The 72,089-nt window shown below is 41.7% G+C and overlaps 3 protein-coding genes across 3 annotated transcripts; all 3 read right to left on the bottom strand.

Annotated features, from left to right (window-relative positions):
• Positions 1 to 12,139: 12,139 nt before the first annotated feature.
• LOC112252200 (protein phosphatase 1 regulatory subunit 3C-B) lies at positions 12,140 to 18,494 on the bottom strand. The gene is made up of 2 exons (XM_024423273.2): positions 18,327 to 18,494; positions 12,140 to 14,459 (listed from the first exon to the last, which is right to left on the bottom strand). Exon 2 carries the CDS (start codon positions 14,429 to 14,431, stop codon positions 13,496 to 13,498), a length of 936 nt encoding a protein of 311 aa, XP_024279041.1. The 5' UTR covers positions 14,432 to 14,459; positions 18,327 to 18,494; the 3' UTR covers positions 12,140 to 13,495.
• An 18,810-nt stretch (positions 18,495 to 37,304) lies between these two features.
• Positions 37,305 to 40,162, bottom strand: LOC112252132 (fibroblast growth factor-binding protein 2-like). Its single transcript, XM_024423148.1, has 2 exons — positions 40,104 to 40,162; positions 37,305 to 39,341 (listed from the first exon to the last, which is right to left on the bottom strand). Exon 2 carries the CDS (start codon positions 39,233 to 39,235, stop codon positions 38,603 to 38,605), a length of 633 nt encoding a protein of 210 aa, XP_024278916.1. The 5' UTR covers positions 39,236 to 39,341; positions 40,104 to 40,162; the 3' UTR covers positions 37,305 to 38,602.
• Positions 40,163 to 54,663: 14,501 nt separating this feature from the next.
• LOC112252064 (D(1)-like dopamine receptor) lies at positions 54,664 to 57,316 on the bottom strand. Its single transcript, XM_024423018.2, has one exon. The coding sequence runs from the start codon at positions 57,293 to 57,295 to the stop codon at positions 55,955 to 55,957; it is 1,341 nt and encodes a 446-aa protein (XP_024278786.1). The 5' UTR covers positions 57,296 to 57,316; the 3' UTR covers positions 54,664 to 55,954.
• Positions 57,317 to 72,089: the final 14,773 nt, after the last annotated feature.

Raw genomic sequence — 72,089 nt, 5'->3', positions numbered from 1 at the left:
CTCTATTACCATCCGGCAAGCAATACCGGGTCTCAGACCAACAGGCTCCGAGACAGCTTTTAACACCAGGCCATCAGACTGCTGAAAAGCTCAACCTAACTCTCTCCGTGCACAGACCTGCACCTTAGAGACTATTTGCACTGACTACTCACACATCCAACCCTTACACACAAATTTACAAACAAACACCCATAAACACACACACACACAAGCAGGCACACACACTCAGAACTCATACACATATACAGTCAACACTGGTGTTGTATTATATAATATTGATTCCACGACCCGCTTTATATTTCTAAATACTGTGTAAATACAGTCTATTATTACTATGCATACTAATTCTTATGTTACTTCTACGACTTGTTATGTTTTTGTTACGATTGATTGTTGTTTAATGTACTGCATTGCTGATGGAGCTAGCACATAAGCATTTCACTACACCTTTTATACTTAATGTATACTGTGTATGTGACGAATACATTTGATTGGATATCAACTGGAACAACCATTTCAGTAACGGGTGCAATGAATCCAAGTAACAGATTGGATTAGTTTGGAAAATGTACGTTATTTATTTTTGAGAAGCATAAGATTAATTTAACAATCAATGTCCATGCAAAACATAGATATTGACACAAACAATTGTAAAATGGACCTGCGATATAACATGCTGGGAAATGTGAAAATAATGGGCATATTTTTGGTTCAACTCTGGTTATTAACACCAACACTGGGGTTATTGTACACTACTGAGTTTTAATTGAACTCTTTACAGTTTTAATTTCACTCCTGAATCAACACTATAAATGTTACACTGAAAAATCAACACTAGTTAACACTTGCCAATTTGGTGTGTGCTATGAAAGGGACTTTCTTCAGAATTCTGAAGAACTGTAGATGTCACGCCAAGAACCCCCACTTAACTCAACGGTTCTTTATCAGACACTAGTTGTCCAAGGAGTCTTAAGTGGTAAGAGCTGAGGAAGAAGCTCTATGTTTTCCTGCCTCTTAACAACTCATATGTTGGTTTGCATGCAGTTTTTGGTGAAGGTAGATTATTCTAATAAGCTGTTACTGAAACCAAGTATAAGAACAATAATGGACTCCTCAGAGCTGCAGTGGCTGATGTTTGACTTTTAGAATGATACACCTAATGAAACTGGTTTTAATGTCCAGGGACCTAATTTACACAGGCCATCAATGTGTTTTATTTTTTATCTTTTTGCACTGAAACAAGACATTATTTTTTTAATATGGAATCAAAGTCATTTCAGCCCAGGGACTGGAGACTGGGGAGGGAGCGACATGCTTGAGCAAACAGTCCTCTCCCATCCTATTCCTACTCAAAGTGGACCTTTTTTTTACTGTGGTGTTATAAAACCAAGGCTCCAATAGACAGGCTCCAATAGACATATGCTATTTGCAGTGTGTATGCATGGTTAACCAATGTTATACTATTGGCATTTGCAACATCTCAATTTTTGGATAATAAAAAGTTCATGCAAGGTTTCCCTGTAAATCTAATTTAAAATATAAAAATGGTCTGATATTATGGGTTAGGTGTAGGCTTTTAAGATTCTGTCAATTTCAACCGGCCTTGTATGTAGGTAAAATAGTTGTGGTATTCGGTTCTCATGGTGCAGTGTCCCTTTTTCTCAAGGTACAGAGTTCCCTTTGGCAGTGCTGCAATGACAAGAATGGCATCACATCACATAAGTGAGTTCTTAATGGCATCACATCACATAAGTGAGTTCTTAAGAGACTGGATAAGACTGTGGTTAAGCTTGGCCATTTATCAGTGTAATTTAGTTGTTTCCTTGAAACCGCGTGTCTGGGTAGAATTCCTTGCCTATTATAGTCAGAAGTGAGTTCTGTACAACAGTGTTGACTTTGAAAAGTTATGAAACAAAAACAATTTGTTCCACCATAATATTGAATATACTCTTCTTAACAACCTATCCCTACCCTGCCAGTTCCACACTGTTCTTTTGTTTTGATATCTACCATGACAATGAACAACCACAATGCCATTTTCATGGCTGAACGATCGCAAAACACACAGTGTAGTACAGTGCATTCTGAAAGTATTCAGACTCCTCGACTTTTTCCACATTTTGTTACATTACAGTCTTATTCTAAAATGATTTGTAGATTTTTCTGTAAAAAAAACTGCAAATGCAAAAAAACAAACGCATCCAACAAATTTGAAGTCACAAGATAGATGTAGTCATTTCTTGCTACGAATATGTTAACAAATACTTCACTCTTTACTACTTTAATAAACATAGAGTTGATGTCGGAAGTTTACATACACTTAGGTTGGAGTCATTAAAACTAGTTTTTCAACCACTCCACAAATTTCTTGTTAACAAACTATAGTTTTGGCAAGTCAGCTAAGACATCTACTTCATGCATGACGCAAGTAATTTTTCCAACAATTGTTTACAGACAGATTATTTCACTTATAATCCATTGTATCACAATGTGCCTTTAAACAGCTTGGAAAAATCCAGAAAATTATGTCATGGCTTTGGAAGATTCAGATAGTCTAATTGACATCCTTTGAGTAAATTGGAGGTGTACCTGTGAATGTATTCCAAGGCCTATCTTCAAACTCAGTGCCTCTTCGCTTGACATCATGGGAAAATCCAAAGAAATCAGCCAAACCTCAGAAAAACATTGCAGACCTCCACAAGTCTGGTTCATCCTTGGAAGCAATTTCCAAAAGCCTGAAGGTACCACGTTCATCTGTATAAACAATAATGTGCAAGTATAAACACCATGGGACCACGCAGCCATCATACCGCTCAAGAAGGAGACGTGTTCTGTCTCCTAGAGATGAACGTACATTGGTGCGAAAAGTGCAAATCAATCCCAGAACCACAGCAAAGGACCTTGTGAAGATAATGGGGGAAAACGGTACAAAAGTATCCATATCCACAGTAAAAAGAGTCCTATATTAACATAACCTGAAAGGCCACTCAGCAAGGAAGAAGCCACTGCTCCAAAACCACCATAAAAAGCCAGACTACGGTTTGCAATTGCACATGGGGACAAATATCATACTTTTTTGGAGAAATGTTCTCTGGTCTGGTGAAACAAAAATAGAACTGTTTGGCCATAATGACCATAGTTATGTTTGGAGGAAAAAGGGGGATGCTTGCAAGCCGAAGAACACCATCCCAACCGTGAAGCACGGGGGTGACAGCATTAATTTTGTGGGGTTGCTTTGCTACAGGAGGGATTGGTGCACTTCACAAAATAGATGGCATAATGAAGAAGGACAATTACAGTATGTGGATATATTGAAGCAACATCTCAAGACATCAGTCAGGAGGTTAAAGCTTGGTCGCAAATGGGTCTTCCAAATGGACAATGACCAAATCAAATCAAATCAAATGTATTTATTTAACCCTTCGTACATCAGCTGATATCTCAAAGTGCTGTACAGAAACCCAGCCTAAAACCCCAAACAGCAAGCAATGCAGGTGTAGAAGCACGGTGGCTAGGAAAAACTCCATAGAAAGGCCAAAACCTAGGAAGAAACCTAGAGAGGAACCAGGCTATGTGGGGTGGCCAGTCCTCTTCTGGCTGTGCCGGGTGGAGATTATAACAGAACATGGCCAAGATGTTCAAATGTTCATAAATGACCAGCATGGTCCAATAATAATAAGGCAGAACAGTTGAAACTGGAGCTGCAGCACGGCCAGGTGGACTGGGGACAGCAAGGAGTCATCATGTCAGGTAGTCCTGGGGCATGGTCCTAGGGCTCAGATCCTCCGAGAGAGAGAAAGAAAGAGAGAATTAGAAAGAGCACACTTAAATTCACACAGGACACCAAATAGGACAGGAGAAGTACTCCAGATATAACAAACTGACCCTAGCCCCCCGACACATAAACTACTGCAGCATAAATACTGGAGGCTGAGACAGGAGGGGTCAGGAGACACTGTGGCCCCATCTGAGGACACCCCCGGACAGGGCCAAACAGGAAGGATATAACTCCACCCACTTTGCCAAAGCACAGCCCCCACACCACCAGAGGGATATCTTCAACCACCAACGGTTCGTTGCTCCAGAGCCTTTCCGTTCAGCTTCCCACTCCTGGGCCAGACTACACTCAATCATATGACCCACTGAAGAGATTAGTCTTCAGTAAAGACTTAAAGGTTGAGACCGAGTTTGCGTCTCTGACATGAGTAGGCAGACCGTTCCATAAAAATGGAGCTCTATAGGAGAAAGCCCTGCCTCCAGCTGTTTGCTTAGAAATTCTAGGGACAATTAGGAGGCCTGCGTCTTGTGACCGTAGCGTACGTGTAGGTATGTACGGCAGGACCAAATCAGAGAGATAGGTAGGAGCAAGCCCATGTAATGCTTTGTAGGTGAGCAGTAAAACCTTGAAATCAGCCCTGGCCTTGACAGGAAGCCAGTGTAGGGAGGCTAGCACTGGAGTAATATGATCAATCAAATTTTTTGGTTCTAGTCAGGATTCTAGCAGCCGTATTTAGCACTAACTAACTGAAGTTTATTTAGTGCTTTATCCGGGTAGCCGGAAAGTAGAGCATTGCAGTAGTCTAACCTAGAAGTGACAAAAGCATGGATTAATTTTTCTGCATCATTTTTGGACAGAAAGTTTCTGATTTTTGCAATGTTACGTAGATGGAAAAAAGCTGTCCTTGAAATGGTCTTGATATGTTCTTCAAAAGAGAGATCAGGGTCCAGAGTAACGCCGAGGTCCTTCACAGTTTTATTTGAGACGACTGTACAACCATTAAGATTAATTTTCAGATTCAACAGAAGATCTCTTTGTTTCTTGGGACCTAGAACAAGCATCTCTGTTTTGTCCGAGTTTAAAAGTAGAAAGTTTGCAGCCATCCACTTCCTTATGTCTGAAACACATGCTTCTAGTGAGGGCAATTTTGGGGCTTCACCATGTTTCATTGAAATGTACAGCTGTGTGTCATCCGCATAGCAGTGAAAGTTAACATTATGTTTTCGAATGACATCCCCAAGAGGTAAAATATATAGTGAAAACAATAGTGGTCCTAAAACGGAACCTTGGGGAACACCGAAATGTACAGTTGATTTGTCAGAGGACAAACCATTCACAGAGACAAACTGATATCTTTCCGACAGATAAGAGGCCAGAACATGTCCGTGTAGACCAATTTGGGTTTCCAATCTCTCTAAAAGAATGTGGTGATCGATGCTATCAAAAGCAGCACTAAGGTCTAGGAGCACGAGGACAGATGCAGAGCCTCGGTCTGATGCCATTAAAAGGTAATTTACCACCTTCACAAGTGCAGTCAGTGCTACGATGGGGTCTAAAACCAGACTGAAGCATTTCGTATACATTGTTTGTCTTCAGGAAGGCAGTGAGTTGCTGCGCAACCGCCTTTTCTAAAGTTTTTGAGGAATGGAAGATTCGATATAGGCCGATAGTTTTTTTATATTTTCTGGGTCAAGGTTTGGCTTTTTCAAGAGAGGCTTTATTACTGCCACTTAGTGAGTTTGGTACACATCCGGTGCATAGAGAGCCGTTTATTATGTTCAACATAGGAGGGTCAAGCACAGGAAGCAGCTCTTTCAGTAGTTTAGTTGGAATAGGGTCCAGTATGCAGCTTGAAGGTTTAGAGGCCATGATTATTTTCATCATTGTGTCAAGAGATATAGTACTAAAACACTTGAGCGTCTCTCTTGATCCTAGGTCCTGGCAGAGTTGTGCAGACTCAGGACAACTGAGCTTTGGAGGAATACGCAGATTTATAGAGGAGTCCGTAATTTGCTTTCTAATAATCATGATCTTTTCCTCAAAGAAGTTCATGAATTTATCACTGCTAAAGTGAAAGCCATCCTCTCTTGGGGAATGCTGCTTTTTAGTTAGCTTTGCGACAGTATCAAAAAGGAATTTCGGATTGTTCTTATTTTCCTCAATTAAGTTAGAAAAATAGGATGATCGAGCAGCAGTAAGGGCTCTTCGGTACTGCACGGTACTGTCTTTCCAAGCTAGTCGGAAGACTTCCAGTTTGGTGAGGCGCCATTTCCGTTCCAATTTCCTGGAAGCTTGCTTCAGAGCTCGGGTATTTTCTGTGTACCAGGGAGCTAGTTTCTTATGAGAAATGTTTTTAGTTTTTAGGGGTGCAACTGCATCTAGGGCATTGCGAAAGGTTAAATTGAGTTCCTCAGTTAGGTGGTTAACTGATTTTTTCCTCTGGCGTCCTTGGGTAGACAGAGGGAATCTGGAAGGACATCAAGGAATCTTTGTGTTGTCTGTGAATTTATAGCACGACTTTTGATGTTCCTTGGTTGGTGTCTGAGCAGATTATTTGTTGCAATTGCAAACGTAATAAAATGGTGGTCCGATAGTCCAGGATTATGAGGAAAACATTAAGATCCACAACATTTATTCCATGGGACAAAACTAGGTCCAGAGTATGACTGTGACAGTGAGTGGGTCCAGAGACATGTTGGACAAAATCCACTGAGTCGATGATGGCTCCGAAAGCCTTTTGGAGTGGGTCTGTGGACTTTTCTACGTGAATATTAAAGTCACCAAAGATTAGAATATTATCTGCTATGACTACAAGGTCCGATAGGAATTCAGGGAACTCAATGAGGAACGCTGTATATGGCCCAGGAGGCCTGTAAACAGTAGCTATAAAAAGTGATTGTGTTAGCTGCATAGATTTCATGACTAGAAGCTCAAAAGACAAAAACTTTTTTTTTGTAAATTGAAATTTGCTATCGTAAATGTTAGCAACACCTCCGCCTTTGCGGGATGCACGGGGGATATGGTCACTAGTGACCCACAATGACCCAAGCATACTTCCAAAGGTGTGGCAAAATGGCTAAAGGGCAACGAAAGTCAAGGTATTGGAGTGGCCATCACAAAGCCCTGACCTCAATCCCATAGAAAATTTGTGGGCAGAACTGAAAAAGCGTGTGCGAACAAGGAGGCCTACAAACCTGACTCAGTTACACCAGCTGTCAGGAGGAATGGGCCAAAATTCACCCAACTTATTGTGGGAAGCTTTTGGAAGGCTACCCGAAACGTTTGACCCAAGTCAAACAATTTAAAGGCAGTGCTACCAAATAGTAATTGAGTGTATGAAAACTTCTAACCCACTGGGAATGTGATGAAAGAAATAAAAGCTGAAATAAATCATTCTCTCTCCTATTATTCTGACATTTCACATTCTTAAAATAAAGTGGTGATCCTAACTGACCTAAGACAGGGAATGTTTACTAGGATTAAATGTCAGGAATTGTGAAAAACTGAGTTTAAATGTACTTGGCTAAGGTATATGTAAACTTCCGACTTCAACTGTATCTACAATACAACATGTATACTACCACCATACAACAATATAACAATGTACGTGTGTGTAGAGTGTTTGTGCTAGCGCTTGTGTGCTAGTCCCCTCTGTTCCATAAGGTGTATTTTCATCTGTTTTTTAAATCTGATTCTACTTCTTACATCAGTTACCTGATGTGGAATAGAGTTACATGTAGTCATGGTTCGATGGGGTTGAGGTCAGGGCTCTGTGCAGGCCAGTCAAGGTCTTTCACATCGATCTCGACAAACCATTTCTGTATGGACCTCACTTTGTGCATGGGACATTCTCATCCCCAAAAGCACAGAATCGTCTAGAATGTTATTCTATGCTGTAGTGTTAAGATTTCCCTTCACTGGAACTAAGGGGCCTTGCCCGAACCATGAAAAACAGCCCCAGACCATTGTTCCTCCTCCACCAAACTTTCAAGTTGGCACTATGCATTGGGGCAGGTAGCTTTTTCTCCTGGCATCCGCTAAACCTAGATTCTTCCGTCGGACTGCCAGATGGTAAATCGTGATTCATCACTTCAGAGAACGCGTTTACACTGCACCAGAGTGAGCTTTACACCACTCCAGATGACTTTTGGCATTGCGCAAGGTGATCTTAGGCTTGTGTGCAGCTGCTTGGCCATGGAAACCCATTTCATGAAGCTCCCAACGAACAGTTATTGTGCTGACGTTACTTCCAGAGGCAGTTTGGAACTCACTTGTGAGTGTTGCAACCGAAGACAGACCATTTTTATATACTATGTGCTTCAGCACTCTGTGGTCCCGTTCTGTGGGCTTATGTGACTTACCACTTCGCAAACGTGGCGTTGTTGCTCCTAGACGTTTCCACTTCACAATAAGAGCACTTACAGTTGACACGGGCAGCTCAGCGGGGAAGAAATTTGACTAACTGACTTGTTGGACAGGTTGCATCCTATGACGGTGCCACATTGAAAGTCACTTGGGTCTTCAGTAAGGCCATTCTACTGCCAATGTTTTCTGTGGAGATTGCATGACTGTGTTCTCAATTTTACAAACCTGTCAGCAACTGCAACTTTTGTATGTATAGTGTATTTTATTGTCCATAATGTAGATAATTTGTTTATCAGATAGTTTCAGGAAATGTAAACACTTGTATTTTGCCCATCATTCAGGGGCTGGTGAGCGGACCTATCCTGGGGCTCTTCCTGTTTGAGGCAAATAAGTTATTATGTATCCTGCAGGGTATGAGTCTGCACAGAGCACAGGAAACTGACTGGAGTCAGAGAGCACTTTCATTTACGTTCCACTGACAATAATGCATGGACATATAACCACCTCTGAAAGAAGAGAGTGATGAAAATATAACTTGGTTATCCTTCTCCCCTCTACATTTAAGAGGTTATTTAAGGCTTTTTTGCTATTGTATATGTAATAACCAATGACACACTGCAACTACTTGTCTTAATAAAACTTTAATGCTGTATGTAATTTCCGTCTATGTGTAGCCACACTGCCCTTATGCCAAGGTGTCACAAGACGGGTGTTGAGTTTCAGCACTCCTCTGGCATGTGAGCGGCCAACAAGCATTTATGTGTCATGCTGCTGGCCTAGGTGTAAAGGGTTCTAGTGGTTACCCAAAAGGGGAGGCTGTAGTAGGGAGTTCACTTCAACCCTCTCCAATACCTCATCGTCAAAGTCATCTGTTTAACGTTGTCAATAGAAAGTTCTGTTCACAGTCAGTGACAAGAGGAGCACTTTGCCTTATTAGCCTTACATTGAGGCATACCCCTCAAGAGGTGATGAAAAGTGACTCGGGATCATGAACGGTTTGCACAATATTTTATTTCTAAAAGTATCACATGCACTTTAAACACACATTCAAGTGCACACTGAGATGCATACCTTTTTTTTACAGTAATTAAATAGTGTACATATATATTTCAGACTCATGCTCACGTCAGCCACACCACTTCTCAACACTCACACCAAAATTGCTCTTAAAGAAATTAGAAAAGCAATCATATAGCCCAGTTAAACTTTGAATAGATTCACAACAAGGCACAGTTCTGTAATACTGACCGAACTGTATCGGTGTCCCTTCCACGGGACTGTTTAGCTACCGTAGGCTAATGCGATTAGCATGAGGTTATAAGTAACAAGTAAATTTCACAGGACATAGACATTTCTGATATTGGCAGAAGGCTTGAATTCTTGTTAATCTAACTGCACTGTCCAATTTACAGTAGCCATTACAGTGAAATAATACCATGCTATTGTTTGAGGAGGGTGCACAATTTTGAACATGAAAAGTTATTAATAAACAAATTACGCACATTTGGGCAGTCTTGATACAACATTCTGAACAGAAATTCAATGGTTCATGGGATCAGTCTAAAACGTTGCACATGCACTGCTGCCATCCAGTGGCCAAAATCTAAATTACACCTGGGCTGGAATAATACATTATGGCCTTTCTCTTGCATTTTAAAGGTGATGGTAAAAACAGACGGTTGTTTTTATCTTTGAATTTTCTTTTACCAGATCTATTGTGTTATATTCTCCTACATTCATTTCACATAATCAATTCAAGTCTCTTATCCATGATAAATTATCAAAGTTTTTGAATGAAGAGGAAATATCATCCAATATCTCAGACTTGGGAAAATATTGGAGAGAAAGGCGTTAAGTTCTGGATTCAGCCCCACCTGTTTTTCAAACATTTCTAGAGGTTTGCATAATTAGGAGCCATAGTGCTGCCTATCGTTGTTCCTTTGGTCTGGAAGAAAAAGTATCCTCTGAAGAGAAAATAGTTTAAGGTTAGTACCAGTTCAGTCAAGTCCACATTACACAGAATATTATTTTCTGGTATATGGTCCAAAGATTTCACAAAATTAATCAAATCAATAGAGTCTCGGGTATACGTGGGGAGAGAGATCGCCCAGGGATTCACAAAATGGTGAAACCCTGGGACCCAGAAAGAACTATTGGAATTCCATGCCTATCTAAAATCTATGAATGAGCACGTTCCTTTCACCATTAACTATGACCTATCCCAAATCAGTTTTCTTGATGTCATGGTTATTAAGGACAACATCTCCCTCTCTACAGATCTCAAAAGGAAACATATGGACAGGAATACCCTCCTTAGAGGCGACAGCTTCCCTCCATGTCCACTTATTAAGTCAATTCAGCCGCATCAGAAGAATAAGCAGCTCTGATGCTTCTTACCAGAAAGAGACCACTGACTTCACACGAAGGTTTAAGGAAAGGGGGTACAAAGACAATTGGGTAAAACATGCCAATGTTTTGAAGGGCTAACACAGTTGTAAAGCCTTCAACCAAAAGGAAAAGAAAAAGCAGAACGTGTCCCCTCATGCTTCACCCAATACTCACAATTGGGGAAGGCATTTAAGGACAATATCAAAAAGTAGTGGTACATTATTGATACTGACCCACAATTGAAACCCATCTATAAATAACCCCCGCATATGGTCTTTAAAGACCCCTAAACGTGCGAGACATTGTGGTCAAATCTGAATATCCAACAGAGTAAAGGGAAACTTTCTTGGAAAAACTAATTGAATATTGTGTAGATAAAAACTCAGCAAAAAAATAAACGTCCTCTCACTGTCAACTGCATTAATTTTCAGCAAACTTAACATGTGTAAATATTTGTATGAAAATAAGATTCAAAAACTGAGACGTAAACTGAACAAGTTCCACAGACGTGTGACTAACAGAAATTGAATAATGTGTTCCTGAACAAAGGGGGCGTCAAAATCAAAAGCAACAGTCAGTATCATGTATGGCCACCAGCTGTATTAAGTACTGCAATGCATCTCCTTCTCATGGACTGCACCAGATTATCCAGTTGTTACCCCACTCTTCCACCAAGGCACCTGCAAGATCCAGGACATTTCTGGGGGGAATGGCCCTAGTTCCAACAGGTCCCAGACGTGCTGAACGGGATTGAGATCCAGGCTCTTCGCTGGCCATGGCAGAACACTGACATTCCTGTCTTGCAGGAAATCTTGCACAGAACGAGCAGTATGGCTGGTGGCATTGTCATGCTGGAGGGTCATGTCAGGATGAGTCTGCAGTAAGGGTACCACATGAGGGAGGAGGATGTCTTCCCTGTAACGCACAGCGTTGAGATTGCCTGCAATGACAACAAGCTCAGTCTGATGATGCTGTGACACACCGCCCCAGACCATGATGGACCCTCCACCTCCAAATCGATCCCACTCCAGAGTACAGGCCTCGGTGTAACACTCATTCCTTCAATAATGAACGTGAATCCACCCATCACCCCTGGTGAGACAAAACTGCGACTCGTCAGTGAATAGCACTTTTTGCCAGCCTTGTCTGTTCCAGTGACGGTGGGTTTGTGCCCATAGGCAATGTTGTTGCCGGTGATGTCTGGTGAGGACCTGCCTTACAACAGGCCTACAAGCCCTCAGTCCAGCCTCTCTCAGCCTATTGCGGACAGTCTGAGCACTGATGGAGGGATTGTGCATTCCTGGTGTATCTCAGGCAGTTGTTGTTGTTGCCATCCTGTACCTGTCCTGCAGGTGTGATGTTCGGATGTACCAATCCTGTGCAGGTGTTGCTACACATGGTCTGCCACTACGAGGATGATCAGCTGTCCGTCCTGTCTCCTTGTAGCGCTGCCTTAGGTGTTTTACAGTACGGACATTGCAATTTATTGCCCTGGCCAAATCTGCAGTCCTCATGCCTCCTTGCAGCATGCCTAAGGCACGTTCACTCAGATGAGCAGGGACCCTAGACATCTTTATTTTAGTGTTTTTCAGAGTCAGTAGAAAGGCCTCTTTAGTTTCCTAAGTTTTCATAACTGTGAACTAAATTGCCTACCGTCTGTAAGCTGTTAGTGACTTTTAACAGGTGCATTCAACAGGTGCATGTTCCTTTATTGTTTATGGTTCATTGAAAAAGCATGGGAAACAGTGTTTAAACACTTTACAATGAAGATCTGTGAAGTTATTTGGATTTTTATTAATTATCTTTGAAAGACAGGATCCTCCTGAAAAAGGGACGCTCCTTTCTTTGCTGAGTTTATATTATCGTAAATATTGATCACATTCCTTGCGTATGGTCATATATTTTGATACTTTGAATGTTGATATTGGGAACCTAAGTTATATATTTTTACCTGCTGTTTCAGGAGGTGATGTCACTGAGTACTGCCCCTATTTATAGGACCTTCCACCAACACCTGGGCTATGGATGCCTGATGAAGAACTAAGGGTTGAAATGTTGTTATAATAAAATCACCTGGGAGCATGAGCAGCAGTGTGCAGCATTTTATAATTTGTATGATTTACTGTACTATTAAATCTCACATAAATTCATATTTGATTGAATTACGTTTATTTTTCCCCCCAGATGGATGGTACCAGTCTAACCCTTCAATATGAAGGACATCCTATTGGTACCAATCTCACCACATACTCTATGCATAGAAATCAGGATGTTCATCTCAGTCAGTGCATATGCTTACGATAAGTTCCAAGTTCCAGCTTATGTCTGGTTACAGATTGTCAAAATTAAGTTTCAATGGGCTTTTGTTTTATAACAGGCACAATATTGAAATGGCACTAAACTGCTTTACACAAGAATCACATGTCAAATAAAATAAAAATCAATTGCCTCTGATCATATTTAGAAAGTGTCTCAATGGTAACCAAATAGTAGTAGAATCTAGCCATGGTCCATATTTCCATAGACTTTTTCTTTCTTGATATGCTTCATTGCATTCAAAGCAGCTATTGACATTTTAATATACAGTAAGTTATGTCACTACTACTGCTACAGATGTAGGATCTTAATTTGATCACCCTGTTGCAGGATAACTGTCCTGCAATGCAGTAACTTTAAAACTTGTAGTGTATTTGAGGTTTAAAAAAGACAAACATTTCTAATTTCAGCTTAGACATTTCAGATTTGATTTTCCCTTATGACAAATGGACCAACTCCTAGAAAAATGTCCATTAATTATAATCCACATACTAATTCACATTTCCTGTTGGTGCATGATTAATTTCCTGCTGTAGCAATCTGGGTCTAATTAAGATCCTACATCTATATCACCCTGCTCCATCCAAGTCCATCCCTGTTATACGTCTTCAGTTACTATTTCACCCCAGATGAAAGTCTTTCCTAATTTCACCAGTAGTTGGCACCATTCTCAATTCTGCCCAAGCTTTGCCACCCAGGAAAGAGTCCACTTGATAAACGGGGACTTCCAAACTGGTCAAACTCCATCTCCAGTAGTTTATTACCATTGTTGTGCTCTGCTGGTTTCTTATGCTCAACAATGGTTTTGGCCAGTGTTTGCACATCCTCTCCATTCCACCCAATGGGTTTGAGCATGTAGTTTTCCCCATCATTATTGTCCCAGAAAACCTGGTCTTTGCTCTTGAAACATATGCAAAATTCAACTTTATTATAAGGATGCACGTAACTTGGCAGATCAAAGACAAAGGTGAATGTATCTGTGTCCTGGCAACTGTAGACGTTGTTTATGAAGGTGCAGTCAATGTCTGTGTGGGTTTTCCATGAGTCAACGGTCAACCGGACCTGGACAGATTTCTCAAAGCCAAGGTTTCGGACTTTCACAGTGCCTGTGAGTGACCTCTCCTGCAGTGTGCAGTTTTCCAGGCACACAGAGTCCTTCAACAGCCGGTTCCGGAAGGCCAGATAGTCTGCAGCGGGTTGGGGGAAGTCCAGCACCAGGCTTCGCATGGTGCTGATCTTCAGCTGCATGTTGGCATTCTCCAGGTCTGTAAGGTCAAATTGTAAGTCGGAGAGCACAGGCTTTTCATCGAACTTTGAAAAGACGTGGATGGCTGTGAGGGACATGCCTTTGGAGTCAGCAAAGACCACTTTCTTCTTGCCTTTGGGGATCTTTATGGTGGTCTTGGGGCTCTTCCGGGCCTCCAAGGGCCTTTGGGAGCTAATGCAGGGCCGGAGGGGCTTGTAGTGGTTTTCCCGGTTCTTGACCTTCAAGTTCTCATAGGAGCTGAGGAAGCTCCGGAGAGGTGGAGAGTGGGTGATGTACATCTGCATAGCAATATCTACAGGCATAACAGGGCCTGGCATTGCTGATGAATTGAATATGTGGAACACCCTGAGGAAAGAGGGAACAAACAGAAAGCGTTTTAATAAAGTGCTTGGATATTTTTTCTTAAGATCTTTTGAGGTTCTCTTATTTTTTTAAATTTTATTTTAACTAGGCAAGTCAGTTAAGAACAAATTCTTATTTTCAATGACGGCCTAGGAACAGTGCCCCTGAACTGCCTGTTCAGGGGCAGAACGCCAGATTTGTACCTTGTCAGCTCGGGGATTTGAACTTGCAACCTTTCGGTTACTAGTCCAACACTCTTACCCTGCCGCCCCAAATGAGTTCATTATCAAATGAGTATTCATCTAAACACACAATTAATCTTTATGCACTTTACTTAACCATATTATACAGTGGCAGGAAAAAGTATATGAACCCTTTGGAAGTGGAGGTAAACCCAGGCCCTGCATGTCCCCAGGCACCCTCATTTGTTGACTTCTGTGATCGAAAAAGCCTTGGTTTCATGCATGTCAACATCAGAAGCCTCCTCCCTAAGTTTGTTTTACTCACTGCTTTAGCACACTCTGCTAACCCTGATGTCCTTGCCGTGTCTGAATCCTGGCTCAGGAAGGCCACCAAAAATTCTGAGATTTCCATACCCAACTATAACATTTTCCGTCAAGATAGAACTGCCAAAGGGGGAGGAGTTGCAGTCTACTGCAGAGATAGCCTGCAAAGTAATGTCATACTTTCCAGGTCCATACCCAAACAGTTCGAACTTCTAATTTTAAAAATGAATATCTCTCCAGAAATAAGTCTCTCACTGTTGCCGCCTGCTACCGACCCCCCTCAGCTCCCAGCTGTGCCCTGGACACCATTTGTGAATTGATTGCCCCCCACCTAGCTTCAGAGTTCGTTCTGTTAGGTGACCTAAACTGGGATATGCTTAACACCCCGGCAGTCCTACAATCTAAGCTAGATGCCCTCAATCTCACACAAATCATCAAGGAACCCACCAGGTACAACCCTAAATCTGTAAACAAGGGCACCCCGCTCCTGACGGAAATCACCTCCGCTGTCTTCAACCAGGATCTCAGTGATCACTGCCTCATTGCCACCCTCATCACTGTCAACTGTCAAACGCTCCCTAAAACACTTCTGTGAGCAGGCCTTTTTAAACGACCTGGCCCGGGTATCTTGGAAGGACATTGACCTCATCCCGTCAGTTGAGGATGCCTGGTCATTCTTTAAAAGTAACTTCCTCACCATTTTAGATAAGCATGCTCCGTTCAAAAAATGCAGAACTAAGAACAGATATAGGTTGGTTCACTCCAGACCTGACTGCCCTCGACCAGCACAAAAACATCCTGTGGCGGACTGCAATAGCATCGAATAGTCCCCACGATATGCAACTGTTCAGGGAAGTCAGGAACCAATACACGCAGTCAGTCAGGAAAGCAAAGGCCAGCTTCTTCAGGCAGAAATTTGCATCCTCTAGCTCTAACTCCAAAAAGTTCTGGGACACTGTGAAGTCCATGGAGAACAAGAGCACCTCCTCCCAGCTGCCCACTGCACTGAGGCTCGGTAACACGGTCACCACCGATAAATCCATGATTATCGAAAACTTCAACAAGCATTTCTCAACGGCTGGCCATACCTTCCTCCTGGCTACTCCAACCTCGGCCAACAGCCCCCCCCCCCGCAGCTACTCGCCCAAGCCTCTCCAGGTACTCCTTTACCCAAATCCAGATAGCAGATGTTCTGAAAGAGCTGCAAAACCTGGACCTGTACAAATCAGCTGGGCTTGATAATCTGGACCCTCTATTTCTGAAACTATCCGCCGCCATTGTCACAACCCCTATTACCAGCCTGTTCAACCTCTCTTTCATATCGTCTGAGATCCCCAAGGATTGGAAAGCTGCCGCAGTCATCCCCCTCTTCAAAGGGGGAGACACCCTGGTCCCAAACTGTTACAGACCTATATCCATCCTGCCCTGCCTATCTAAGGTCTTCGAAAGCCAAGTCAACAAACAGGTCACTGACCATCTCGAATCCCACCGTACCTTCTCCGCTGTGCAATCTGGTTTCCGAGCCGGTCACGGGTACACCTCAGCCACGCTCAAGGTACTAAACCATATCATAACCGCCATCGATAAAAGACAGTACTGTGCAGCGGTCTTCATCGACGTTGCCAAAGCTTTCGACTCTGTCAATCACCATATTCTTATCGGCAGACTCAGTAGCCTCGGTTTTTCTGATGACTGCCTTGCCTGGTTCACCAACTACTTTGCAGACAGAGTTCAGTGTGTCAAATCGGAGGGCATGTTGTCCGGTCCTCTGGCAGTCTCTATGGGGGTGCCACACGGTTCAATTCTCGGGCCGACTCTTTTCTCTGTATATATCAATGATGTTGCTCTTGCTGCGGGCGATTCCCTGATCCACCTGATCCGCAGTTCTGGACTGACTGGGCCACTCCAGAAGGCATTATTCATTCTGTTGAAGCCATTCTGTTGTTGATTTACTTCTGTGTTCTGGGTTGTTGCCTGTTGCATCATCCAACTTCTGTTGAGCTTTAATTGGCAGGCAGGCAGCCTAACATTCTCTTGCAAAATGTCTTGATAAACTTGGGAATTAATTTTTCTGTCGATGATAGCAAGCTGTCCAGGCCCTGAGGCAGCAAAGCAACCCCAGTAAAGCAGCCCCAAACCATGATGCTCAATCCACCATACTTGGGATGAGGTTTTGATGTTGGTGTGCTGTCTCTTTTTTTCTCCAGACATAGTGTTGTGTGTTCCTTCCAAACAACTCAACTCTAGTTCCATCTGTCCACATAATATTTTTCCAGTAGCGCTGTGGAACATCCAGGTGCACTTTTGCAATCTTCAGATGTGCAGCAATGTTTTTTTTTGGACAGCAGTGGCTTCTTCCCTGGTGTGCTCCCATGAATACTATTCTTGTTTAGTGTTTTACGTATCGCAGACTCGATAACAGAGATGTTAGCATGTTCCAGAGATTTATGTAAGTCTTCTTCTTCTTAACCTCATTAAGCATTCTGCGCTATGCTCTTGCAGTTATCTTTGTAGGACGGCCACTCGTAGGGAGGGCAGCAACAGTGCTGAACTTTCTCCATTTATAGACCAGATGTTCACCATGGACTGATGAACATCAATGTTTTTAGAGATACTTTTGTAACAATTTCCAGCTTTATGCAAGTCAACAATTCTTAATCTTAGGTATTCTGAGATCTCTTTCGTTCGAGGAATGGTTCACATCAGGCAATGCTTCTTGTGAATAGCAAACTCAAATTTTATGCAGGTTTTTTATAGGGCACGGCAGCCCTAACCAACATCTCCAATCTCATCTCATTGATTGGACTCCAGGTTCGCTGACTCCTGACTCTAATTAGCTTTTGGAGAAGTCATTAGCCAGGGGTTCACATACTTTTCCCAACCTTCACTGCGAATGTTTAAATTATGCATTCAATATAGACAAGAAAAATACAATAATTTGTGTGTTATTAGTTTAAGCACACTATGTTTGTCTATTGTTGTGACTTAGATGAAGATCAGATCAAATTTGATGACCAATTTATGCAGAAATCCAGGTAATTTCAAAGGATTCACATACTTTTTCTTGCCACTGTACATGTCAATGTCTAGTACTAAATTCAATGTCTTATGACATTGCATTGCTGCCGACATTGTTTTTTTGCAACTACTTCACCAGACAAGTTAATTGACCAACCATACACTTTTTTCAGCTCACATGATCATGATATTCCTCAAATCTAAATGAAAACCCCGAACTTTGTGAAATGATCAATACAAAAGGTATTCTGCTTACAAATTGAGAACCCATCCAATTGAGTTATTGCCTTAAACTGCAAATATCTACTGTAGAGCCACATTAAAAATACAAATTAATTATCCTTACCTCGTGGCACTCAATAAATATAATCAACAATGTAGAGTGAGGTTCCAAGACAAAGATGATTGAACAAAATACACTTCAAAACAATTTTTGTTCAAGTATTTTGCCATGAATTCATAAGTTGATGTCAGTAGTTTTGAGCAGGCACGCCCCCCTCTTGCTATCTCTGCAGTTCAGTCTCCCAATGCATGAGAGACAGTGATTTCAACTGCCACATCAAGCCAATTTGCATATTTCTCTCACATGGTTTCTCAAACAACCAATGAAAAATCTGAGGAGTTTAGCTTCAACCAATCAGAATCAATATGCCTTGGACTCTAGTCAATCCATAATGGGGTTTTGAGTATGCAAGGTCCATGGTTTGAATACCTCAAACTGACACACTTTCTATTTGAAAATCATTGTAGACCTCTGCTGGTATTGATGATGTGCTACAGCTAATTAACTGTTTCTGTTTTATGTTTTTATGATCTCCTTTCCTTCAATATAAAAAATATGAACACGTGACAAAAGGGAGGTGGAATCCTTCAATTAAATTATTTTATCTCACCCCTAGAGTTATCAAGGGCATTTTCCAAGGTGATATGGGTATTGTATTTTGGTCAAATGTTTGCAAGAGTGCTATTTAAAGCTTATTTATTTTCTCAATTGGTTTTAGGCAATGGTTATAAGTTAATTATTATCCATTATTATCCAAGACCAAATTAATCCATTTGAATCGCTTTTGATATAAGATCTAAAGCCACTTTCTAGTAGTGAACAGATAATATTAGTATTTAGAAATGTCACCAAATCACTGTGTGTGTTGACCTATTCTTTATAGTGAGTGAATATATCAGATCTTTTAAAAAAAGATAAAGATGGCAATTTAATTCCCTCCTATATTTGGGCCTTTTCGGCACACTACGGGGCACACTAAGTCATTTCAACGTAGATAATAATATTTGTTAGAGACATTGATCAATGAGATTACAACCTACAGTAAATTCACCCACTCAAAAAGACAGATAAAAGTTAGTGATAACACATTATATATTAAACTATGCTTTCAATGATCTAAAAGCACAATCAAATTCCAATGGAAAAAAAAATCTGATTTTTGGTTTAGTTGTCAACAAAATGTATACAGTGATGTAAAGTACTTAAGTAAAAATACTTGAAAGTACTACTTAAGTAGTTTTGGGGTATCTGTACTTTATCACTTATATTTTTGACAACTTTATACTTTTACTTCACTACATTCCTAAAGAAAATAATGTACTTTTTACTCCATACATTTTCCCTGACACCTAAAAGTACTCGTTACATTTTGAATGCTTAGCAGGACAGGAAAATTATCTAATTCACACACTTATCAAGAGAAGATCCCTGGTCATCCCTACTGCCTCTGATCTGGCGGACTCACTAAACACATGCTTCGTTGTAAATTATGTCTGAGGGTTGGAGTGTGCCCCTGGCTATCCGTAAATTAAAAAACAAGAAAATAGTGCCTTCTGGGTTGCTTAGCATAAGGAATTTGAATTTATTTTTTAGCAATTACGTTTACTTTTGATACTTAAGTATATGTAAAACCAAATACTTTTGGGTGACTTTTGGGTGACTTTACTTGAGTCATTTTCTATTAAGGTATCTTTACTTGACCACTGGGTGTCATGCCTGCTCCCGCACTTCCTTCCCGAGCACCAAACTCCCCAACATTACGCATTCAAGCCACCTTCAGTACGCACACCTGTCTTTCCCCGTCACGCGCATCAGAGCTCATTGGACTCACGTGGACTCAATTACTTGTTTAATTTCCTTCCCTATATCTGTCTGTTTCCTAGCTCTGTTCCCTGCTTCGGGATTGAATGTTATATATGTTTTATTTATTTATTTTACCTTTATTTAACTAGGCAAGTCAGTTAAGAACAATTTCTTATTTTCAATGACGCCCTAGGAACAGTGGGTTAACTGCCTGTTCAGGGGCAGAATGACAGATTTGTACCTTGTCAACTCGGGGATTTGAACTTGCAACCTTTCGGTTATTAGTCCAACACTCTAACCACTCTGTCCGTATGTCTGTGTTACCCATGTTCTGACGCTGTTCCTGTCTTGTTCTTTGTCTGTTCCCTATTAAATCAAAATCAAATCAAATTTAATTTGTCACATACACATGGTTAGCAGATGTTAATGCGAGTGTAGCGAAATGCTTGTGCTTCTGGTTCCGACAATGCAGTAATAACCAACGAGTAATCTAACCTAACAATTCCACAACTACTACCTTATACACACAAGTGTAAAGGGATAAAGAATATGTACATAAAGATATATGAATGAGTGATGGTACAGAACGGCATAGGCAAGATGCAGTAGATGGTATCGAGTACAGTTTATACACATATGAGATGAGTAATGTAGGGTATGTAAACATAAAAGTGGCATAGTTTAAAGTGGCTAGTGATACATGTATTACATAAAGATGGCAAGATGCAGTAGATGATATAGAGTACAGTATATACATATGAGATGAGTAATGTAGGGTATGTAAACATTATATTAAGTGGCATTGTTTAAAGTGGCTAGTGATACATTTTTTACATCAATTTCCATTATTGAAGTGAGCTGGAGTTGAGTCAGTATGTTGGCAGCAGCCACTCAATGTTAGTGGTTGCTGTTTAACAGTCTGATGGCCTTGAGATAGAAGCTGATTTTCAGTCTCTCGGTCCCTGCTTTGATGCACCTGTACTGACCTCGCCTTCTGGATGATAGCGGGGTGAACAGGCAGTGGCTCGGGTGGTTGTTGTCCTTGATTATCTTTATGGCCTTCCTGTGACATCGGGTGGTGTAGGTGTCCTGGAGGGCAGGTAGTTTTGCCCCGGTGATGCGTTGTGCAGACCTCACTACCCTCTGGAGAGCCTTACAGTTGTGGGCGGAGCAGTTGCCATACCAGGCGGTGATATAGCCCGACAGGATGCTCTCGATTGTGCATCTGTAGAAGTTTGTGAGTGCTTTTGGCGCAGCTGCGCCTTCTTCACAACGCTGTCTATGTGGGTGGACCAATTCAGTTTGTCCGTGATGTGTACGCAGAGGAACTTAAAACTTACTACCCTCTCCACTACTGTCCCATCGATGTGGATAGGGGGTGCTCCTTCTGCTGTTTCCTGTAGTCCACAATCATCTCCTTTGTTTTTTTGACGTTGAGTGTAAGGTTATTTTCCTGATACCACACTCCGAGGGCCCTCACCTCCTCCCTGTAGGCCGCCTCGTCGTTGTTGGTAATCAAGCCTACCACTGTAGAGTCGTCCACAAACTTGATGATTGAGTTGGAGGCGTGCATGGCCACGTAGTCGTGGGTGAACAGGGACTACAGGAGAGGGCTCAGAACGCACCCTTGTGGGGCCCCAGTGTTGAGGATCAGCGGGGTGGAGATGTTGTTACTTACCCTCACCACCTGGGGGTGGCCCGTCAGGCAGTCCAGTACCAGTTGCACAGGGCGGGGTCGAGACCCAGGGTCTCGAGCTTGATGATGAGCTTGGAGGGTACTATGGTGTTAAATGCTGAGCTGTAGTCGATTAACAGCATTCTCACATAGTTATTCCTCTGGTCCAGATGGGTTAGGGCAGTGTGCGGTGTGGTTGCGATTGCGTCGTCTGTGGACTTATTGGGACGGTAAGCAAATTGGAGTGGGTCTAGGGTGTCAGGTTGGGTGGAGGTGATATGGTCCTTGACTAGTCTCTCAAAGCACTTCATGATGACGGAAGTGAGTGCTACGGGGCCGTAGTCATTTAGCTCAGTTACCTTAGCTTTCTTGGGAACAGGAACAATGGTGGCCCTCTTGAAGCACATGCGAACAGCAGACTGGGATAAGGACTGATTGAATATGTCCGTAAACACACCAGCCAGCTGGTCTGCGCATGCTCTGAGGGCGCGGCTGGGGATGCCGTCTGGGCCTGCAGCCTTGCGAGGGTTAACACGTTTAAATGTCTTACTCACTTCGGCTGCAGTGAAGGAGAGACCGCATGTTTCCGTTGCAGGCCGTGTTAGTGGCACTGTATTGTCCTCAAAGTGGGCAAAAAAGTTATTTAGTCTGCCTGGGAGCAAGACATCCTGGTCCGTGACTGGGCTGGTGTCATCGAAAACGCTTATCTTCTATCTTTTTGACGTTGAAAGGTGGTGAGATTTTCTTACAATTACATGTATTTACATTTTAGTATTTTAGCAGGCGCTCTTATCCAGAGAAACTTACATAGCAGCTGTGTAAATCACGTCTTGTAGTAAAGTGGTGGTGCATGTAAGGAGTGATATCCTCCAGCAGATGGCAACATCTTCATGGACAGTTCAATATCTAGGTGGTAGCTGGTTACTACATAACATTAGTAATTACGTTCAGCCAAATAAAGCGTTTAAGAAATGTTTCCATATACTGCTGGATTAGCATATGAAACTATTTGCTGTCCACATTGCAAACAGTAAAAAAAATTAAATAAATAATATTTCTGAAAAGACAGAGATAGTTCCCCAACCAAAGTTTAAAAAAACAATACCACCCATCCACTTAATATATTCAGGGCGTGACAAATGAGAAGGCGGATATGAGGATTTGATGTTGCTCAATGTAAAGCCTAATGTACAGCATAATCTCATATAACTAGGGTGGTAACACTAAGAGTCTGTTACCCTGTTTTGAGTTTGTATGACATTCTACTGAGTTTCTTTCCTGTTACAAACAGACATTGAGCCCCTGCTCGCCTTATACAAATTGGAGTGAACATAGAGCTTCAGAACACTATTGTCGCAGTTTTAGCGAGGCAAAAAAAGGAACAAGGGGGTCTTTCTGTGAGGCAAAGTGGGAAGCCATCTAGTATAATTTGTTGGTTATTTTTATCCATTTCTATCGAATATGTGACCCATACTGCTCTGCTCTAGCCTACTGAATGTTAGAAGAAGGACATTTAGAATGTGGCCCACCGTGGAGATGTTGAATGTGGGGTATTGGGGCAACAGGATGCCTGTTGGGCACTTGGCTTTGAGCACTGAATGACGGCCAAATGAACACCCAATTCATTGTATGGGACAGTGGGATGGGGGAGAGGGTGGAGACAAGAGGAATGGGGAAATATTACCATTTTGGGAGATGTATAAGTCATTTGCATGTGGTGTCCTAGCTCCATCCAAAGTGATGTGGCTTTCCAAATAGGACTCTCTCATGAAATAATGTGTGGATGAAGGGTGGGTAAGTGGCAGGCGGGTTGAATAAAGAGAAAACAATGGCTTAAAGAACCCATACATTTGTAATTATTGTGCAAATTATATCTATAGGCTACATTGAGCTTTTGTTTCATTAGTTTAGGCTGGCATTAGTGCTTAAGCCTAAACTTTCGGGCTTACCTGTACACGTGCCAATTAGTCTACATGCCAATCGGCAAATGCTTTTGAGGGCAGAAAAGTTCAGGTGATCCATGGAAGCAAAAATGAAAATGTCGGATTTGAACTCAATAAGAGAAAAGCTGCGAAATTGAGAGTTGGAAATAAAGAGAAGGGAGAGATAGGCAAGTCATGTTTGGGAAAGAGCTGGTGATGTGGTAAAAGAGGATGATAGTGGTGCCGACTATGTGATGTGTGATGATTTTAAGTCGCTATACCAGGGTTTTCCAACCCTTTTCCTGGAGAGCTACCATCCTGTAGGTTTTTTTCTCCACCCTCAGTTGTAACTAACCTGATTGAGCTTATAAACCAGCTAATTATTCTAATCAGGTGCACTAGACTAGGGTTTGTGCAAAAACCTACAGGACAGTATCTCTCAAGGAGACGGGGGATCCTTGTGCTATACAAATTCGAGATACACAAGGGGACTTCAAATAACTGTAGCCTATTGTTCATGGGTTAATTGCATTTTCTCCCTGGTCCTTAAACGTATTTTCTCTGCGAAAGAAGCAGAGATGACAGAGAAAACTTGACCTATGTCAACTAGATTGAAGCATTCATTCTATTGATTTATGACATTATTCTAGTGAGCAAGAGTTGATTTAGTCTTCTAGGGAAACATATAATGACAGAAGAGATGCTGCATGTATTTAACTATACACAGATTGACTAACAAATAGCCTAGATTAAATTTCAGAAATTATAAGCAGAAACATATCTAAATCCGTCCAAAAAAGAATTCAGCCGTCTTTTACTGTAGCTATAATCTACAGCACATTTTCTGTATTAGCAGGTTAGTGTTGGGTGCTGGCCTCAGATTTTCAATTTATCATATATAGTCGGGAGGTTGCGGATAGATTGGTTAGTCTATAGTGCCACTGCAGCCACACAAACTGAAGCTTAGAAAGGTTTGGAGAACACATTTGTTTTGATATAAAATATGTTGTCATATATTTCAACATTGCTTTAGATAAAACATCAGTATGTTTGTTGTGTTTGTCTGGCATTCCTGTAATTCATTTACTGCAAACATTAGTATGCACAGCAAAACCATATAACCATAGGTGCAGGGTTGGGGTCAATTCCATTTTAATTCCAGTCAATTGAGGAAGTACACTGAAATTCCAATTCTGCTAAAGGCTTTTCAGAAATTATTTTTTTGAATTGGAGCGTGAATTTGGATTACTTTTTGAATTGACTGGAATTGAAATGGAAATTATATGTTGGCAAACGGAATGCGCTACTCAATCCAACATTCTCTTTCGTTTCTGGATTTCTGGCTAAACATTGAAGAGACCTTGAACAAATACAGTAGAGTCTTTCTTCAACCAATAATTTGTTTCAATGTCATTGTCTACAAGTCATGGACATGTGCTCCATGACAAGAATACTATAGGAAATATTACAGTATTATCTGCACAAAAACACTGTAGTAAATATTACAGTAGTGTCCGCAAAAACACCACAGTTTTTTAACTATAGTATTACTACAGTATTTCATTTGTATATGGGTGTGACGAGTGGTGGGTGTGGCATGGAGCAATGAGTTGCGTATTTAAAGTGCAGTGGCCATGCTGACAGCATTCCCCTCTTTGTTTTTCAACTGGTCATTCAGTACAACACCATTTCCGTTTAATTGAATGTTCCAGAATGTAAAAACGTTCTGAACGCAGCCCAGGTTTTCCATCTATTCTGGCCACGCCCCTCCCTTGCTACTCACCTCACCTGTCTCCACTCTACTCATTAACACCCTTGACTATTTAAGCAGCAGTTTCTGCCGCACGTCTTCCTTATTGCTGTTGGTGAATGCATGACGCGGCCATCTTATGGTTTCCTTGCATGTTGTAAGTGACTGAGTACTTTTAGTGACGGGGAAACATAACTTTCTGAAACATTGACAATTTCCAGCCAATTGTGTTGAAAATAGGTTCAGTACTCTATGATTTGATCAACAAAGTGTACCCTAGTGGCACCGCTGGTCAAAATAATTTAGAGCAGCCAAATTATTGATGGCATCCCGCACGCGATAACGTGTGCAGGATAGCCTTTTTGTCTTCTACTGAAGCTAACACAAAACCAATCAGGTGGTTGTTTGACAAAAAGAAGCTTAGGACCACATTTATCACGCTCTTCTGTTAAAGTGATACAAGCATCAGCACACTGCTGTGATTTCGACGCAAGCTTTGGAGCTCTGGTATAAAACGAAACCACAAATTTATCCTGCAACCTTTCCCCACGTGCTCCTGTGCTTGTGTGCATTAAAACCACACAATTTGGTTTCTTGCTTCATCTCCTCATTTCATCTGCATTCGTATCAATGTGCCATGGTAGCACTCTGAACCAGTACACCTTTTCAATAACACCATTTTCGGGGACCCGTTTTTGAAACAGCTGAAACAGCTCTTTTATTTGTTTTCTACCTGAAATTGTAATAACAGCATGTTACATTATGACATTGTCGCCCTAGCTTTAAATATCAACTGTGTTATTATAATTTTTTAGGAAAATAGGCAGGTCTCTCGACTCACCCTAACTTTTAGAAGGGATTGCGAGATGATTAGCTTAGCAACCGCATGACAACGTGAATACAATTGGCTGACAGTCTGCTGGGCAGAGCGTTACACGTTTCTCCATTAATTTCCCGCTATGATTCTTATCTCTTCCTTTTCTAATATCTCTGAATGCACTGAGCCACTGATGTCCAGGCAAGAAGCAACTCGCAAGGGAATTATCGATTTCAGTCACAATATCCTTTCACCTCATATAATGACTTCCATGACATACATTGCCTTCAGAAAGCAGTCACATCTGTTGACTGTTTCCACATTTTGTTGTGTTAAAACCTGCATTGAAAATTAATTATACTAAGATTGGACTCACTGTGTGCAATAACAGTGTTTAACATGATGTTTGAAAGACTACGGCATCTCTGTACCCCACACATACAGTGCCTTTGGAAAGTATTCAGACCACTTGACATTTTCCGCATTTTGTTATGTTACAGCCATATTCTAATTTTTTTTTTACAAATTATCCTCAGCAATCTACACACAATACCCCATAACGACAAGGTGAAAACAGGTTCTGAGAAATGTTTGCAAATGTATAATTATTTTTTGTTTTACTTAATCATTAAATTAAAAAAATATATTTTTTATTTCACCTTTATTTAACCAGGTAGGCTAGTTGAGAACAAGTTCTCATTTGCAACTGCGACCTGGCCAAGATAAAGCATAGCAGTGTGAACAGACAACACAGAGTTACACATGGAGTAAACAATTAACAAGTCAATAACACAGTAGAAAAAAAGAGAGTCTATATACATTGTGTGCAAAAGGCATGAGGAGGTAGGCGAATAATTACAATTTTGCAGATTAACACTGGAGTGATAAATGATCAGATGGTCATGTACAGGTAGAGATATTGGTGTGCAAAAGAGCAGAAAAGTAAATAAATAAAAACAGTATGGGGATGAGGTAGGTAACAATGGGTGGGCTATTTACCGATAGACTATGTACAGCTGCAGCGATCGGTTAGCTGCTCAGATAGCAGATGTTTGAAGTTGGTGAGGGAGATAAAAGTCTCCAACTTCAGCGATTTTTGCAATTCGTTCCAGTCACAGGCAGCAGAGAACTGAGGTGTTGGCTTTAGGGATGATCAGTGAGATACAGATGGTGTTGGTGTTGCCATCGTGACCAGTGAACGGGATGGTGTTGCCATCGTGACCAGTGAACTGAGATAAGGCGGAGCTTTACCTAGCATGGACTTGTAGATGACCTGGAGCCAGTGGGTCTGGCGACGAATATGTAGCGAGGGCCAGCCGACTAGAGCATACAGGTCGCAGTGGTAGGTGGTATAAGGTGCTTTAGTGACAAAACGGATGGCACTGTGATAAACTGCATCCAGTTTGCTGAGTAGAGTGTTGGAAGCAATTTTGTAGATGACATCGCCGAAGTCGAGGATCGGTAGGATAGTCAGTTTTACAAGGGTAAGTTTGGCGGCGTGAGTGAAGGAGGCTTTGTTGCGGAATAGAAAGCCAACTCTAGATTTGATTTTAGATTGGAGATGTTTGATATGAGTCTGGAAGGAGAGTTTACAGTCTAGCCAGACACCTAGGTACTTATAGATGTCCACATATTCAAGGTCGGAACCATCCAGGGTGGTGATGCTAGTCAGGCGTGCGGGTGCAGGCAGCGAACGGTTGAAAGCATGCATTTGGTTTTACTAGCGTTTAAGAGCAGTTGGAGGCCACGGAAGGAGTGTTGTATGGCATTGAAGCTCGTTTGGAGGTTAGATAGCACAGTGTCCAAGGACGGGCCGGAAGTATATAGAATGGTGTCGTCTGTGTAGAGGTGGATCAGGGAGTCGCCCGCAGCAAGAGCAACATCATTGATATATACAGAGAAAAGAGTCGGCCTGAGAATTGAACCCTGTGGCACCCCCATAGAGACTGCCAGAGGACCGGACAGCATGCCCTCCGATTTGACACACTGAACTCTGTCTGCAAAGTAGTTGGTGAACCAGGCAAGGCAGTCATCAGAAAAACCGAGGCTACTGAGTCTGCCGATAAGAATATGGTGATTGACAGAGTCGAAAGCCTTGGCAAGGTCGATGAAGACGGCTGCACAGTACTGTCTTTTATCGATGGCGGTTATGATATCGTTTAGTACCTTGAGCGTGGCTGAGGTGCACCCGTGACCGGCTCGGAAACCAGATTGCACAGCGGCGAAGGTACGGTGGGATTCGAGATGGTCAGTGACCTGTTTGATGACTTGGCTTTTGAAGACCTTAGATAGGCAGGGCAGGATGGATATAGGTCTGTAACAGGTTGGGTCCAGGGTGTCTCCCCCTTTGAAGAGGGGGATGACTGCGGCAGCTTTCCAATCCTTGGGGATCTCAGACGATATGAAAGAGGTTGAACAGGCTGGTAATAGGGGTTGCGACAATGGAGGCGGATAGTTTCAGAAATAGAGGGTCCAGATTGTCAAGCCCAGCTGATTTGTACGGGTCCAGGTTTTGCAGCTCTTTCAGAACATCTGTTATCTGGATTTGGGTAAAGAAGAACCTGGAGAGGCTTGGGCGAGTAGCTGCGGGGGGGGCGGAGCTGTTGGCCGAGGTTGGAGTCGCCAGGCGGAAGGCATGGCCAGCCGTTGAGAAATGCTTGTTGAAGTTTTCGATAATCATGGATTTATCGGTGGTGACCGTGTTACCTAGCCTCAGTGCAGTGGGCAGCTGGGAGGAGGTGCTCTTGTTCTCCATGGACTTCACAGTGTCCCAGAACTTTTTGGAGTTGGCGCTAGAGGATGCAAATTTCTCCTTGAAGAAGCTGACCTTAGCTTTCCTGACTGACTGCGTGTATTGGTTCCTGACTTCCCTGAACAGTTGCATATCGCGGGGACTATTCGATGCTATTGCAGTCCGCCACAGGATGTTTTTGTGCTGGTCGAGGGCAGTCAGGTCTGGAGTGAACCAAGGGCTATATCTGTTCTTAGTTCTGCATTTTTTGAACAGAGCATGCTTATCTAAAATGGTGAGGAAGTTACTTTTAAAGAATGACCAGGCATCCGCACCTGACGGGATGAGGTCAATGTCCTTCCAGGATACCCGGGCCAGGTTGATTAGAAAGGCCTGCTCACAGAAGTGTTTTAGGGAGCGTTTGACAGTGATGAGGGGGTGGTCGTTTGACTGCGGCTCCGTAGCAGATACAGGCAATGAGGCAGTGATCGCTGAAATCCTGGTTGAAGACAGCGGAAGTGTATTTGGAGGGCCAGTTGGTCAGGATGACGTCTATGAGGGTGCCCTTGTTTACAGATTTAGGGTTGTACCTGGTGGGTTCCTTGATGATTTGTGTGAGATTGAGGGCATCTAGCTTAGAGTGTAGGACTGCCGGGGTGTTAAGCATATCCCAGTTTAGGTCACCTAACAGAACAAACTCTGAAGCTAGATGGGGGGCGATCAGTTCACAAATGGTGTCCAGGGCACAGCTGGGAGCTGAGGGGGTCGGTAGCAGGCGGCAACAGTGAGAGACTTATTTCTGGAGAGAGTCATTTTTAAAATTAGTAGTTTGAACTGTTTGGGTATGGACCTGGAAAGTATGACATTACTTTGCAGGCTATCTCTGCAGTAGACTGCAACTCCTCCCCCTTTGGCAGTTCTATCTTGACGGAAAATGTTATAGTTGGGTATGGAAATCTCAGAATTTTTGGTGGCCTTCCTGAGCCAGGATTCAGACACTGCAAGGACACGGCAATTAAATAAGTATTAAGACCCTTTGCTATGAGAAATTGAAGGGATTGAGCTCAGGTGTGTCCTGTTTCCATTGATCATCCTTGAAATGTTTCTACAACTTGATTGGAGACCACCTGTGGTAAATTCAATTGATTTAACATGATTTGGAAAGGCCCACACCTGTCTATATAAGGTCCCACAATTGACAGTGCATATCAGACCAAAACCAAAGCCATGAGGTCTGACTTGTTGAATCTTGTTATGTTCATACAAATATTTACTATTATGTTAAGTTTGCTGAAAATAAACACAGTTGACAGTTAGATGACATTTCTTTTTTTGCTGAGTTTATTTGTGGATTTAGTGGATATATGGAGACTTAAATATCCTGACCGAGTGAGATGGCGGAGGCTCAATCAAGCTAGTTGTCTTGATTACTTTCTTATATCATTCTCGCTGACACCAAAAGTTTTTTTTTTAATTAAAAAATAAAGTGTTGATAAGGGACAGAATACGGTCGGACCATTAAAAGAAATGGCTTATATATTACTCTTACAGTATTTCTAAGTGGGCGAGGATATTGGATGGTAAATTGTTTTTAACTAGGACAGAATAATTTATGAAGGACATTAACATAGGTACAGCAGATCTCCTTATTGTATGGGACACTTTTAAATGTGCCTTTAGAGGCCATGCATTTCAGAACTCATCTATACAACAAAAGCAATTTTGGTCAAAATGGACCATATTAACAAAAGAAATGGAAGGGCTACCAGTACAGATAGCAATAAAGAAGGTACCATAGAGGCATAGAATAAGTTCAAAAAATAATTTAAATGGAGGAACTTATTCAAGAAAGAGCAAGTGTATATATTATTTAAAAAAGTATGCAAACTGGATGGAACATGGGGAAAAATGCACCAAATTATTGTTTTATCTTAGAAATGCTACCAACAATAATTGACTGAAACTTGTGACAAATGATGGAGTCCCCCATGATTCACCAAACAATATTTTGAAAGAGGATGAAAAGTACTTTAAGCTCATGTTTTTATTTCAGTCTCCTCCATCTCCACTAACCAAAGATAACTGTATGGATTTTTTTCTATGAATAATGTAAAATTAACAGCTGTACAGAAAGACTCATGTGAAGGCCAAATTACACAGGAGGAACATTTTAGTCCAGGAAAACTCCAGGGTTGGATGGCATACCAGTGGAGGTATACCAAACCTTTTTTGATGTACTTAGAGGACCGTTATTAGCATGTTTTAACCACTCCTACAAAAATGGTAGATTATCAGATACTCAACAAGAATGTCTGATTTCATTATTTATGAAACAGTATCCAAGTGGTAAATATAAAGATCCGGTCGATTAAAAAAATTGGAGGCCCCTTACACTTCAGTGTTGTGATGCAAAAATTCAAGCAAAATGCATAGCGCGTAGAATTTAAAAGGTATTGATGGATATTATTCATCCTAATCAGACAGGTTTTTTACATGGACGATATATTGGAGAAGACACGTACTGGAAACAATAGAACAGTATGAAAAATCTGAGAAACCAGGCCTGGAATTCATAGCTGACTTTGAAAAGGCTTTTGATGAGGTACGACTGGAATTGATAAATGCCTGGAATATTTAAATTTTGGAGAATCTCTTATAAAATGGGTTAGTTATGTAAAGTAACCCTAGGTGTAAAATAGTAAATAATGGCTACTTCTCAGAAAGTATTAGACTGTCAAGAGGAGAAAACAAGGTTGTACACTATTGGCATATCTATTTAATATGGTCATCGAAATGTTAGCTATTAAAATCAGATCCAGCAATAATATCAAGGGGTTAGAAATCAAGGCCTTAAAAACAAAAGTGTTGTTGTACGCTGATGATTCATGTTTTTTTTTTATCCACAATTTGGATCCTTCCACAGCATCATAGAGGATCTAGATAATTTTTAACCTCTCTGGGTTACAACCAAATTATTATACATTTACTATATTACCTATTGGATCACAAAAAAATACAACTTTTACATTACCGTTTAGTTTACCAATAAAATGGTCATATGGTGATGTGGACATACTCTGTATACATATCCCGAAAAAAGAAATGATCTTACTAAAATACATTTTAATAGAAATAACAAGATATCTACTGTAAAATAGAATTCAAGTTGGATTGGCTTCAGAGATGGATGGGAGGGGTTGATGGTAGCTGAAGGATTACAAACGGATTAAAAACAAACAAGATAACTGTTGTAAAGTGTATTGTGTCTGTAAAAGGTACATAGCATGTATAAACTGGAAGTAGAAGCCTAGGTGTTGTCCACTAGTTTACTCCAATTAGGTGAGGGGTGGGTAGGGTTAGCAGAAAATAATAAATATACAGGCTTCTTTCCTAACTCAGTTGCTGGAGAAGAAGGAAACCACTCAGGGATTTCACCATGAGGCAAATGGTGACTTTAAAACAGTTACAGAGTTTAAAGGCTGTGATTGGAGAAAACTGAAAATGGATCAACATTGTAGTTACTCCGCAATACTAACCTAATTGACAGAGTGAAAAGAAGGAAACCTGTATAGAAAAAAATATTTCAAAACATACATCCTGTTTGTAACAAGGCACTAAAGTAATACTGCAAAAAATGTGGCAAAGCAATTAACTTTATGTCCTGAATACCGTAGTGAACGAGGGGAGACAGAGAGCTGGTTTCAAGCGCAGGGCTCAGCTTATGTTTATTGCAAGGACCACAGGAGGAGGCAGGTAGCTGGGTCCATGGGCCGGCAGAAGGTCATACACAGCGGGTCCAAAAGGGCAACAGTACAGGCAGGGAAAAGGCTAGTAACATAGTCCGGGAGATCAGGCTATAAGTAGATAGGCTAAAGTACAGGCAGGGAATAGGCAAAAGGCGTTGTTAGTGAGGCTTCCAAAAACTATCATACAGGGGAGGAGTACATCACAGGAACCCCAGCGCCCCGAAAGATGTGTCACAAAACAAACAATACCTCACAGTGATGGGGTGCAAAGAATTGAACTAAATAGTGTGTGATAATGACGTACATGTTTGTGAACAGGTGATTAGAATTCAGGTGATTGGGATCTGGAGAGTGAGCTGCGTTCAGGGGATTTAGGTGTTTGAGAGTGTGAGCTGGAAAGTGAGCTGTATTCAGGGGATCTACGTGTTTGAGGGTGTGAGTTGAGAGCAGACATTACAAATACAAAGCGTTATGTTTGGGGAAGATCGTATACAACACATTACTGAGTACCACTCTCCATATTTTCAAGCATAGTGGTGACTGCATCATGTTTTGGCTATGCATGTAATCATTAAGGACTGGGGAGTTTTTCAGGATAAAAAAAGAAACGGAATGGAGCTAAGCAGAGGAAAAATTCTAGAGGAAAACCTGATTCAGTCTGCTTTCCACAAGACACTGGGAGATGAATTCACCTTTCAGCAAGACAATAACTTAAAGCACAAGGCCAAGTCTACACTGGAGTTGCTTACCAAGAAGACAGTGTATGTTCCTGAGTGGCCGAGTTACAGTTTTGACTTACATCTGCTTTAAAATCTAAGACCAAATAACTAATTTGACATAGTTTGAAGAATTTTGAAAATAATGAATGGGCAAATGTTGCGCTATTCAGGTGTGAAAAGCACTTAGTGTCACACCCTGACCTTAGTATTCTTTGTTATTTTGTTTAGGTCAGGGTGTGACATGGTTGATGTATGTGTTTTTGTCTTGTCTAGGGTTTGTTGTATGTTTATGGGGGTGTTACCCTATCTAGGTGTTTTTGTACGTCTATGGTTGCCTGGATTGGTTCTCAATTAGAGGCAGCTGTCTATCGTTGTTTCTGATTGGGAACCATATTTAGGCAGCCATATTCTGTGGGTATTTTGTGGGTGATTGTTCCTGTTCCAGTGTTCACGTTACGGGACTGTATCGTCTTCGGTCCTTTTTTTTGTCGGTTTGTTGTTTTGTTCGGTATTTAAGTATTCCTATTAAATATTGATAATCATCACGCTGCCTTTTGGTCCTCCTCTCTTTCACCCGAAGACAGTCGTTACACTTAGAGACTTACCTAGAAAGACTCACAGCTGTAATAACTGCCAAAAGTGTGTTGTGGAAATTTCCTTTATTACCAAATCATGAGAGAGCAAACCACACACAAGTCAGAGTTATCATAAAGTCCATCTTTATATGAGCTTCACCATAGCCCTGTGACTCTCAGATCAATTCAGTGTCTATATATGAATTCTCTGAGAGTGCTTACAAAACAGTCCTTAGTCTCATTTATAGCCAAGACACACCTCTCAACTCACATAACAAATAACACAGATCTTAGGAACATTACACAAAGGAAGATTTACTAGTCAGAGGAATATCCCATAGCCGGACAGCATTAGCTATAAATTATTGTTCAGTTTAGTCTCTTAAAACGAAGCTCTTATCTCGTTCTTGCTACAACATAGTACCAAGACATTACCTCATCCAATGGTATATATCAATTGTCATTTTAGATACTCCCATCTCAAATATCACCCCTCCTGGACAAGCTCACGGAGATAGTGAGCCTCCTAGGCCATATACTAAATCGAGATAAGGGCAACCTCAGAGGGGACATGTAAATAGTTAGACACATTCCCATAAGAAGACAAGCCTAACCTCTCCCCAATGGGAAAAGTAACTTTTCCCACATAAGCATACTTATGAAAATTAATAAAACATCTTATTTATAAATGTTACCTAAAGGATTCTGATTCTGCTACCACAGGTGCTTCTACAAAGTAATGACTCATGGGTGTGAATACTTAAGTAAATTAGATATTTCTTTATTTCATTTTCAATAAATTTGCTAACACTTCTAAAAACCTGTTTTCACTTTCTCATTATTAGTTATTGTGTGTAGATTGGTGAGGAAATAAATATATTTAATCAATTTTGAATTCCGGCTGTAACACAACAACATGTGGAATAAGGCACTGAAGGCACTGTTGATAAGATTAAGCCTGTTTTTTTCTAAGGCAACTTTAGTATGCTAGTGTAAGCCTAAGAGCTCCTATCTAGCTATAGTTCAGCTAAGCGTCAGCATTCACTAACAGCCGGCACATTGCTAGCTAGCTAATGTTAGCTTACTGAGGGAGTGTCACACCCTGACCTTAGTTATCTTTGTTTTCTTTATTATTTTGGTTAGGTCCGGGTGTAACGAGGGTGGTACAGTATGTGTGTTTTTGTCTTGTCTAGGTTTTTTTTGTATATCTATGGGGTTTTGGTATTGTCTAGGTAAATGTATGTCTATGGTGGCCTGAATTGGTTCCCAATCAGAGACAGCTGTTTATAGTTGTCTCTGATTGGGGATCCTATTTAGGTTGCCATTTTCCATTTTGGTTTTGTGGGTTATTGTCTATGTGTAGTTGCATGTCAGCACTCGTGTTATAGCGTCATGTTTGTTTTGTTAAGTGTTCTTTGTTTAATAAAGAAGAATGCATTCCTCAGTTTGTGATTGTACTGCATGATCTTACAGTATGTTTCTGTCTTGCTAGTGAGACAGACAATTATGTTGTCTTAATTGGTACTTATTTAGAATCAAGTGAGTCCAGTTCTCAAGGTTACTCAACAGCAAAACAGAATGAACCATCACAATGAAAATATTTTGTATCAATCAGACTTCATGCCACAGTAAACATACATCATACTGAATTGAAAATACATGAATTGAGAGACATACAGTATCTTCTGCAGGTCACATGATGAGATCTTTATGACTCTAATTCCCTGAAATGTTCAAGCTGAAGTTTCTCTAATCTTACTTTTTACAAGATTTTGGTCCTGATAGATTTATTTTTAATTCCCAGAGTTCTATGCTCACAATAGGGTGAGAAGCTATTTTCAAATTCTGCTGGGTCAGAAAAATTAAGGACAATTGTGTAGTAGTCTATGTCCTCGTTCCGGTGTATTTTTAATAGTTCTATAAAAACCCACCAAAAAATATAATAAAGGAGGAGTAACAGTTTGATATGCAGTAATTGAGACTGCATCAACTCATGAGAGGAGTGAGGAAAAACTGGGAAAAATAAAAAAGTTTACAAATGGTTGCTCTCATTTGCTAACCCCACCCCTCTCTCTCTCACACACACACACACACACACACACACACAATTAGTTATTGTGTAACATTACAGATGTTCATTCTACTTTGTTTGCTATTCTCCCCATGTTTAACAGATATCTTGCTTGTCTGGGTATATCATGTACACACACAGTTTATTGGTTGTGTGAAAAGTACATATGCTCATTCTGTTTTTGTTTGATATTAATAGTCCTGTTTTTTGCATGTTCCCTATGAACTATGGAACTTAAGATATGCACCTACTGTTACGGAAAAATATAAACTTTTGGAACCAAGACCAGTTATAAATAACTGATATTGGCACAAGGTGGAGGGAAAGATGGAATATTTTAATCTTGTGAATTGTTGCATTATTTGCTTGGATTGTTAAGTAGTTTGTGCTTACTGGCTTGTAGCTACTGTGATATTTATGAAAGCAAAGGCAAGGATTTAATGTGAACTGAAAAGTAAAACTCTATTGCCACGCCGCTCCTCAGACTCCTTCATCTCGTAGTGGGAATAGGGCCCTAGTAGTGTATACAGGTTCTTCCTTAGTTATTCTGGGGGTGGCCACACTGCTAGGGCAGAGGCATGCAAGTAATCACTGCTCTATTTGATGTATGATGGACAATGGAGCGACTGTAGAGAGAAGAAAGACAGAATCCTGGGTTGAGAGGGGCGTATTGGCATTACTCTCCTGTGTGTGTGTGTGTGTGTGTGTGTGTGTGTGGTGTGTGGATATGTGTTTGTCTGTCTGTCCTAATGATATATGTACTGAAGATGTAAATGAAGGACTTAGAGAGATTGGGGGTATGCTTGGCTGTGCTATCGAAGGAATATCTTCATTACTTTTTACACATCATTATATATTAGATCTGAGGAACAAACCGCTATCTCTAGTGTGAGTTGATTGAGTTGCTGATCCAAACAATAATGCACTTTGAAATGAACATGATAGCTACTGCTTTCAGAGGTGTATAATCAGACTGTTACTGAGAGCAGATTGATAGCTATAGTTATAGAGGAAGTTTTAGTGACATAGATACACAGAGGAAAAAGCTGGTACAGGCGGGAGGAGTGCCTTTGTGACAATTCACACCATGACTGTAAGCCCATCCTCTTTCTATTCACTAACCCACCTTCCAGTCATCATCACATACATTTCACAGAGACCACACATGGACACACACACACACAAGCAGATTGCAGTGAGACTTAAAGGCAAGACTGTGGCTCTGGTTGGTATAATCAGTCCAAGTTTTTATTAAAAATGTTTAGTTTGTGTTAACCTGAACAAAATTGGGCACTTGAACAGCTTAGGTGGACTGCAATGATCACCCACTATAGTGCCAGGAGGTACCTCCTGCCATCTGTTGGCATTGGCAGTGCAACTCACCATCGTCTATTTGTTGTCTGTGGCCACTGGCTACCAGATCACACAAAAAGCAACACTAGAAAAGACAGACAATATTTCAATTGATAACCACACAGTTGTCTCATGAAGAGAATCTCAATCAAACTATGGATGAGAAAGAGATAGTAAAGCCACAGATACTAAATAAGATGGTACTTTTAAAACTATATATAAACATCCACTTATTACTGAAGTCACAAGACTGCTTTATTTCCCAGAGAGCATGCAATCAATTGTGCAAATTTGGAGAGTCAGTGTCACCTCAAACAGATCACAACAGGTTTCCACGATATTTTGTGAGTCTTGTTTGCCATAAAGTATTTTCACATATCTCATCTTAATCTTGTGACATTTTCAATTAACACTTTCTGTATGTCTATTCTAAGTGTACACAAGTTCTCACAGACGTGACCCTATCACTACATACAAAGACGTGAAAAAAAATGTGATTATCAGGGTTGGCCATTTTTAAGAACTGCATTTCCTGTGTTATGTTGACATCATTTTGGTTAAGAAAAATAACATTATCTCAAGATATTTTTTATTTTCTGGCAACTAATATCAAGGGATAAACTATGGGGAAAATACATAAGGTTCTCAATATTATCCTATTCATGCTCATTACCATTAATTTGTTATCCTCAAGTGTATACACCACAGCACAAAGATCTTGTCAATACTATTGCAATTTTGTATCAAGTATTACAGTATTTCCCCAACTTGACAATATAAATAACTATATCATCCATATAGTCCTTCCAATTAACTGCTTCTCAAAAATAACCATATCATCTGTGATCATTTATTAAACTAATAAAACAAATGTTCAATATTTATATAGTACGGTATGTTCATTCACAGGTATAATTTTGTATGCTGTGTTAAAGTTCAAAAATAGAAATCTGATACAAGTCTAGTGACTACAAATGAACAATAGCAAATATTAGTTCACAATAAAATACACAACCCAAAACACTCCTATGAAGCCTATATTTCGTCTCTATATCGCTTCAGACAAACCATTTTTGTTTACATAGCAAAGAAGTAAGCCCAGATATAGAGGTGGAGTTTTTCAACCAACTGAGTTCATCAGATTTGTCCTTTGTTTAACCTTAGAAACACTTAGTCTTTAACCTTCAAAAAAGCTTACAAAGAAAGAACAGACAGAATGCCATCCCTCGGCACAGTAATTCTCCACTGGCTCCATGTCGTTTATCTCTCCATCCCAATATCTCTCCTCCAACAGAGACCTATCCTCTTTCTTCTCCTCCTTCTCTACCATTTCAGGAGCCAGGGGCAATGGATCCTTCTCTCCTCCACTGTTCCCCTTCTCTTTGAGTTTCATGTGGGAGTCCATGGGGGCCTTGCAGGTGGGGGTCTTCAGCACTTTCTCCCCTTTGCACGCGTTGTTCCTCTTCTTCAGCTTGCCCACCAGTTGTTTCCAGTGCCTGACCTGTGCCTTCCTGTCACTGTAGGCTTGGCACAAGTCTGGCTGTCCAGTGTAGCGGCACCAGTAGGTCTGCTCCCCGGAGTTACAGCTGACCAGCAGATTCACCACGCCCTCCCCAGACGTATCCCAAGTACAGTTATGGCCAACCTTTGTGCTGAACCCTCCTGAGCTTGTTACAGAGTTCTTGGGCATCTTGCCTGCCAATGGTGGTGGGAGCTGCAACGTCTTGTCGTCGGAGATCTGGTATTTGGCCTCGGTGCTGGGTAGGACACGAAGGCACAGGAGGAAGAACAGGGGCCACAGGAACCTCATGTTTGGTGGTGATTAGTGCTACTTGAAGGGTTCTTTATTCAAGTGCAGCCAAGCATCAGTAAGACGCCGAAGGGAATCAAAACGGGATGCTCCGAGATCAAAAGACCTACAGGGAGTGAAAATGGAGAGGGAAAACAAAGTGAAACATAAATTAATTAACTACACCCCATTTCCCTTCTTTTCATAAAAACACATGAGAAGTTTTACAACATTTTATATTCCCTACTTAGAAAAAAACCACAATTCATAAGATGTTGTGTACCAATTGTACAGCACATTAGAATGTGTATGATGTTGGTTTTCAGTGCACCTATTTCTAAATGAATCGTAATAAAAAAAATATATACTTTGTCACATCACATTAAATCAATATGAGAGGAATGCTTCAGCTCTAAGCTTAAACACTGTAACATAGATCTCATGCCAAGTGAATCCTCTACGGAGCGAATCAAGAAAAGGGAGAGATGGAAATGCTGCCACGGCAGCTATTTTAGGGGGGCAGCCACAACTGCAGCACTACCTGGTACATGGGACTAATCTGTATAAAAATCACCTCAACAAACATTTTGGAGTATAAATCCACTCATGCTTTTTACACGGGAGTAATCTGAACATCCTTACTCGGAGTATGTCCTGCCATGTGAAGGAAATCATATTGGATTGTTCCAAAATAGTGGTACATAACAAAGACATACACCAAAACAAACAGCCCCAAGCCGGCTCAGAATTTCCTTACTTCACTTAGAAATAACAGGGAAAATATACCCATACTTTGCAAACATACTGGTTGCAAAAACAAAATGTACCAATGAAATGATATTCAGTTCCAATATTTGGTATTCGGTATCTATGTAAATGTCGCACTTACCATGTTGGAACCGTAGTGTCTGCTACTATTTGCAAATGCGGGGGCCCAGGACACTTGCATAAAAGGGGCTTATAGAAGAATAAAGGAGAAAGGGGAGGGGTGGAGAGGGGAGGGGTACGGGCTTAAATGGGTCTACCCAGACCTCCCTTAAGCAGTGCCCTTCGTAACAATACTCCTCGCGACCCACAGCCTAAAGACTGTGTGTGGGGGAGGTGAGGTGGTAGGTGAAGTTTGGGTCATGAAGTGTTGACTCACACACCCCAATACCCAACACACCCCCTCTTCACAGCTAAGAAGACAATGTTCTCTAGAAATGTGATTCTATTTGCTTTTTTCTGTCCTTTCTTTAAGCTTCACTCTGCTGGTGATACTAAGAGAGTCCTTGACGAGGCGGGAGGTTTGAGAAGACCAATCTCTGTTAAATTGTTTGCAATCAATGTGCTGCTAGCTGACTGCATTTAAGATACCATTGACTGTGATTAGACACTGATTGAGGCGCGTAGTGCTGCCCCTGTCCTCACCCCTCAGACCGTAGTGACAGGGGGAATCTAATTGTGAAGCAGAGGAAAAGTACCTTGCTTTGCAGAAAAGTTAGCATAGTGTATATAAATACAATGAAGATTGCCCTCAGCACAAGCTTCCATGGCAACACCTGGTTATTAGTGCTTAATTTCTTTGCATAATGAGGAACACAGACATATTGACTGATGGCCTGGCATTGCTATCATGTCACTCTGTATGGTGTCTGTATGTAGCCTCACTACTTTTATACCCTCGCTACTGTATATAGCCTCACTAATGTTATTTTTCACTGTATTTTTACTGTTGTTTTTATATCTTTACTTACCTATTGTTCACCTAATAATTTTTTTGCACTATTGGTTAGAGCCTGTAAGTAAGCATTTCACTGTAAGGTCTACACCTGTTGTATTCCGCGCACGTGACAAATAAACTTTGATTTGATTTGACTCTAGACAAAAGTGCACTGTTATGGTGCCAATGTCAGTCTATTTTAAGATCATTGTGTGTGTGTGTGTGTGTGTGTGTGTGTGTGTGTGTGTGTGTGTGTGTGTGTGTGTGTGTGTGTGTGTGTGTGTGTGGGTGTGGGTGAGGTGGGGTTAGCAAATGAGAGCAACCAGTCTTCTGGCCATATACAATGTTATGAGCATGGGGTTCATCTGGTCTATCAGATACTGTCCACCTGAGTGCTCTGCAGAACAATACATGGGTAGAGGAAAACAGTTTGTTTCTAACTAAGGTCAGAGAACACTGACAGAGGAGTGCATGTTGTGGACTTAAAACTTCTATTTTTTATTTTTTTTTATTTTATTTCACCTTTATTTAACCAGGTAGGCAAGTTGAGAACAAGTTCTCATTTACAATTGCGACCTGGCCAAGATAAAGCAAAGCAGTTCGACACATACAACAACACAGAGTTACACATGGCGTAAAACAAACATACAGTCAATAATACAATATAAACAAGTCTATATACGACGTGAGCAAATGAGGTGAGAAGGGAGGTAAAGGCAAAAAAGGCCATGGTGGCAAAGTAAATACAATATAGCAAGTAAAACACTGGAATGGTAGTTTTGCAATGGAAGAATGTGCAAAGTAGAAATAAAAATAATGGGGTGCAAAAGAGCAAAATAAATTAATGAATTAAATACAGTAGGGAAAGAGGTAGTTGTTTGGGCTAAATTATAGGTGGACTATGTACAGGTGCAGTAATCTGTGAGCTGCTCTGACAGTTGGTGCTTAAAGCTAGTGAGGGAGATAAGTGTTTCCAGTTTCAGAGATTTTTGTAGTTCGTTCCAGTCATTGGCAGCAGAGAACTGGAAGGAGAGGCGGCCAAAGAAAGAATTGGTTTTGGGGGTGACTAGAGAGATATACCTGCTGGAGCGTGTGCTACAGGTGGGAGATGCTATGGTGACCAGCGAGCTGAGATAAGGGGGACTTTACCTAGCAGGGTCTTGTAGATGACATGGAGCCAGTGGGTTTGGCGACGAGTATGAAGCGAGGGCCAGCCAACGAGAGCATACAGGTCGCAATGGTGGGTAGTATATGGGGCTTTGGTGACAAAACGGATTGCACTGTGATAGACTGCATCCAATTTGTTGAGTAGGGTATTGGAGGCTATTTTGTAAATGACATCGCCAAAGTCGAGGATTGGTAGGATGGTCAGTTTTACAAGGGTATGTTTGGCAGCATGAGTGAAGGATGCTTTGTTGCGAAATAGGAAGCCAATTCTAGATTTAACTTTGGATTGGAGATGTTTGATATGGGTCTGGAAGGAGAGTTTACAGTCTAACCAGACACCTAAGTATTTGTAGTTGTCCACGTATTCTAAGTCAGAAGAGTAGTGATGTTGGACAGGCGGGTAGGTGCAGGTAGTGATCGGTTGAAGAGCATGCATTTAGTTTTACTTGTATTTAAGAGCAATTGGAGGCCATGGAAGGAGAGTTGTATGGCATTGAAGCTTGCCTGGAGGGTTGTTAACACAGTGTCCAAAGAAGGGCCAGAAGTATACAGAATGGTGTCGTCTGCGTAGAGGTGGATCAGAGACTCACCAGCAGCAAGAGCGACCTCATTGATGTATACAGAGAAGAGAGTCAGTCCAAGAATTGAACCCTGTGGCACCCCCATAGAGACTGCCAGAGGTCTGGACAGCAGACCCTCCGATTTGACACACTGAACTCTATCAGAGAAGTAGTTGGTGAACCAGGCGAGGCAATCATTTGAGAAACCAAGGCTGTCGAGTCTGCCGATGAGGATGTGGTGATTGACAGAGTCGAAAGCCTTGGCCAGATCAATGAATGCGGCTGCACAGTAATGTTTCTAGCTACTCCTCCTTTATTATATTTTTTGGTGGGTTTGTATAGAACTATTAAAAATACACCGGAACGAGGACATAGACTACAACACAATTGTCCTTGTTTTTTTCTGAAACAGCAAAATTCACATTCAGCAATGAAAAAGAGCTTCTCACCCTACTGTGAGCATACAGCCCTGGGGACATTTTTTAATCTCAGGTCCAAAAACTTGGAAAAAAAGAAGATTAGAGAAACTTTGGCTTGAACACGGAACTGGAGTCATAAAGATCTCATCATGGAAACTGCAGAAGATACTGTATGTCCCTCAAGTAATGTATTTTCAATTCAGTATGGTGAATTGTCTGTTTACTATGCCATAAATTCTGATTGATACAAAAATCTAAATCTTTTCATTTTGATGGTTCATTCTGTTCTGCTATTGTGTAACTTTAAGAACTGGACCCACTTGATTCTAAGTAAGGACCAATATATCCCAGTTTGTCTTTCTCACTAGCAAGACAAACACTGTAAGATAAATGCAGTACACTCAAACTGTAGGTTAACAATACTCACCCTGGATTGGATTTTTATACCATTACTCCAGGTTCTCAAGGTTATTATCAGTGGCGACCCGTCAATATAAAGAAAAAATTGTGCCCGTTTTCTACCCAAATCATTGAGTTAATAAAGCTGCATTCAAACATGGTCTGTTTTTTGCTTTCTTGAGCAGGCAGCTCCAAAATGCAGGTGTTTCAGCCTAGCTCAGTGCTTTCTGTGGTGGTGGGGCAGCCAGCAGAAAATAAAGAGCGTAGGGGTTGCTCATATTCTCTAGTTTAGCCGTGATTGGCTCAGTGTTCTGTTACTCATGGGGACACTACATCACCTCAAAATCTATAGGGAGAGATAGAAAATTCATTCCCCTTGGGTGCTGCCATAGATTTACATTAGAAGTGCCCATTCAAGAAGGCTGAAGTCACTGGCCACAGATAAAATGATGTCAAATCACGTTATATCTACCACAGCTTTAATTGGACTGATCATGACAACATACTTTCAAAATCTTAGCTAGCAAGCTAGACAATGAGTCATCATCATGAATCAAGTCAAATATCTACTTGCAAATCCTTTTTAATCCTTGCCATATGAAGATAAAATGTATCAGTGCTCATCAGTCATTGGACATAAAAATTACACAAGTTGTAAATCGCAAATTCAACAATGAGCGGTTTGGAAGGAATCAGTGGCTAACTGCAAGCATTGCAAACCAATCAATAGCCTGCTATTCAATGGAAAGGGTGTGTGGTCCAAGTCTGGGTTTAAGGGTTTATTTTCCAAGCTTAAAAGGTTAAACATTCACATGCAACACCATGGGCAAGAAAAGGTTGAACACATTTGCCATGTTGTCAATCCAGCATGACTTCTGCCTCGTTCAAAACAACTGGAAACTCGGAACTGGGAAATATCAGACTTTAGTGAGTTCAAGAAAACTGGGAACTCTGAAAAAAATTGCTCTGACTGGAAACATAGGTTTTGAACAGTCATCCATCTTGCAATTCCAAGATGGGAATTCTGGCCTCTTTCTAGAGCTCCCAGTTGTCTTGAAAGCACCATCAATTCAGAGAATGCCATACATTGATGACAAAGTTTGTTGACAAAATTTGGCACAAGAAGGACTACCTTCCTGTTGAAGTGAGCACAGCACAACAATGTGAGTCAAGCAATGTGTACAGTGCATTCGGAAAGTATTCAAACCCCTAGACGTTTTCCACATGTTGTTATGTTACAGCCATATTCTCAAATGGATTAAATCGTTTTTCCCCCTCATCAATATACACACAATACCCCATAATGACAAAGCAAAAGCAGGTTACAGACTCAAGTCTTCCTGGGTATGACACTACAAGCTTGGCACACCTGTATTTTGGGAGATTCCCCCATTCTTCACTGCAAATCCTCTCAAGCTCTGTCATGATGGATGGGGAGAGTCGCTGCACAGCTATTTTCAGGTCTCTCCAGAGATGTTTGATCAGGTTCAAATCTGAGATCTAGCTGGCCCACTCAAGGACATTCAGAGACTTGTCCCCAAGCCACTCATGCATTGTCTTGGCTGTGTGCTTAGGGTCGTTGTACTGTTGGAAGATGAACCTTCGCCCCAGTCTGAGGTCCTGAGCGCTCTGGAGCAGGTTTTCATCAAGTATCTCTCTCTACTTTGCTCCGTACATATATCCCTGAATCCTGACTAGTATCTCAGTCCCTGCCTCTGAAAAACATCCCCACAGCATGATTCTGCCACCAACATGCTTCACTGTAGGGATGCTGCCATTTTCAAGTTTTGCCATAGATTTTCATGACGATTTAAGTCAAAACTATAACTAGGCCACTAAGGAACATTCAATGTAATCTTGGTAAGCAACTCCGGTGAATATTTGGCCTTGAGTTTTAGGTTATTGTCCTGCTGGAAGGTGAATTTGTCTCCGTGTCTGTAGGAAAGAAGACTGACCCAGGTTTCCTTTAAGGATTTTGCTTGTGCTCAGCTCCATTCGTTTTTATTTTTATCCCCCAAAAATAACTCCCTTTGCTGATGACGAGCATATTCATAACATGATGCAGACAGCATTGTGCTTGAAAATATGAAGAGTGGTGTTCAGTAATGTGCTGGATTTGCCCAAAACGTAATGCATTGTATTCAGGGCAAAATGTGAATTTCTTTGCCCCATTTTTTTTACTTTGGTGACTTATAGCGAACAGGATGCATGTCATGGAATATTTGTATTTTGTACAGACTTCCTTCTTTTCAATCTGTAATTTAGGTTAGTATTGTGGAGTAACTACAATGTTGTTGATCAATCCTCAGTTTTCTCCAATCACAACCATTAAACTCTGTAACTGTTTTAAAGTCAACATTAGCCTCATGGAGAAATCGCTCAGTGGCTTCCTTCCTGTCTGGCAACAGTGTTGCCTGTTGCCAGTATAGTAGTGACTGGGTGTATTGATACACCATCCAAAGCAAAATTAATAACTTCACCATGCTTAAATAAATATTCAGTGTCTTCTTTTTTTTAAATTTACCCATCTATCAATAGATGCCCTTCTTTGCGAGGCAATGGAAAAAAGACTGGAGTGATAAATGATCAAATGGTCATGTGCGGGTAGAGATACTGGTGTGCAAAAGAGCAGAAAAGTAAATAAATAAAAACAGTATGGGGATGAGGTAGGTGAATTGGGTGGGCTATTTACCGATGGACTATGTACAGCTGCAGCGATCGGTTAGCTGCTCAGATAGCAGATGTTTTAAAGTTGATGAGGGAGATAAAAGTCTCCAACTTCAGCGATTTTTGCAATTCGTTCCAGTGACAGGCAGCAGAGAACTGGAAGGAAAGGCGGCCAAATGAGGTGTTGGCTTTAGGGATGATCAGTGAGATACACCTGCTGGAGCGCGTGCTATTGGTGGGTGTTGCCATCGTGACCAGTGAACTGATATAAGGCGGAGCTTTACCTAGCATGGACTTGTAGATGACCTGGAGCCAGTGGGTCTGGCGACGAATATGTAGCGAGGGCCAGCCAACTTGAGCATACAGGTCGCAGTGGTGGGTGGTATAAGGTGCTTTAGTAACAAAACGGATGGCACTGTGATAAACTACATCCAGTTTGCTGAGTAGAGTATTGGAAGCTATTTTGTAGATGACATCGCCGAAGTCGAGGATCGGTAGGATAGTCAGTTTTACTAGGGTAAGTTTGGCGGCGTGAGTGAAGGAGGCTTTGTTGAAAGCTGATTCTAGATTTGATTTTAGATTGGAGATGTTTGATATGAGTCTGGAAGGAGAGTTTACAGTCTAGCCAGACACCTAGGTACTTATAGATGTCCACGTATTCTAGGTCGGAACCATCCAGGGTGGTGATGCTAGTCGGGCGTGCGGGTGCAGGCAGCGAACGGTTGAAAAGCATGCATTTGGTTTTACTAGCGTTTAAGAGCAGTTGGAGGCCACGGAAGGAGTGTTGTATGGCATTGAAGCTCGTTTGGAGGTTAGATAGCACAGTGTCCAAGGAAGGGCCGGAAGTATATAGAATGGTGTCGTCTGTGTAGAGGTGGATCAGGGAGTCGCCCGCAGCAAGAGCAACATCATTGATATATACAGAGAAAAGAGTCGGCCCGAGAATTTAACCCTGTGGCACCCCCATAGAGACGGCCAGAGGACCGGACAACATGCCCTCTGATTTGACACACTGAACTCTGTCTGCAAAGTAGTTGGTGAACCAGGCAAGGCAGTCATTAGAAAAACCGAGGCTATTGAGTCTGCCGATAAGAATATGATGATTGACAGAGTTGAAAGCTTTGGCCAGGTCGATGAAGACGGCTGCACAGTATTGTCTCTTATCGATGGCGGTTATGATATCGTTTAGGACCTTGAGCCTGGCTGAGGTGCACTCATGACCAGCTCGGAAACCAGATTGCATAGCGAAGAAGGTACGGTGGGATTCGAGATGGTCAGTGATCTGTTCGTAAATTTGGCTTTTGAAGACCTTAGAAAGGCAGGGTAGGATAGATATACTTTCAACAATTTTCGGCAGATAATTTTAGAAAGAGAGGGTCCAGATTGTCTAGCCCAGCTGATTTGTAGGGGTCCAGATTTTGCAGCTCTTTCGGAACATCAGCTATCTGGATTTGGGTGAAGGAGAAATGGGAGAGGCTTGGGCAAATTGCTGTAGGGGGTGCAGAGCTGTTGAATGGGGCATAGGGTAGCCAGGTGGAAAGCATGGCTAGCCGTAGAAAAATGCTTATTGAAATTCTCAATTATCGCAGATTTATCGGTGGTGACAGTGTTTCCTAGCCTCAGTGCAGTGGGCAGCTGGGAGGAGGTGCTCTTATTATCCATGGACTTTACAGTGTCCCAGAACTTTTTGGAGTTTGTGCTACAGGATGCAAATTTCTATTTTAAAAAGCTAGCTTTTGCTTACTTAACTGCCTGTGTATATTGGTTCCTAACTTCCCTGAGAAGTTGCATATCGCGGGGGCTATTTGATGCTAGTGCAGTACGCCACAGGATGTTTTTGTGCCGGTCAAGGGCAGTCAGGTTCGGAGTGAACCAAGGACTATATCTGTTCCTGGTTCTAAATTTGTTTAATCGGGCATGCTTATTTAAGATGGTGAAGAAAGCACTTTTAAAGAATAACCAGGCATCCTCTACTGACGGAATAAGGTCAATATCCTTCCATGATACCCGTGCCAGGTCGATTAGAAAGGCCTGCTCACTGAAGTGTTTTAGGGAGCAGTTGTTACGGATGCAGGCAAAGTGATCGCTGAGATCCTGGTTGAATACAGCAGAGGTGTATTTGGATGACAGGTTTGTTAGGGTGATATCTATGAGGGTGCCCGTGTTTACGGATTTGGGGTTGTACCTGGTGGGTTCATTAATCATTTGTGTGAGATTGAGGGCATCAAGCTTAGGTTGTAGGACGGCCGGGGTGTTAAGCATGTCCCAGTTTAGGTCACCTAACAGCACGAGCTCTGAAGATAGATGGGGGGAAATCAATTCACACATGGTGTCCAGGGCACAGCTGGGGGCAGAAGGTGGTCTATAGCAAGCGGTAACGGTGGGAGACTTGTTTCTGGAAAGGTGCATTTTTTAAATTAGAAGCTCAAATTGTTTGGGCACAGACCAGGATAGTAAGACAGAACTCTGCAGGCTATCTCTGCAGTAGATTGCAACTCCGCCCCCTTTGGTAGTTCTATCTTGTCGGAAAATGTTATAGTTAAGGATGGAAATGTCAGGGTTTTTGGTGGTCTTCCTAAGCCATGATTCAGACATGGCTAGGACATCCGGGTTGGCAGAGTGTGCTAAGGTAGTGAATAAAACAAACTTAGGGGGAGGCTTCTAATGTTAACATGCAAGAAACCTAGGCTTTACGGTTACAGAAGTCAACAAATGAGAGCGCCTGGGGAATGGGAGTGGAGCTAGGCACTGCAGGGTCTGGATTAACCTCTACATCACCAGAGGAACAGAGGAGGAGTAGGATAAGGGTACGGCTAAGGGCTATAAGTACTGGTTGTCTAGTATGTTCGGAACAGAGAGTAAAAGGAGCAGGTTTCTGGGCATGGTAGAATCGATTCAAGGCATAATATACAGACAAAGGTATGGTAAGATGTGAATACAGTTGAGGTAAACCTATGCATTGAGTGACGATGAGAGAGAAATTGTCTCTAGAAACATCATTTCAACCAGGTGAGGTCACCGCATGTGTGGGAGGTGGAACTAAAGGGTTAACAAAGGTGTATTGAGCAGGGCTAGAGGCTCTACAGTGAAATAACGCACTAATTACTAACCAAAACAGCGATGGACAAGGCATATTGACATTAGGGAGAGGCATGAATAGCCAGGTGATCATAGCGGTCCAGTGAGTGACTTGGCGGGCCGGGGAGACACGGCGATTCAGGCAGCTAGCGGGCCTGGGCTAGCAAGCTAGCAGAAGGGCCTTAGAGGGACGTCACTATGGAAGAAGTCAGTTGTAGCCCCCTCGTACTGTTACCTCGGCAGACCAGTCATCATGGATCAGCAGGGCTCCGTGTGGTAAAAGGGTCCAAGCCAATTGGCAAAATAGGTATAGTGGCCAAATAATTTGTCCGATATGTCTCTTAAGCTAACAGTCCGATATGCTCTATACAGCTAGCAGGCCGTGGCTAGCAGGCTAGCAGATGGGCATTCAGGGGACGTAGCGACGGAGGAGCCATTTGAAAACCCCTCTCGGGCGAACTACGTTGGTAGTCCAGTCGTGATGTTTCGGCTAGGGTCCAGGCCAATTGGCAAAATAGGTATTGTAGCCCAAGGAGTGGCTGATGGACCTCTTCGGCTAGCCGGGAGATGGGCCTAGCAAGGGCTAGCTCCAGGCTAATTGGTTCTTGCTTTGGGACAGAGACGTTAGCCAGGGGTGGCCACATGGATAGCAGCTAGCTAGCTGCGATGATCCAGGTGAAAAGGTTCAGAGCTTGCGGTAGGAATCCGGAGATATGGAGAAAAATAAGTCTTATTTTCTCTGGTTTGAGTCGCGATGTGCAGACTGGTGAGAGTTGTCCAGACTAAAGGTAGCTTATGACTGCTAGCAGTGGCTAGCTGACTACTAGCTAGTAGCTAGTTAGCTGGCTAACTCCTGTTGGGGGTTCCAGTACTGAAGTAAAGAAAATAGCAGATTCATACCACATTGGATGAGGTGGATTGCAGGAGAGTATGTTGAAGTTGAGGTTAAGAAAAATATTTTTTTAAATATATGCGAAGAAAAAAGATATAATATATACACACGATATAAACACGGGACACGACAAGACGAGGAAAAAAGATGTCTGACTGCTAAACCATCTTGGATCTTTGTAAACAAACAGTATCCTTTCAGTAGAGCATACTAGCTCTTCGCCTATCTACCGGAAGTTGATGCTGTTGCTATGCAACCTCTTGCTAGCTAGTTAGCATAACAAATTACTAGTTAGACATTTTACAACTTCAGGTGTGTTCTTAAATTCAATCTGGAGTGCTCTAGTAAATTCAGAGCGTTGTTAGAGTGTAAGTTTCTAAATTCAGAGTGTTTCACTCTCAGAGCGCACACTGGACACTCAGGCCGAGGAGTAGGATTGATTTGAGTTTGAGCGTTCCGACCTTACAATGGTAATCAAGCACCCAAGCTAATGTTGGCTAGCTTGCTAGCTACTTCCAGACACAAATGAGACCACTCTAACCATTTTACTCGCCGTAGCATAGCTGGCTAGACAGTTTTCATGTTATCCAGAGCTTTGGTGACTAACTATGCTGCTGGCAACAATTTTATTACGCTTTATTGCCAACGTTTACTGACACTGGCCATATTCAACGAGTGCTCGTAAATTCATTATTCTGCACTCTGGTACACTCAAACGAGAGTGCTCTGAAATCAGAGTAGATAGCCAGAGCGAATTTACAAAAGCACCCGAATGTCCATTGAGAACGCACAACGACCATACCATTTAGCTAAGCTAAGAATGACGAGAATAATCAAGTCAATAGACATTGAGTAGTTAGTTAGATAGCCTATAGTTAATATACTGGCAAGTTTGATGTATAAGTAGCCAACTAACGTTATGGTAATGATATGCTATGTGGTTCGTAATTGTTAGCCAACATTGTCAGCCAACGTGTAAGGTAGCTTATTTCAAAAGTCATTACTTTATTACATAGCTCAACATTATCTTAATATTTGTCATAATTAGTTAAAACAATGCATTTGTATCCGCTCTCGTTGTACTTCGGCTGCATATTTTCTGCCATTTTCTTCAAATCTGAAAACTATGAGAAGCCGCGCCTATTTCCTGAATAATTAATCATGGGCCCAAAAGAACAGAAATAGCATCCTCTGTGTGTATACTTCATATTTTGGCAAATTTAGTACGACATCTGGGAACTTTTGACATGCTAACTATATCCATACTATGACCAATACTATATACTATATACTCAATTCACGTCACACATTGTACTGTGTGTGTAGTTAGTATGAGTATTTGAACACAGCTCTAGGTTCCTGAAATGGGTCACATTTAGCAGCAAATCCGCTGATAGGAATACCGCTGAAAGATGTCCAACGGCTCTATCGAACAAGGACAACCATATCTACACGCACAAAAATGTATAGTGTGATCAATAACACATATAGCCTTTGTAAAATGCCACAAAGCAGGACTACATTTACTTTTGAAAGTACCATGCTCAGATTCCTAATGACATCTCAGATTTTATTATTTGCAGAGACAGTTTCGTTGCAAACAAGACACACAATTGGCATAGGACAAATATGACAAGATGAACACATAGGCCTCTCTCTCTGTCCATTCTTATCCTGTAATTTAGGTCATTTGTAGGATATTTAAAAAATATTCTGTTAATATGTAAAATTATGCATAATTGCTTTATTCATTCAAAGGAGATTTTTTTCACCCTTACTCTTGTCTACAGTGAGATGCGAACCCACAACCTTCTGGGCCACAGTCCTGTGCGCTATCAAAATTCCTGCGTTTACATGTAATGCTTACAGAACAAAGAACAGTTTCTAAAACTGCATATCGGAAGGCTCTGGTCTGTCCAAGAAGTGAGGGTAAACAGCAGACATGTTTCTGAAATTCACTTTGTTTGAATTATTATTGTGGGTACACGGGAGGGTCACTTGTTTTTTCAAGCATTCAGGGAGAGTTTAGGTGAAATATAATTTTCTTAATTCAGGGCCATCCATTTTCATTTCAGAAAGGTCCGATTTTCTCCATGTAACCTTTATTAAAAATAACGTTCAGTCTAAGGTAGTTTGCACTCTGAAATAGGTTCTCTTCAAGGATTTGCCTATATTTGGCTCCAATTATTGTTCCCTCTATCTTTACCATTCCCTGACACTGAAAAGCATACCCATAGCATGACACTGCCACCAACATGCTTCATGGTAGGGATGATGTTAGACAGGTGATGAGCTGTACCGGGTTTTCTCCAGACATAGCGCTTTGCATTCAGGCCAAATAGTAAAATGTTTGTCTCATCAGACCACAGAATCTTTTGCCATATGCTATCAAAGTCTTTCACGTGCCTTTTTGGAAACTTCAGGCATGCTGTCAAGTCCCTTTTTCTCCGGGGTGGCTTCCACTCTCCCATAAAGCTCAGATTGCTGAAGTTCTGTAGTTCTTCTGGCAGGTTCTCCCATCTCAGCCAAGGAACTCTGTCAAAAGATGTTATCGGCCACAGGTGGACTCCAATCAAGTTGTAGTGACATCTTAAGGACGAATTTGGAGTGGCATAGCAAAAGAGTGTGAATACTTATGTTACTGAGATATTTCTGTACTTCATTTTCAATAAATGTTCTAACATTTTTAGAAGCATGTTTTCACTTTGATATTATATGGCACACAAAATATGGAATAAGTCAAGTGGTATGAATATTTTCTTAAGGCACTGTGTGTGTGTGTGTGTGTGTGTGTGTGTGTGTGTGTGTGTGTGTGTGTGTGTGTGTGTGTGTGTGTGTGTGTGTGTGTGTGTGTGTGTACACGTTTATTTGTGCTCATGCGTGTGGGTATACAGTGTATGTTCAAGTATACTTGTTTGACCTATGTATTTTCAATATAACTAATTTCCTTTTATGCAGACATTTATCAGAAGCTGGTTCTCTTTTGCCTAAAAGTTCATTTCCCCCATTCTTCAATAGTATTTCAAACAAAAACATTGTATTATTTAAAATTCTATGTTTTGATCAAGTCACTGCATGTATGAGTCCAAGCTCAAATGTTAAACTGCAAAATTGTAAAAATAAGTAAGGTCTTTGAAATGACTCTTTAAATATTTGCAGCCATTTGGAAAACTAAATGACGGGGAGGTGATGAGGATAATGTCATATCAATATAATGAAATATCATCACTAACACAAGATGATAGCATGACATTACATCAGCTGGCTTGTGTATGAAACACACCTGTGTGTCCACTCCACTCCACACACCTGCCATGCGGTTCACCAGGTCACATCTCTCAGTGTCCAGAGACTCCTACTCTGTTTTTCAACCCTCTGTCCATTGAAGATGAAAGGGGCACTTGAAAAATATGGCTTGGTTGTAGATCCAAAAGGACCATTCAAATAGGCGAAAACTTAGGTGTTGATATTAGGCCAGTAATAACCACTACAAAATGTCTGTCCAGAACAATGAGGAGTCAGAATGTCCAGGTAAGGGGGTTTAATTGACAGGAAGAATCCCCCCCCCCACACACAAACACAACATCAATATACTGTAGATAGTGGTTCTAAAAGGGTGGAAGATAAAAGGACATATTATAGTACACAATAATACATAAAAGGGGTAAAGCTATATACAGATACACCTTGACTTAACTGAATAATAATGCAGCACATGAATATGAATGACAATAGCAGGATAAAGCTGCAGTCTTTACTGCTACATAATACAGATCCAAAATGCTCTGACTGTAAAGTATAATGTGGCCCGAGAGTACACATGACCACCGCATGGTGAGAAAACTGTCACTAAACCAAGTAATGGTGAACAGAGTAAGAGGCTCACCAAAACGACTCAACATGCGACACTTGGCTAGTAATCTGCTGCAATAGCGAGCAGGCTGTACAGTACAACAAACTCTGCATAGAATGTAACTACTATAACAAAGCTATTACTATTGTACGTATAAGCATAATGTAACTGAAAAGCACTGTGTTCATGACACTGTGAAAAGGTAACCAGTGAGCCTGGCTAACTGGCTACTTAGCTAGCAATGACAGTGCACACACATATTTTACCAAATTCTATACAAACACCCAAACTTTATCCCCCGCAAATCAATACCTGGAGGCTGGACTTACAAAAAGCAAGTGATAGAGAATGTCTCTGATTGGTAAGAAACATACAAGTGATTTACTGAGGTGCTGTTGGGAATTCTAACTAAAGGGACAAACTAGGAGTGCATAGAATGAGTAACTGCATGGCCAATTTTACAGCACTGGTGTAATTTGGTGACTCTGACAGTAATTTTTTTAACAGATGTGAAGTGAAATGTATTTTATTTTGGAATAGTAGACTATATTTTGTATTTAACCTGGAAAGTCAGTTAAGAACAAATTCTTATTTACAATGACCGCCTACCCCGGCCAAACTCAGACGATGCTGGGCCAATTGTGCGCTGCCCTTTGGGACTCCCAATCATGGCCGGATGTGATACAGCCTGGAACTGAAACAGGGACTGTAGTGACACCTCTTGCACTGAGATGCAGTGCCTTAGACCGCTGCGGCACTTGGGAGCCCTATAACATAATGCCTATAATATATAGCCCTATATCTTAGACACCCTTCCCATTTATTCAAATTTGATTCATGGGGGGAAATGGCTTTGATGGGAGATATTTTAGATGTTGAATATTTAATCATGTTCTAAAGCTGATTCTGAAAACATTTTGGGCCTAGGGATTTTGGGCCAGGGCTCATTTTACTATTTTATATGTGCCAACACCGCAGAGCAGCTTTGGAGTATATAATAATCCTAAAATAAAAATAGATGCAATTATCAGAGGGGGAAGATGTGGTTCTGTTACCATGGGTTACATGGTGTTGTCAGGGACTATGCAGAAGACAGTTGCAAACGATTATAGTGAAGCTTTGGCAAGAACATAATCAGTTCTAAATATTTTTCTAGCTATATTCATTCACAAATGGTTGAGTATATTATACATGTTTTAATTTAAATGTTCTTTGTAAAGTGTGTTGAGACATTGTGAAATGCACTTTAAATAAATGATGACTTAACTTGAGTAAGAGGTGGCAAAAGATTACAAGATTTCTACAGCTATTTTCACAAAACAATGTCAAGTTATGGTTCCATTATTATATAGTGTATCTGATTAAACATATCAACTTATACCAAAATAATTACCTTTTCATTAAGTATTATTTTACCATTATTGCTAATAAATGTGAAAAATAAAATGTGATTTGATTTGAAACAGATTACTCCCATGGTATTTGAGAGCTACTTTGCTACAGAAACACTACCACCATCCTCAATAGAATTAGAACAAGTATTTTGGCAAGAGTAAAAAAAAAACACTAACAAAATGTAATGATATCCTCTCATTATGCAATACACATCACATAGCTTATTCGTTCAATTGTGTCTTTTTATGTATATCTTTTTTATTCAACCTTTATTTAACTAGTCTCAATTATTTGAAATGTGTGTAGTAGCAAGACTAAAACTAGACTAACATTTCTACGTGATTTCCTTCCATTTATCAAGACACATGCCTACTTTTTAAAAGAATCACTGTGTAAATGTATTGATCATGATCAGTGAGATAATAAAGAAATTATAACATTGCGCACGGCATTATGCAAAACAACATAAGTGAATGATTTCACAATAAAATATAACTTAAATAAATACAAATAAATCAATACTTCATGAATAAATCATAGCCTACAATTGTGCAAGATTCTAATCGTGGATTTGACCATGGATTGCATCGCACTCCAGCTGTGGTAAATTACATTTCCCCGTCACACTGGAATTGGACATTGGCTGGCAGAAACATGTTCTTGTGATTGTGGGATGCGATTGAGATAAGAGAAACTTTGTCGAACAGTGGGGTTGTGTCCTCTCCCAAGTTAGGGATTGCGTTTGGATGGTGTGTAGTCATTAAGACTTGTGCGTCTTTTTGGAGCGTTGTGTCGTGGTGATAGGACACCAATTCATTGCTGAAATTAACAGCCTCCAATGTATTGGTTGAACACATTTTATTGCAGCCTAGAATAGTTGTAAAGGCTTTTCTGAAATCTGCGTTAAATGCGTAAATGACGGGGTTTAACGAAGAGTTGGCCCAACCAAACCAAACGAAAATTGTGAACGTGGTGTCGCTTACACACGGAGGGTCATAGAAAGGTACCATGCAGTTTAGGACAAAAAAGGGCAGCCAGCAAAAAACAAAAACTCCCATGATAATGGAGAGGGTCTTTAAGACCTTTGTTTCCTTTTTAAAAGCAGTTTTCAATGCGTTTTCGTGTGCGCAAACGTTTGGGTGTTGGTTATTTTGCGCTTGCTCCACAGCTCTCTCCAATGAGGATATCCTCCGTATCTGTGTTTGCGCAATACGGAAAATCCTCGTGTAGGTGGCAACCATAATGACAACTGGGATGTAGAAACTGATCAGTGATGTGAAAATAGCATAGGTCTTGTTCAAGTTCGCTATGCAGTTCTCCGAGTGGTTGCTAACGTTTCCCGCTGATGTCTCCTCCTCGGCCACGTGCCAGTTCAGTTGGACAGGTATGAATGATATGAGAATTGACAGCGTCCACGCCACTGCAATCATGATAAATGCAACTCTGTGGGTCATTTTCCGTTCATATCTAAAAGGACTTGCTATAGCCCAGTATCTGTCCACGCTTATGATACACAGATTAAGAATTGATGCCGTCGAGCACATTATGTCAAAAGCTATCCATATGCCACAAAATCTACCAAACAGCCAGGTCCCAGTCACTTCAGATATTGCCTCCCATGGCATCACGAGGACGGCAACGAAGAGGTCTGACACAGCCAGAGAAATCACGAAAAAGTTGGTTACCTTGGACCGGAGGTGTCTGAATTTAACGACTGCGGCGCACACGAGCGTGTTCCCCAGTAGTGTCGACACAATGAGAACAAACAAAATGCATCCAATTAGCGTCCGCACACCATTCCCGCCGGTCTTGGCTTCTGTGGCGTAAGATTCCGACATAACTTGCGTTTCATTTCCAGTGTAGTTTTCCATTTGCACTTTTCTGTCGTTGCGTAAAAACGCCTCAATTTCACATTTAACCAAGTATTTATTCACTGTCTTTATTCTCATGTAGGTTTCTCTGACTGCTTCCAACCCGTAGCAATTCAACTGGTCTCAGTACTCAGTAGGCTACAAAAAAACGTTGCAAACTGTCCGATGATTCTCTCTCGTGACAGGCTATGACTCATAGCAGGTGAGATAATTATGTCTATAGTCTGTCTGGATAGTGAGGGGTTTCATTTCTTAGTGAGGGGTCTAGCCCAATGTCAGCAGCAGTGGTCAACTCATCCAGTTTGTCATAGGCTAGATTATAATCTTCCAAAAAGAGCTTCAGTGATGGGGATGAATAAAGAATATAGTAATTAGCCTATTTCTATATGCATGTTGAAATAATAGGCTACCATAAACTATATTTTGAAATTAGTATGCTTGTGACTACAGTATTTTAGCCTATGCTAGACATATGTAAGGATTATGCAAGAAATATAAGTATTTTATGTTTGTAATCAATATTTTAAATAGGGTTACTACACATCTGTTTGTGCATGGCCATTCGGTTCCTGTCAACACATCTTTAATAATCTGGTTTCCAGATTATATCTGTTTACAACTTTTTGGAACTCTACATGACCCCAAGGCCTAAAGTTAGTATCTGTGTAATTCATACCATCTCAAATTTAAAATCACATTGTTTTCATTAACTGGCTGCTTGGCTCAGGGTCATTTTAACACTGTGTTGCAATTGTCCACAACCCTAGAAACCATGACAATATCTCACGTGCCTAGCAAGAGACAACAACAGTGAAGTCAATAATGTGAATGTTTACCCAAAACATAGGCTTAGTGATGAAATTGATGCTAGTTTAAATTATTGTAGATTAAGGCTCAGGACAGTAGGCTAGCCTATAAGAGCAATACCTTCAAGCTGCATACTGGACCCTATTCCAACTAAACTACTGAAAAAGCTGCTTCCTGTGCTTGGCTCTCCTATGTTGAACATAATAAACGGCTCTCTATCCACCAGATGTGTACCAAACTCACTAAAAGTGGCAGTAATAAAGCCTCTCTTGAAAAAGCCAAACCTTGACCAAGAAAATATAAAAAACTATCGGCCTTTATCGAATCTTCCATTCCTCTCAAAGATTTTAGAAAGGGCTGTTGCGCAGCAACTTACTGCCTTCCTGAAGACAAACAATGTATACGAAATGCTTCAGTCTGGTTTTAGACCCCATCATAGCACTGAGACGGCACTTGTGAAGGTGGTAAATGACATTTTAATGGCATCGGACCGAGGCTCTGCATCTGTCCTCGTGCTCCTAGACCTTAGTGCTGCTTTTGATACCATCGATCACCACATTCTTTTGGAGAGATTGGAAACCCAAATTGGTCTACACGGACAAGTTCTGGCCTGGTTTAGATCTTATCTGTCGGAAAGATATCAGTTTGTCTCTGTGAATGGTTTGTCCTCTGACAAATCAACTGTACATTTCGGTGTTCCTCAAGGTTCCGTTTTGGGACCACTATTGTTTTCACTATATATTTTACCTCTTGGGGATGTTATTCGAAAACATAATGTTAACTTTCACTGCTATGCGGATGACACACAGCTGTACATTTCAATGAAACATGGTGAAGCCCCAAAATTGCCCTTGCTAGAAGCATGTGTTTCAGACATAAGGAAGTGGATGGCTGCAAACTTTCTACTTTTAAACTCGGACAAAACAGAGATGCTTGTTCTAGGTCCCAAGAAACAAAGAGATCTTCTGTTGAATCTGACAATTAATCTTAATGGTTGTACAGTCGTCTCAAATGAAACTGTGAAGGACCTCGGCGTTACTCTGGACCCTGATCTCTCTTTTGAAGAACATATCAAGACCATTTCAAGGACAGCTTTTTTCCATCTACGTAACATTGCAAAAATCAGAAAATTTCTGTCCAAAAATAATGCAGAAAAATTAATCCATGCTTTTGTCACTTCTAGGTTAGACTACTGCAATGCTCTACTTTCCGGCTACCCGGATAAAGCACTAAATAAACTTCAGTTGGTGCTAAATACGGCTGCTAGAATCCTGACTAGAACCAAAAAATTTGATCATATTACTCCAGTGCTAGCCTCTCTACACTGGCTTCCTGTCAAAGCAAGGGCTGATTTCAAGGTTTTACTGCTAACCTACAAAGCATTACATGGGCTTGCTCCTACCTATCTCTCTGATTTGGTCCTGCCGTACATACCTACATGTACGCTACGGTCACAAGACGCAGGCCTCCTAATTGTCCCTAGAATTTCTAAGCAAACAGCTGGAGGCAGGGCTTTCTCCTATAGAGCTCCATTTTTATGGAACGGTCTGCCTACCCATGTCAGAGACGCAAACTCGGTCTCAACCTTTAAGTCTTTACTGAAGACTCATCTCTTCAGTGGGTCATATGATTGAGTGTAGTCTGGCCCAGGAGTGGGAAGGTGAACGGAAAGGCTCTGGAGCAACGAACCGCCCTTGCTGTCTCTACCTGGCCAGTTCCCCTTTTCCACTGGGATTCTCTGCCTCTAACCCTATTACAGGGGCTGAGTCACTGGCTAACTGGGGCTCTCTCATGTCGTCCCTGGAAGGGGTGCGTCACCTGAGTGGGTTGATTCACTGATGTGGTCATCCTGTCTGGGTTGGTGCCCCCCCTTGGGTTGTGCCATGGCAGAGATCTTTGTGGGCTATACTCAGCCTTGTCTCAGGATGGTAAGTTGGTGGTTGAAGATATCCCTCTAGTGGTGTGGTAGGGCTGTGCTTTGGCAAAGTGGGTGGGGTTATATCCTTCCTGTTTGGCCCTGTCTGGGGGTGTCCTCGGATGGGGCCACAGTGTCTCCTGACCCCTCCTGTCTCAGCCTCCAGTATTTATGCTGCAGTCATTAATGTGTCGGGGGCTAGGGTCAGTTTGTTATATCTGGAGTACCTCTCCTGTCCTATTCGGTGTCCTGTGTGAATCTAAGTGTGCGTTCTCTAATTCTCTCTTTCTCTCTCTCTCTCGGAGGACCTGAGCCCTAGGACCATGCCCCAGGACTACATGACATGATGACTCCTTGCTGTCCCCAGTCCACCTGACCGTGCTGCTGCTCCAGTTTCAACTAGGACCTGAGCCCTAGAACCATGCACCAGGACTACCTGACATGATGACTCCTTGCTGTCCCCAGTCCACCTGACCGTGCTGCTGCTCCAGTTTCAACTGTTCTGCCTTATTATTATACGACCATGCTGGTCATTTATGAACATTTGAACATCTTGGCCATGTTCTGTTATAATCTCCACCCGGCACAGCCAGAAGAGGACTGGCCACCCCACATAGCCTGGTTCCTCTCTAGGTTTCTTCCTAGGTTTTGGCCTTTCTAGGGAGTTTTTCCTAGCCACCGTGCTTCTACACCTGCATTGATTGCTGTTTGGGGTTTTAGGCTGGGTTTCTGTACAGCACTTTGAGATATCAGCTGATGTACGAAGGGCTATATAAATAAATTTGATTTGATTTGAATTTGATTCAATACAGCCAGTGGAAAAAAGTTACTTTCACAAAAAAAAAAATACAGTATTTACCCATAAAAGGTGTGAATAGTGCAATTTTTGGCCGAAACTTTTCACAACATTTCAGAAATGCCAAGTTGATCAAATATTGTTTACCCAGTAAACACGCACACCTTTGGCCGACATATCAAAATGCATGTGTGTGTAGTTGTATGGGTGTATGTAGTTTGGAGAGTGTTTGCAAATTGGGAAAATGTTACTGAGACATCAGAATAGAATGTTGTTGTCTGCTGACATATAAACGATGTACAACTAAATAATTTATTCTAAATAGCCTACAAGACATAATGAACAAATGACATCTAAACTGCATTTTACCGATTTATCCTGTATACATTGTGCCTACTTGCGAAGACAAAGCTGTGCTATACTAGCCCATGTTAGCTAGATAGGTAAATTAGGCTAACCAGCTATCTATATCTTGTAGTTACTGTATGTAGCCAGATTACATGCCTGAGGGCCTGACCCCCAGGGGGCTCCCATTGATTTTGTTGAGTCACCAGGGGTCGGACTGGGAACATAAATCGTCCCTGGCTTTTCTAAAGCGAGAAACAGACCTTACGCAAACAGAGCGCAACGGAGTATGTGAATGCAGTTTCACTTCACAAAATGTGTGGCTCCATGTAGAACATACGCCTGCCTATACTGCGGGGCAGCGTTGAGTAGTATGAAGTTCTATATTTTAACACCAAACTTGATTTGGTTGAAAATGGAGCAAAGTTAACGCAAAGTTGCTTCACAAAAGAACAAACTCTGCATATACAGTGGGGAGAACAAATATTTGATACACTGCCGATTTTACAGGTTTTCCTACTTACAAAGCATGTAGAGGTCTGTTATTTTTATCATAGGTACACTTCGACTGTGAGAGACGGAATCTAAAACAAAAATCCAGTCACCTAATAATCACCAGATTACGATTGGCTGATTCAACCCCTCTCCCCTGTAACTATTCCCCAGGTCATTGCTGTAAATGAGAATGTGTTCTCAGTCAATTTACCTGGTAAAAGTCACAAACATTTTTAAAATGTAGGGGTGTGGTTTACATGCAGCAAAACACATCTCTTTTGCATGCTGTTGATTGTGGCCTGTGGAATGTTGTCCCACTTCTCTTTAATAGCTGTGCGAAGTTGCTTGATATAGGGGGAACTGGAACACATGGTTCAACTGTAGTCTTATGGGGCGGCAGGTTAGCCTAGTGGTTAGAGCTATTGCTAATTATCTTTATGGAGTCAGATAAACATTTTAATAGGCTAATTGCTTAGTTTTATTACGAGTTGCACGTAAGGTATTTATAATATCATATATACTGTATATTCACATATTGAATATTTACTACGCTACAATGTCACTTTGTATCCAATATCTGACTTTTGGTATTAGCAGAGGAAGAGGAAGAGAGGCCCAACTCTGCGGAAAATATGTCTCCGTCCAGCAGGTGGCGGTGTTTCACCCAGCAACCAAGGAGTTTTTGTATGTTGGTTAATAAGAGTGTAGAATTTGGTTATCAAAAAAATGTATGGCTTATTTGCTACATGTGGTTTATTTGATTGAATATAAGTTTTGTAATGCTTAAGTTGTTACGATATAAGTAGGACACATTACATCCCTGCATCTTTGAGAAAAAAACTTAATACCGGATTTGTCTCGAGATGGCAATGCATATTCATGAAAATAGGCTAGTAGCATAACATCTCTCTCCCTTGAATACAGGCGGTTGATGTTAACAACCTTCATTGAATATTCAAAAAGGATGAGAATAATGAGATGTATCCACCAATCCAAAGAAAGTATATGTGGGACCTAGACAGCCCGCCCTGCCGCTTTGTGGACAACGACTCCCATTGAAAGGGCGGAGGGACATGCATCCAGTGGTGTGTATTCATGAAAAAATGGACCAAATAAACATTTCATAAAATAATTTGTATTTTTCATCTCTCTGTTTCATAATTGTCCTCAAATTCGCAAGAGGCTGAATGTAATTCACAGGAGAAAGTATCAGAGCGAGCGAAATAGCGCAACTCTGTCTCTCTACATGTAGGTCATTAATCTGATGCTGTCTGGTCCAAATGTGTATGACATTGTTTCCGCCAGTAGCATTGAAGGCAAGGGAACCCAGCGAGCATTTGGCCTCCCTTGATAAAAAAAAAAAAAAAGTATAAAAAATGTACCAATCGATGTTGAGCTAAACTAAGCGAGCTCAACTGTGAATGGTCCTTGCGCAACAACAAAAGTGTCAAGGGAAGCCAGTTTGGATTTTGGCGTCACTCCTATCAAATCCCATTGAGAGCATAGGTCATTAACAGAAAAACTTGAATTGTTGCATCTCATTGTGTTGTCCTCCGGTGATGCAAGCTTGCTAGCTCAAATTTGACCTTTCCTAAATTAGCCATGGATGGAGATAGGGATTTGGACTTGTGGTTTTACTTAATTCTCAGTCCTGGCCAATGATTATAACTGCAACTCTGATCCAACCATTAATTCATTCATTGTTTTGCCCCTGACCTGAGAGGATGGAAGTTCAGTGTGTAGCTAGATGTAGAATGCTAATGTTATCTAGCTAACATTGCCCATGAATGGAAGTTAGGCTAGCGAGCAAGCATTTTAGCCAGGTAACCTGGCCAAGGACTTGATTGCTCTATCAAGGAAGTAAATGTAACAAATAGTGGCACTGCATCTCACTGCTAGAGGCGTCACTACAGACTCCCTGGTTCGAATCCAAGCTGTATCACAACCGGCCGTGATTGGGAGTCCCATAGGGCAGTGTACAATTGGCCCGGCGTCGTCCGGATTTGGCCGGAGTAGGCCGTCATTGTAAATAAGAATTTGTTCTTAACTGACTTGCCTAGTTAAATAAAGTTTCAATAAAACATTTTTTTTTATTAACACTGAAGCAAAATACGATTTTGATGCCGTTTCCTCAGAAAGAACCACAAACGGGCTTTTCATCGTGGTGCACGCTTCTAATCCGCAGCCCCAAATCATCCAACCATCGCCTGCATCATTTAAGTGCAACAGCTTGTGGTTGAGGCATGCCAGCCCAGTGGAAGCTGTCCCAGTGAACAGTGTAATGGACCCCGATGGTGTCCCCTCAGAATCTAATGCCAAACTCCTGTCTCCCTACCCGCCAATACTTTCTGAAAACATCAGCGACAGTCCAAACACAGAGCCCAGCACGAGAGAAGACTTAAGTGAGTGCAGTCTCCCAGCTAGGCCGCTCAGCCTCAGGACTAACCCAAACATCACAGTCTCGCTCAGCTGCGATGCCACCCCTCTCAGCCAGAAGAATGGGGACATGTTTTTTGGGGATGAGGGGGCACTGACTCGAGAAACAATAATGAGATCTGTCGTCGTCAAAGTGCCCCAGAGAAACTCCCGATGGTTCGATAGCTCTGTCCTACTCTTCTAAGAAGTTTGGAATGTCATATTTTTTACCAGGTAATATGAAAAGCATAACCATCGCTGCACTTGCACACACACACTCTATCACCACCACTACTACCAACCCATTCATGCACATGCGTTGAAAACGCTCCTGGGTTGATGCTCCATGCTGAACGTGTGTTGTGGGTTGTAATGGATATTAGTCATGCCCCAGTTGTGGTAGTAAGGGATATGGTAGGCCTCACTGAACAATTAGGCCTACTTAGTCTATCTCCTCAGCGGTTAGCCTAGACTTCCGAAGGCATCAACAGTGTAATTTATTGTTCATCTTTAAACTGACAGACTACCTCAGTATCAACCAACTACTCTATTCCAGCAGCTGGTTATCTGTAATGACCATCATATTTTGTAGTGAGTAGGTCCATCATGCATGATTACTGAGAGCATCCATTCAAGCACATGCAGGCCTGGTGAATGTCATTATTTATCTGGTGCATCTTTAGTTAGTTACAGTGCACAGCAGCAGACTTGAGAAAGCACTCACGAAGACTACTGATCATCATACTGCTAATGTTGGTTTGACAGGTGGCTGGATGTCTAATTTGTGAAATAATTTAGCCAATGTCATCCAACTTCTACAGATTAACAGGTTGAAGGACAAGGCATCTGGTTCATTTTTCTGGGTTTTTTCCTTCAGGTCCATTAAAAGAAAAGGCTTGAAAAACAGAGGCTTTAAACTCAGGAAGCGTTTTAATATCAGCTAGAATAAATATAATCTGAAACCTAATTGCTGGATAAAACATCCTGTATTACACAAAGTCTACTTGTAACACTATTCGCCTGTCCCTCCCTGTGTTGAATGAGATTTACTGGCCTCCAGTTTCTCCCACAACCCAGGGTAATGTGGAGAGAATTGTAGGGTTCTCTCAGTTCTTGTCGGGACAAGCCCTGAGACTGCCGAAGAAATGTCCTTGATCTGTCGCTCTCTCTCCCTCTGCTACGCCCCTGCCTACCCCACTCTTGCTCCTATGAAAGTACTGTACAATTGGAGCTGAATCAATTCTCTGCTCATTTCAGAAGTATTGCTGCTTTTGAGTTGCGTGCAATGCCGGTGACACGCACATAGACTTATTCTACAAAGTCAGTATTCGGCTAGGCCTAGGGGCGATTCCAACGTTATGGACCTCATATTTGCACGCAAATCACAGCTTCAATGTCTCACAGAATCGACTAACAAAATATAAATGAAACTTTTGACGTGCAGTCTATGTCTATAGTTACCGCTTGGGGAGAGTGTTTCCTCAAGAAAGCGGATGTCTAAGTACAGGCATGTTGGAGAAATACAACAAACAATAAGTGTTATGGATGTTGCTGTTAATGGACAAGCTTTTTGGGGAGACTAAACATGTTAGTTTGTAAGTCTTAAGTCTTAGGTCAAAGCATGTATAGCAATTTCAAAGGAAAGGCTTGGCTGAACACAAAAAAATGTAATCATGAAACGATTGTCATTTTCATCAGGCTTATTACTTTAGAGCAGTAGTTCCCAAACTTTTTATAGTCCCATACCCCTTCAAACATTCAACCTCCAGCTGCGTACCCCCTCTAGTACCAGGGTCAGCGCACTCACAAATTTGTTTTTTTGTTGCCATCATTGTAAGCCTGCCACACTATATGATACATTTATTAAACATAAGAGTGAGTGTGAGTTTTTGTCACAACCCGGCTCGCCGGAAGTGACAAAGAGCTCTTATAGGACCAGGGCACAAATAATAATATAATAATAATCAATAATTTGGCTCTTTATTTAGCCATCTTACATTTAAAAACTTATTTGTTCATAACTCACCACATTTTAATGAGAAGGGTGTGCTTGAAAGGATGCACATAACTCTGCAATGCTGGGTTGTATTGGAAAGAGTCTCAGTCCAAACACAGTCCGTGCCTGTATTTATTTACATGTAACGAACAATTACACACACAGACATGGGGGAAACAGAGGATAATATACACGTAGATTGATGAGGGAATGTAAACCAGGTGTGCGGGAAAACAAGACAAAACAAATGGAAAATGAAAGGTGGAGCAGCGATGGCTAGAAGACCAGTAACGTCGACCGCCGAGCGCCGCCCGAACAAGGAAATGAACCGACTTCGGCGGAAGTCGTGACACCCTATCCAGAAATCTGGCAGTGGCTTCTGATTAAATTCAATTTTCACAGAACTGCTTGTTGCAATTTTTGTGAGGCTCTCTTGTTCAGATATCGGTAAGTGGACTGGAGGCAGGGCATGAAAGGGATAACGAATACAGTTGTTTGTGTCGTCCATTTCGGGAAAGTACCTGTGTAATTGTGCACCCAGCTCATTTCAGGTGCTTCTCTATATCACATTTGACATTGTCCGTAAGCTTGACTTCATTTGCACACAAAAAAATCATACACTGATGGAAAGACCTGTGTATTGGCCTTGTTAATGCAGAAAGAAATAGAAATAATCATAGTCTCAATTTTGTCCCGCACATTTAATATAGTTGCGGAGAGTCCCTGTAATCTGAGATTCAGATCATTCAGGCGAGAAAAACATCAACCAGATAGGCCAGTCGTGTGACAAACTCGTCATCATGCAAGCGGTCAGACAAGTGAAAATGATGGTCAGTAAAGAAAACTTCAAGGTCATATCTCAATTTTAAAAAACTTGTCAATACTTTGCCCCTTGATAACCAGCATTCTAAAAACATTACATGGTCCTGCCCATATCATTGCATAATGCAGAAATACACGAGAGTTCACAGGCCTTGCTTTAACATAGTTAATCATTTTCATAGTGTCTAAAACGTCTTTCAAGCTGTCAGGCATTCCCTTGGCAGCAACAGCCTCTCGGTGGATGCTGCAGTGTACCCAAGTGGTGTTGGGAGCAGTGAAACAGTGTTGTTTGATGAAGGCATTGTCTGTGTAGTTTTTTGGGACTTTTCCCCAGCATTGTCCCAGCCATATCTGCAGCAGCAGAGGACTCTACCACCAGTCGACTTAGCGAGCCAGCACACCAGTCCATTCAGCAGTCCGTCCAGGTCAGCGAAGCCCGTTTGTGCCTCCCGGACAAATATGACGGAACCCCGTCTAAATACTGTGGCTTCCTACTCCAGTGCTCCCTCTATTTTGCGCACCAGATGGGAGCCCCCACCACCGAGATGTCAAAGGTTACCACAGTTTTTTCTTTGCTGACTGGGTGGGCGTTGGAGTGAGCTACAGCCAGCTAGTGTGATCAACACTAAAAAGGGTTTGGCAGAAAGTGATGAAGATGTGATAATTACACCTGCCCCAGGAGGTGGAAGATCACGTGAACGTCCCTCATGTGAACGTCCCTATACATTTAAACTCGGGATCTACAAGAGCAGAAGGACGTTCGCGTGATCTTCCACCTCCTGGGGCTGGTGTAATTATCCCATCTTCATTACTTTCTGCCAAACCCTTTTTAGTGTCGATCACACTAGCTGGCTGTCCCTCATGTAGTGTTTCTATAATGCAAGTGGATTCTGGTGCTGCGGGGAACTTTATTGACCAGACCCTTGCATCCTCTCTGTTTCTGGTTCAAGCCCTTGATAATCGGCCACTAGGATCCGGGACCATCACCACACCACTCACCATCACCGTGTAGTCCATATATCAGGAGAACATTCCCTTCTTCATCATTAGTGCACTAGCTCACAAGATCATCCTCGGCCTCCCATGACTCCAACACCATAACCCCAGCATGTCATGGTTGAGGATGAAAATCACGGACTGGCCACCAGACTGCTGAATGACCTGCTGTCCCATCCCCTGTGGTTGTACGTCAGTTGAGAGTCCTGTGGTTGCCCTTCAGCCCTACATCCCAGAGGTTTACCAGGACCTGGGTGAGGTTTTTCCAAAACCCGTGCCACCGGTCTCCCTCCTCATTGCCTCTGGGACTGTGCCATTGACCTGCTAGCAGGCTCTGCGCCCCGCGCAGACACATCTACCCTTTGTCGGTGGCTGAAACTAAGGTCATAGAGGAGTACATCCATGAGGTGCTCCAACAAGGCTTCTTCTTCGTGGAGAAGATGGATTGAGGATAACGCCTGTGTACTGATTACAGAGGACTGAATGAGATCACCACTAAATACCATTACCCTCTCCCATTGGTGCTGGCAGCTATCGAACAGCTCCTTGGGGCTCAGTTCTTTACCAAATTGGACCTGAGGAGTGCATACAATCTCAACCGCATCCGGGAGGGGGATGAATGGAAGATAGCTTTTAGCATGATGTCTGGTCACTACGAGCCCTTGGTGATGCCTTTTAGGCTAGCCAATGCTTCATCAGTGTTCCAGACATTCGTCAATGAGGCATTCCAGGGCATGCTCAGATGCCAGGTGGTCGTGTATATCGATGACATTCTGGTCTACTTGGCTTCCTTGGAGGATCACATCGCATCGAGTAATTGTCTCTGGCCCCCTCCCAGTTAGGGGAGTGATGAGCTCTACAGCAGAGTCTCACAACTCAATCGCTGGTTGAAAACTGTTTTCTGCCCCTCCCAAAAGATAGCATTTGTAGATAATTGGCCCTCTTTCTGGGACTCACCCACAAACAGGACCAAGCCTGACCTGCTGAGGAGTGACGGACTCCATCCTAGCTGGAGGGGTGCTCTCATCTTATCTACCAACATAGACAGGGCTCTAACTCCTCTAGCTCCACAATGAAATAGGGTGCAGGCCAGGCAGCAGGCTGTTAGCCAGCCTGCCAGCTTAGTGGAGTCTGCCACTAGAACAGTCAGTGTAGTCAGCTCAGCTATCACCATTGAGACCGTGTCTGTGCCTCGACCTAGGTTGGGCAAAACTAAACATGGCGGTGTTCGCCTTAGCAATCTCACTAGGATAAAGACCACCTCCATTCCTGTCATTATTGAAAGAGATCGTGATAAATCACATCTCAAAATAGGGCTACTTAATGTTAGATCCCTTACTTCAAAGGCAATTATAGTCAACGAACTAATCACTGATCATAATCTTGATGTGATTGGCCTGACTGAAACATGGCTTAAGCCTGATGAATTTACTGTGTTAAATGAGGCCTCACCTCCTGGCTACACTAGTGACCATATCCCCGTGCATCCCGCAAAGGCGGAGGTGTTGCTAACATTTACGATAGCAAATTTCAATTTACACCAAAAAATTATGTTTTCGTCTATACAGCGTTCCTCACTGAGTTCCTTGAATTCCTATCGGACCTTCTAGTCATAGCAGATAATATTCTAATCTTTGGTGACTTTAATATTCACATGGAAAAGTCCACAGACCCACTCCAAAAGGCTTTCGGAGCCATCATCGACTCAGTGGGTTTTGTCCAACATGTCTCTGGACCCACTCACTGTCACAATCATACGCTGGACCTAGTTTTGTCCCATGGAATAAATGTTGTGGATCTTAATGTTTTTCCTCATAATCCTGGACTATCGGACCACCATTTTATTACGTTTGCAATTGCAACAAATAATCTGCTCAGACCCCAACCAAGGAACATCAAAAGTCGTGCTATAAATTCACAGACAACACAAAGATTGATGTCCTTCCAGATTCCCTCTGTTTACCCAAGGACGCAAGAGGACAAAAATCAGTTAAGCACCTAACTGAGGAACTCAATTTAACCTTGCGCAATACCCTAGATGCAGTTGCACCCCTAAAAACTAAAAACATTTCTCATAAGAAACTAGCTCCCTGGTACACAGAAAATACCCGAGCTCTGAAGCAAGCTTCCAGAAAATTTGTGCGGAAATGGCGCCACACCAAACTGGAAGTCTTCCGACTAGCTTGGAAAGACAGTACAGTGCAGTACCGAAGAGCCCTTACTGCTGCTCGATCATCCTATTTTTCTAACTTAATTGAGGAAAATAAGAACAAACCCGAAATTCCTTTTTGATACTGTCGCAAAGCTAACTAAAAAGCATCATTCCCCAAGAGAGGATGACTTTCACTTTAGCAGTGATAAATTCATGAACTTCTTTGAGGAAAAGATTATTATTATTAGAAAGCAAATTACGGACTCCTCTTTAAATCTGCGTATTCCTTCAAAGCTCAGTTGTCCTGAGTCTGCACAACTCTGCCAGGACCTAGGATCAAGAGAGACGCTCAAGTGTTTTAGTACTATATCTCTTGACACAATGATGAAAATAATCATGGCCTCTAAACCTTCAAGCTGCATACTGGACCCTATTCCAACTAAACTACTGAAAGAGCTGCTTCCTGTGCTTAGCCCTCCTATGTTGAACATAATAAACGGCTCTCTATCCACCGGATGTGTACCAAACTCAATAAAAGTGGCAGTAATAAAGCCTCTCTTGAAAAAGCCAAACCTTGACCCAGAAAATATAAAAACTATCGGCCTATATCGAATCTTCCATTCCTCTCAAAAATGTTAGAAAAGGCTGTTGCGCAGAAACTCACTGCCTTCCTGAAGACAAACAATGTATACGAAATGCTTCAGTCTCGTTTTAGACCCCATCATAGCACTGAGACGGCACTTGTGAAGGTGGTAAATGACATTTTAATGGCATCGGACCGAGGCTCTGCATCTGTCCCCGTGCTCCTAGACCTTAGTGCTGCTTTTGATACCATCGATCACCACATTCTTTTGGAGAGATTGGAAACCCAAATTGGTCTACACGGACAAGTTCTGGCCTGGTTTAGATCTTATCTGTCGGAAAGATATCAGTTTGTCTCTGTGAATGGTTTGTCCTCTGACAAATCAACTGTACATTTCGGTGTTCCTCAAGGTTCCGTTTTGGGACCACTATTGTTTTCACTATATATTTTACCTCTTGGGGATGTTATTCGAAAACATAATGTTAACTTTCACTGCTATGCGGATGACACACAGCTGTACATTTCAATGAAACATGGTGAAGCCCCAAAATTGCCCTTGCTAGAAGCATGTGTTTCAGACATAAGGAAGTGGATGGCTGCAAACTTTCTACTTTTAAACTCGGACAAAACAGAGATGCTTGTTCTAAGTCCCAAGAAACAAAGAGATCTTCTGTTGAATCTGAAAATTAATCTTAATGGTTGTACAGTCATCTCAAATAAAACTGTGAAGGACCTCGGCGTTACTCTGGACCCTGATCTCTCTTTTGAAGAACATATCAAGACCATTTCAAGGACAGCTTTTTCCATCTACGTAACATTGCAAAAATCAGAAACTTTCTGTCCAAAAATGATGCAGAAAAATTAATCCATGCTTTTGTCACTTCTAGGTTAGACTACTGCAATGCTCTACTTTCCGGCTACCCGGATAAAGCACTAAAAAACTTCAGTTAGTGCTAAATACGGCTGCTAGAATCCTGACTAGAACCAAAAAATTTGATCATATTACTCCAGTGCTAGCCTCTCTACACTGGCTTCCTGTCAAAGCAAGGGCTGATTTCAAAGTTTTACTGCTAACCTACAAAGCATTACATGGGCTTGCTCCTACCTATCTCTCTGATTTGGTCCTGCCGTACATACCTACATGTACGCTACGGTCACAAGACGCAGGCCTCCTAATTGTCCTTAGAATTTCTAAGCAAACAGCTGGAGGCAGGGCTTTCTCCTATAGAGCTCCATTTTTATGGAACGGTCTGCCTACCCATGTCAGAGACGCAAACTCGGTCTCAACCTTTAAGTCTTTACTGAAGACTCATCTCTTCAGTGGGTCATATGATTGAGTGTAGTCTGGCCCAGGAGTGGGAAGGTGAACGGAAAGGCTCTGGAGCAACGAACCGCCCTTGCTGTCTCTGCCTGGCCGGTTCCCCTCTTTCCACTGGGATTCTCTGCCTCTAAACCTATTACAGGGGCTGAATCACTGGCTTGCTGGGGCTCTCTCATGCCGTCCCTGGAAGGCGTGCGTCACCTGAGTGGGTTGATTCACTGATGTGGTC

The sequence above is a fragment of the Oncorhynchus tshawytscha genome, linkage group LG01 (assembly GCF_018296145.1).
Source record: "Oncorhynchus tshawytscha isolate Ot180627B linkage group LG01, Otsh_v2.0, whole genome shotgun sequence".
Taxonomy (NCBI): domain Eukaryota; kingdom Metazoa; phylum Chordata; class Actinopteri; order Salmoniformes; family Salmonidae; genus Oncorhynchus; species Oncorhynchus tshawytscha.
Note: the sequence above shows the minus strand (reverse complement) of the source record. Positions and strands in the feature narration are given on the sequence as shown.

What these genes read in the sequence shown, in the direction of transcription:
- LOC112252200 (XM_024423273.2), bottom strand. Translation starts at nt 14,431, where the DNA reads ATGCCAGGCCCTGTTATGCCTGTAGATATTGCTATGCAGATGTACATC.
- LOC112252132 (XM_024423148.1), bottom strand. Translation starts at nt 39,235, where the DNA reads ATGAGGTTCCTGTGGCCCCTGTTCTTCCTCCTGTGCCTTCGTGTCCTA.
- LOC112252064 (XM_024423018.2), bottom strand. Translation starts at nt 57,295, where the DNA reads ATGAGAATAAAGACAGTGAATAAATACTTGGTTAAATGTGAAATTGAG.